At 35.0% G+C, this 72089-nt stretch overlaps 4 protein-coding genes and 1 pseudogene across 4 annotated transcripts; 1 reads left to right on the forward strand and 4 right to left on the reverse strand.

Annotated features, from left to right (window-relative positions):
- Positions 1–19313: 19313 nt before the first annotated feature.
- Positions 19314–21481, reverse strand: LOC131622172 (GDSL esterase/lipase At1g29670-like). The gene is made up of 5 exons (XM_058893202.1): positions 21195–21481; positions 20621–20748; positions 20246–20491; positions 19870–20107; positions 19314–19780 (listed from the first exon to the last, which is right to left on the reverse strand). The coding sequence occupies exons 1-5, from the start codon at positions 21445–21447 to the stop codon at positions 19557–19559; spliced, it is 1089 nt and encodes a 362-aa protein (XP_058749185.1). The 5' UTR covers positions 21448–21481; the 3' UTR covers positions 19314–19556.
- A 7759-nt stretch (positions 21482–29240) lies between these two features.
- On the reverse strand, positions 29241–31023 carry LOC131622178 (pescadillo homolog; annotated as a pseudogene).
- Positions 31024–32978: 1955 nt separating this feature from the next.
- LOC131622192 (GDSL esterase/lipase At1g29670-like) lies at positions 32979–35093 on the reverse strand. The gene is made up of 5 exons (XM_058893219.1): positions 34807–35093; positions 34189–34316; positions 33814–34059; positions 33441–33678; positions 32979–33336 (listed from the first exon to the last, which is right to left on the reverse strand). The coding sequence occupies exons 1-5, from the start codon at positions 35057–35059 to the stop codon at positions 33113–33115; spliced, it is 1089 nt and encodes a 362-aa protein (XP_058749202.1). The 5' UTR covers positions 35060–35093; the 3' UTR covers positions 32979–33112.
- Positions 35094–38383: 3290 nt separating this feature from the next.
- LOC131594138 (uncharacterized) lies at positions 38384–39069 on the forward strand. The gene is made up of 2 exons (XM_058866236.1): positions 38384–38675; positions 38762–39069. Exons 1-2 carry the CDS (start codon positions 38384–38386, stop codon positions 39067–39069), a joined length of 600 nt encoding a protein of 199 aa, XP_058722219.1.
- An 801-nt stretch (positions 39070–39870) lies between these two features.
- On the reverse strand, positions 39871–42152 carry LOC131622185 (GDSL esterase/lipase At1g29660-like). The gene is made up of 5 exons (XM_058893211.1): positions 41895–42152; positions 41120–41247; positions 40711–40956; positions 40370–40610; positions 39871–40265 (listed from the first exon to the last, which is right to left on the reverse strand). The coding sequence occupies exons 1-5, from the start codon at positions 42145–42147 to the stop codon at positions 40042–40044; spliced, it is 1092 nt and encodes a 363-aa protein (XP_058749194.1). The 5' UTR covers positions 42148–42152; the 3' UTR covers positions 39871–40041.
- Positions 42153–72089: the final 29937 nt, after the last annotated feature.

Consider the following 72089-nt stretch of genomic DNA (forward strand, 5'->3'; position numbering starts at 1 on the left):
CATGCCCCTTGTATACGTAGGAGGCGTTGCTTCTCAGAGTAATCTCGTCTATCGGGATAACTTTCAGTCATTAGTTGTTTCATGTGCAAATTCTTTCTGTTGCTAACATTTGAAATTATGTAGCAGAATATGTTTAATAATGAATTCATGAGATGCAATGCATACGTTTGTCTTGAGTTTTTTTTTGAAAAACATTAAAACTGGATATGTAAAAGCATGATGTTTATAAAAACGTGATGTTTGTAAAAACGAAGTGTCGACTCAGCATTTGTGGTAAACCTTAAGAAGTCAGGATACCTTTTTTGTGACAGTATGCTTTCGAACTAACCATGCTTCAGTTAGGACTTTTAAGGGTTGTAACGTGGCTTGGTTCACGGTTTAAGAAACGAAGGATAAAGGCTCAAAATTTGATTGTACCCACCCCTCTTCGTGATGATCTTCGATCCTAAGCTCAGTTAATTCAACTTATGCATTCAGGTTCCAAGAGACTTTTGGATTTGCGCCTTTGATAATGTTGATGGTTCGCAAACAAAGAGAACTTTTGAGATGGCAGTCACTTCTTCCTTTTGGTAGTCACAACATTGTGTTGTTTAGGAATTTATTAACTTCTCTTCTTTCATTTTTTTGATATCCCTAACTTTTGCCTGAACTGTCTGTTTTGAGTTTACAGTCAGCGGGGTGCCTTGATTTTTGCCTAAGTCATCTTTTTGATTTTTGACTTAGCAGGCTTTTCTTTATATATATGTTTCTTCATTTTTCATTCATTTTTTGAAAGATATTGACTGCCTTGTTAATGACTGATGAAACATCATTGGCTTTTGATTGACATCCCTAATGCTTCTTTGATGTATGCGGATGAACGCTTGTGACTGAAACATTTGTTGGAAGGTGTAAAAATAATGATTCTCTTAAAAATAGAATGCACAGCCAAATTAAATGAGAACTACCCTGCCCCAGGTTAAAAATGCGGTTTTTTGTACAAAAGAAAAACTTCTACTCCTTAGGCTCAAAGGGGTTGACGAGGGATTATCATCCTTATATCTCCACTGTTTTGGGAATTGAAACAATGCCTGTACATCGTCAGCATAGTCTGTTCAAAAGCATATTGTGTGAGGTTGCGGTATCATTTTCGTCATCCTCCCTTAAAAGGCTTACAGCTTAGCAGGAGTTGAGTATCACAAAACATATGCAGAGTAAAGACATAATTTAAGAAAAGTGATAGCGAAATAATTTATTCAAGACAAACATATGCAATGCACTGATGATGATTATTAAAACAAATAATGTCTATCATAATTTGAGTGTTTAAACAAACAGAATAGAAATTGCAAGAGAAAGTAAATCTAATGATCTAAAGATTCATCCTTCTAGCCATCCATAACGTTAGCAATCTTGTTGTGATTAGGCATGGGAGCAGTGATCACATTAGGAGTTGCAGGAGTGTCGAACTCAATTTCACCAGCTTCTATCATATCTTGAATCTTATTTTTCAATGCCCAGCAGTTGTCGGCATTGTGTCCAGTAGCATTAGAATGGTAGGCGCATGTAGCCTTGGGATCATAAGCTGGACTAGCAGTGTTGGTAAACTTCGGAGGATCCTTTAGGGTGATCAGCTTAGCCTTTAGTAGATGTTGTAAGGCTTGAGACAAAGGCATGTTGATCGGGGTGAATTGTCTCCTTGGTCTATCAGTTTTGCGTTGATACTCTTGTCTGGGAGATTGTTGAGATGTTGGTGTAGAGATGAGGACGGCACCAACAGACTGATTCTGATCGTTCTTATCACGGCCCCTCTGACTATGAACAACATTAGACTCATTTTTTCCATGATATGGATTCCTTGCAGCACTAGAGGATGCGCCCACTTGAATCTTTCCACTTTGAATGCCACTCTCGACACGTTCCCCAATCAGTATGAGTTCAGTGAATCCAGATGATGAACTTCCCAGCAAATGACTATAGAAAGGACCAGTCAGTGTACTCATAAATATATCGACCAATTCTCTGTCAGCTAGGGAGGGTTTGACTCTTCCAGCTAGATCCCTCCATTTCTGAGCATACTCCTTGAAACTTTCATTAGAGCCCATAGACATGCTTTGTAGTTGCATGCGAGTTGGTGCGAGATCGGAATTATATTGGTATTGCTTGTAGAAAGCAACAACCAAATCTTCCCAAGTACGGATGCTAGTACCCTCCAATTGATAGTACCATTCGAGTTGAGTTCCAGATAGGCTTTCTTGAAAGAAATGGATCCAGAGCTTCTTATCAGCAGTATGAGGTTGAATCTTCCTTACATAAGACCTCAAGTGCAGTTTAGGACAAGAGACTCCATCATACTTAGCAAAGGCGGGAGTTTTGAATTTTGGAGGAATAACGACCTCAGGAACGAGTCCAAGCTCTTCAAAATCCAGCCCAGGTACCTTCTGAATTTCCACGCTCCTCAGTCGCTCTTCTAACATCTTGTATTTGTCATCGGGATGTTCGTTCTCATGGTAATAGTCCTCTTCTTCTTCAGAGTGTTTGGCAGAATCATGGTTACTTTTCGCATCAGTTTTGATACTAGCATCATCATCTTGCTCATCCTCATCACTGTCTTCAGAGGCTTCGGCATCCCTGAGTTGCAAGATCGGTCTAAGATTTTTCACTAGAGTCTTCTTACCCTCTCTGGGAGTTTCATCTTCTTCAACCTTTTTGAGAGGGCCTTTGAACCTTCTTCCCAGATTAAGAACACCTTTAGGTTTCTTGGTCTTCTTTTCCTTCTTAGTCAGGAGGGATTTCAGCTCATCTTGCCCCTTGGACAAATTCAGAATCAAGGCTTGGAATTCAGCATTTTGAGCTTGGAGATCCTTAACTGATTGTTCGAGATTCATGATGCTGAAATAAACAGCGAGGACGGATGAGAGACTCATTGTAAGAAACCTGTTATGCGATGTTATGAATGCAAATGCAATGTTTTCAAGGATCTTTGGGAATTTAGTTAGCAACATTAGAAATGATTTGGTCGCATCTTCGTTTGAAGAATATGAACTTTGTCTTTGAACATCCTTCTTTTGAGAATCGAGCTCACCATATCAAGTGGGTCATAGCCTCTGATTCGGGATACTCTTAAATTTGAAGGCACATGGCTAGAGGAAAATAAATCCTCTTAATCATTGATAGGTGTCCCTGAAATTGTGCGCCCTAAATCCCTAAGATCCTTGAAAGGGTTAGTTAAGTCATGTTATGCTTATGATGTCATGATGTCATGATGTTATGTGAATGCAGTTCATTAGGCATAGTGTGAGATAGTAAGGACAAACAAGTCCTTTTTAACAAAACCTGCAAGGAAACGAAGGTCAGTAGCAAACACAAACAAGTAACACAAGTCACACAATTTTGGCTTAAGGACTGCATGGAGTCTGATCAGGTGTCCTTCCCAAGGGTATTTCTATGGATAAGGAGATTTCAGCAACGGGTTCTACAAGTTATCCAGAATTGTAAGCCCTTCTAAAGCACCCTCGGACATGATGCATTTGCACCATGCAATGATACTTTGAGAAAGAACCTATCTGAATTGTAGTATCGGGTAGCGGCTAGTCCTTAACATTTTTCAAGGGTAGTCCCCCCACTACGTTCCTAAAGGCCAGGATGGGTTAAGGGTAACTAAAGGTCCTTGAGCTCCGGCGCACCCACAGACACATACATAGACCTCCCTCATTTGAGAAAGGTGTGCATATGCTATGGAGTCCTAACTCAAGCGTGAACTTCATATTGACTCATCTCCCACATATGTGAAAGAGGTCGCCATGACTATGCCACTCCTAATCTTAAGTGTTCTTGAATCCGGGAACAGGATTCGTCCTTCATTTAATTCCCAAAACGCCCCTGAAAAATAAAACAAACAAAGCAAACAATAGAAAACATTTAAGTGAATCCTAAACTTTTAAGGTAACCCCTCTTTTATCGAATTATCCCCAGCAGAGTCGCCAGTTCTGTAATACGGTGAACTGACTTTTTAATAATCGAAATGTCGCGGTTAAGCATGAGTCGCCACCGACTTTTATTTTATCCAAACAAATTCAGAAAGGCAAAAAGAACAGGAAAAACCTTTTAAATAAAAAAACTGAGTTCGGGGGGTAATTTATGCAAAGGGAAGGTGTAAGGCACCCTTTGCATCCATGGTTTTCCATGGGCTCTTAATTGCTTTGCTTGCTCGTTTGTTTAGAAAATGTAGATGAAAGAGATAGGGACTTTAGCTTATGAATAAGCGTTGCCCTTTTGAAAAAATTATGAGAAAGAATATAATAAAAAGGTTTGAGCATTGCAAGGCAATTAGGGGCAATTACCTTAAACTCAGATGATAGGTCTCTTTTTAGCCTTTCAGAATGAAAGGGTCTATCCTTGCCATAAGAGGGAAGGAAGCCTTTCGTTTGGAGGTTGAAGGGTCATCGAAGCATCCTTTGCCATAAGACTGTCCCATGCCATAGAGGGGCAGGTAGTCTAAGGTAAGGATCAGAATAAGCCTTTCCGTAGGCAGCCAGAAGATACCTCAGCCTTTTTCCGTAGGCAACATCCGAGGGTCGAGGTCATTTGTGTATCGAAGGCAGCATCATTAGGGTCGTGACCTTTTTATTGAGGCAACATGGCTGAGGTATCCTCGAATTCGAGGGACAAGGCTTATTCTGCAAAACACAAAGGCAACAGGCAACAAGGCAACAAGGCAACAGAGAGGTTACCCTAAAAGCGTGCGTGTGTGCAACAATCACGTGATCATATTCAATTATATTATCTTATAATTAGGTGATTCTAATTCAGTTAACAAGGCTTGCACTCCCTAGGATTACTAACCACGCAGCAACATAACAAATATGGGGAAGGGAAATTGTAACCAGCGGAGGAGAGGGGAATTGAAACCAGCGGGATATAGTTAAACAATTAAAACAGAAAATATTAGAGTTAGGGTTTAGGGTTACCGATGACGTAGCTTTGGCAACTGATAAAGCTGAAAAGGAAAAAGACAAGACAGAAAACATATAGTGAGTGCATTATCAAATTCGAGGGCAAATGAGGTTAACCTTAATAAAATAAAAGATAAATAAATTAATAATGAATGATAAATAATACTTAGCTTTGATTTGGATTTGATCTGATATGGTTGGTTAGAATCGGAGGAAACCTCGGGGGTAACCCTGAAAAGACAGGGCAGAAAGAGAGGGAGTGAATGTATGCACAGTTCAGAAATATAAGGACAAACCCTAAAATTTAAAAAGGAAACAGAATAGACATCGAATAAATAAAATACTTAGCTTTTGTATTTTGATCGGGCGTGTTATCGGAGTGAACCATGTTGATAACCCTGAAAAGGCAAGGCGAATATTTTAGTGTAGGGCATGATCTTCGTAAACCCTGATTAGGGTATGAATTTAAATAGGAAAATATAAACGATTTAATTAATTATTGGTCTTGCGACCTAATTAATTAAATCGGGGTAATAAAATTAAATCGAGTGTAAAAGTGATTTTTATGAATTTTTGGGGATTAAAACAAAGTAAGTACGAATTTTTTGAATAAACATAAGTAATAAATATAATTTAAATAAATTAAATAAATATGTTAGAAAATAATATAAATATTAATTATATAAATAAATAAATAAATTATAAAATAAAATAAAATAGATATAATATAATGTAATAAATATATAATGTCAGGTATTAATAAATAAATATAAATTCACAAATATTTAAATAAGATGAGTAAATTAAATAAAATAAATAAATAAATAAATATTTATTATATAAAAGTTTTTATAAAATAAACATATTTTTTATAAGTAAAAAAAAAGAAAACAAATAAATAAAAAAAAAGAAGGGTTTATGTAATTAAATATAAAAAAAATTGAGGGACTTAGCGTATGATCGTGTGTGGCGCGCCTCTGATGGTCTTTGGTGCACCTGCATCGTCTGTAGCGTTGGATGGAAGGAGGATGAGATTTGATGGCTGGATAGACGAAGGAGCACCATAGCGTGTACGTCTTGACGCACAGGATCCCTTCATTCCAAAATCTGAAACGCGCGCGCTGGTTTTCGAATGGGCCAATAGGAGCCTGCCACGAGGTCATCCCTGACCTCCGTCCGTTGCCAAAGCCAAGGTTTTACCAACGGTTTTGCCTTCCGTCGCCATAGCCCCTGCAAGTTTACGAACACACACACAAGCAACAAAAATATTTCGCGAGGCCATGAACACGTTCGTCCAGACCTCACGAACTCAACCATGCCCATAGTTGGGTCTAATTTCCCCTGTACAGAAAAACCCTAAAACGCAACCTAATCCTCAACAATGGCGTTTTGGCATACATTCACGCAAACAACACAACAGTGACCCAGAAACGTTCCAAACAGCATGGGGATCAATAATATGCCATCAAATTCCGGGAATAATGCATGAATTAATATAATCGAAACAATTTATGAATAGGTTAAAAGCGACTTACAGTGGAGTGTTCTTGAGGTATTGAGGCAAGGGGATGATCCAGACAGCTTCAAAGAAACTCCAAGAATGTATTGTGATTGATTAGATGCTTTGAATTGGCTTGAATCTCAAAATCCGAATTTGATTTTTTTCCAAGATTTCAAAGCTCTGCTAGGGTTCTTATGGCCAGAATCCTCTTTTTTAAGGGTCTGCAATGCTTTTGTATATATACTAGAGTGTTTTAGGTCAACAAAATTGGAACAAATCTTCATTGAATCAAGAATTGAATGTGATTGGAAATTTGATTGAAATTTGCCATGGATCCTTTCTATATTAGGCCAATCTTGGGATTCAAGCATCATGAACGAAATATACTGATTGGTGGGAGATATTTGATTCAATTCTTGACTTCAAATTAAAGAAAAATCAAATCTTGCATTATTTTTGTATTTTGTATAATTAAATCATGATTTTATTTAATTAAAATCATAAAATAATAAATAAAATAGCAAGAATAAAATGCTCCTAGTTCTAGCACGTGGATGGGCTTAGAATAAGGTTAGAACCAAAAGATTATAGGCCCATTTGGAAATTTTTAGAGTTTTGGCCCTTTTCCTTTCACATTTTTTCTCAAAAATAGTCCAACTTTGACAAGGTGTATCTCCCTCAATTTTTGAGGTATGGAGGTGTTCTATGATATTTTGGAAACCTTGGAGAGTCCTCTAACCAATGTCTTTGGTTCCATGTCAAAATCTTTTTTCATTCTCATTTTATGACCTTTTGATGAAAGTGCCTTTTTGTTGACTTCTGAAAAGGACCTGTAATGTATGAAGCCATATCTCTTAAACCATTGACCTATGGGCTCTGATTCTTGGACCATTGGATAGAGGAATGAATTCTCTTCAAAATGAGCTTTGGTGGGAATTTTTCTGATGAAGTATGAATATTTGGTGAATTTTCGAAGTTTGGTTGACCTTTTTAGTTCATGCCCAAAATAGTAACTCTTGACATTTGACTTCTCTGATCTTTCCTTGCATCATCATGATCAACCCTTGATCAAATGATGATTTTAGGGTTATGAGGATGTTTGTTGACCAAATATCTTGAACTTTGACTATATTTTGACTTGAAATGACTGTTTTGCCCTTGAGAGTCGACTGTTGACCTAATCAGGATTTGAGGGACTAAATTTGCTCTGTTTGACTTGAAACTTTATATGGAGATACTTTGGGATGTTGGTGACCCTATGGAACCATCTTGAGCCATTGATTCAATGATTTTCCATCGAATTAATCAAACCCTAGTTCAGAGCTTGTGTATAGGAGAGTGTGTTTAGAAGCTTTGTGTATTGATTTGAATGTGAGCAAGAGAAATTGTATGGGCAAATTTTGGGGTATGACATTACCCGAAAGAGCATGGAAGCTGATTTGTGCTTGGTCTGATGTCGGGTCAGGATCATGGGTAAGGGAAATTCCCGGGTCACTGTTGTTGGACTCAAGGTGTTCGTCTTCCTCCATTATTAGCACAAAGAACTTTGATGCACACTTATGGCCCGGACTGAACTTCTCCTCACAGTTAAAACACAAACCTTTCTCACGCCGTAGTGACATCTCGGACGGAGTGAGGCGTTTGAAATGCGGTTGAGAAGTTTTGGTGGTGTTTGGGGGGGGGGGGGGTGTTTTGAAAAATTGGTGAGTGGTAGGGGGAGTAGGAAGAATACCTTTGGATCGTGAGAAGCGACGACTTTCGTTGATTTTCTCTTCCTGTAAACGAGCCAGAGCAGCTGCCTGCGTCAGAGATAACGGTTGCAATGCTTGAACTTCCCGGCGCACTTCCGGTATAAGTCTGGAAACGAAACAACTCAAGAGAAAAGAAGGAGCTAACCCCACAATACGATTAGCTAGGGTTTCGAATTCAGTCAAGTAATCATGCACCGAACCTTTCTGCGTGAGTTTGAACAACGCCCCCTTTGGGTCATCATACTCAGATGGTGCAAAACGAGCTTCCAGTGCGTGGAGAAATGAAGTCCACGATGAGATCAAGGCATTTTTTTACATCCACTGAAACCATCCCAAGGCTGGGCCTTCCATGTAGAAGGATGCAATTTTCAAACGTTCGGGTTCCGGTGTATCATGATTCTCAAAAAATTGGTTAATTTTGAACATCCACCCCACTGCATCTGAACCGTTGAAGTGAGGTACGTCGAGTTTCATACGGTGAGGTTTCTTGGAGTGATGGGTTGAAGAGCCCGAGGTAGCTGAATGCGACGGAGGTTCGAGGGAAGAAAGTTTGACGAGGATGTCATCGATTTTGGAAGCCGTGAGTGATTGGGAATTTGTGAGAGTGGTTTGATTTGCTGTTAATCGTGCGATGGCATCGTCAATAACTTTCGAACGAGTACCGTCAGCCATGAGAGTAGGTCAATGAGAGCACCAGAATTGTTAGGAAACGGTAACAAACCTAGATTTCGAGGACTAGGAGCCTCCTTAGAATAAGAGAGAGAGAGAGAGAGAGAGAGAGAGAGAGAGAGAGAGAGAGAGAGAGAGAGAGAGAGAGAAAGATTTGTGTGAAAACTTGCTTATATTATTCATTCCTTAAACATTCTATTTATAATCATTACATAACAAACTGATAGTGACAGAATGCATTCAAAGGAAGGATCTAGAGAATAATCTTTGCAAGATTTGGAGAAGCCAATGATAAGCTGCCAGCTCACTTTCTCATAACTGAATTTGTTGCATCTTGAGTGATATAATCTTCTAGATATCGTGGCCTAGTGATCTTTCTTTTGGGCTTTCCTTTGATATCATTGTGGGCTTCTTCATTTATCTCTTCTTTGGCCCATATGCTATCAGATAACTTATCCAATAGATATTAAACATCTTGCTCAACTTGTTATAAAAACAAATTAAAGTCACAATCGCATCCTTAAATAAACTCAATTTGGTTGCATAATAATATTGAAAGCTTACTCTATTAAGTGTAAGCAATAAGAAATTATATCACGTATTGAGTACAATAAATTCGAGTTGGGTGTGTAATCCTTCATGTCGTCTTTGTGGCTTGTTAAATATATTTGAGACTCTTTGTACTCAATTTATTTTCTTTTATAATTTATTTGTTGAAAAAATATATAATTAAATGATATAGACTCACTTCAAAAATTAGAATTTTGATCCTTTGTGTAGAATCCTCAAGATGTGATTAGTATGCCTATCCACATAAAAATAATTTTGATGATTTTCCTCTCAAAACATTAAACTCAAATCTACGAGACATCTACTTATCCTCTTAAAAATAATTTTAATGATTTTCCTCTCAAAACATTAAACTCAAATCTGTTGAAACTGCTGGTTTTTTGACACTTCAGTTGACGTAACCGGTTACGCTATTTGCCGTAACCGGTTACGAATCCGTGAAACAGAATCTGTTGGCGCTGTTGTAGTAGCGTAATCGGTTACACTGTAACTGAGCTGTTTTTTTTTCTTTTCTGTTTTGGGTGTTTTGTTAGTTCTCATTCATTTGTAACTTTGTACTATATAAGGAGCTCACTACTCCTATTGTGATTAATGCCAATTTGTCCACTCACCTTCAATTACTCTCTCTCTCTCTCTCTCTCTCTCTCTCTCTCTCTCTCTCTCTCTCTCTCTCATTTTCCCTCAATTTCCTTAATCTTCATCTTCTTCAATTCTTCATTTTCTCCATTGATAAATCTTAATTTGATTTGAATGTTCCAACATTTCGCATCAAGAGCATTGGTTCTGATCCGATTCTGCTGCAACAATGAGTACCAATGATCGAATCCCTTACAATTTATTGATTCTTGATTCGAAGAATTATGATAAGTGGTCTAAGAAAAAGAAAGTCTTGTTTGGATATCAAGAAGTTCTCGATATCGTCAGCAATGATGTTGTAAGTTCAAAAGTGCGCCTAAGAGAGGGGATATTTAGGACTTTGAAAATTTATCCGGTTTTAGAAACAAGTTTTTCTTATTTTTCTGGTTTGGTGCAAGAGTTTAGAAATGTGTTACTTTCTTTTCTGGTTAAGATTTGTGAAGCGGTAAATGTGGAAAAGTAAAGAACACAATGATGCATACTGGTTCCCCTCACAGTCCGAGATTACGCTAGTTCCCTTTCAACATGAAAGAGATTTTACTATTGTTTGTGACTTGTATAAGACCTACACAAACACCAAGAACAATCCTCTTGGATTTTCACTAAGTATACTCAGAGAACAATCCTCCCTTAATGACTCACTTGTTTCCAACAATCCTGGACAACAAGATTTCAACCACCAAGAACAATCCTCTTGGATTTACTAACTTGATTATGAGAATAATCCTCCCACTAAAAAAAACAGTTGCTTCCAGCAATCTTGGATAGCAAGTCAATAATAAAAATATTTGGAAATATATTTGAGTAGTAATGTTGATGAACATATATAAATCACTAGGATTAATCTTCTCTTCCAAACAAGCAATTTATGATGAAAATATAGTGCTCAAGTGTTTATGAGAATGATATGAATTTTCTAGAATGTTATGAACATACATGTAGAAAATTCTTTATGAAATATTAAGAATAAAAACACTTGTTTGAAAATTTGAGTGAAAAAATATGATGTTAAATTGCAAGGGAATAGGTGATTTTTAATTTGAAATATCATGTATTTATAAATGCATAACACCTCTATGAAACATGCATAATAGTTTAGAATAACAATGGTTCATGAAAAAACATAATTTTAAATTCTGCACAGCACTTCTTAAGTCAGTTAAACGGTCACTTGACTTAACAAGTTCGCAGCATTTTTCAAATTTCAAATATAAAAATACTGTTTCAGAATGTTGCAAATTGTGGCGGTTTTTGTGCTGTTACGGCCGTTAAAAAGGCCATAATTTATCAAAAACTGCATGTTTGAAAAAATTAAAATATTTAAAGAATTCTCTGAATATTTGAACCAACCTAATGCAACATCTATTGATTTATTCAAGTCAATATATTATATTTGAAAGTGATTTAACATGGTTCAAACTTGATAAAAAAATATATTTAAAAGTGATTTAACATGGTTCAAATATGATTAAAAATATATATTTGAAAGTGATTTTGAACATAAATGACCATTGCATGCAAGTGATTTTTTTGGAGAATAATTTGAGCATTAAAATTATCAATATAAATTACATGCTTGTACCTCTATCAATCAAGATCCATGCTTAGTCTTCAACTTTGAGAGAGGAATAAAAAGAGAAATAGCTCCCGCAAACAACCACAAGGCAACAAAGAAGAAGTCAATTAGTTAAAAATAAATAACATGAATGCTAAAGATAGTTGTCACATTTATTTTATGGAACATTTGTGAGGTTTGGCATAAATTGTATGGGCAGCACAAAAAAATCGTTGCCTAATCTTTTTATAAGCAACAATTTATGCTTGTTACATAATAAATGATGTAGTGGATGAACATAATATTTAACCAAGTGTTGTGAGACTTCATATATATATATATATATATATATATATATATATATATATATATATATATATATATATATATATATATATATATATATATATATATATATATATATATATATATATATATATATATATATATATATATATATATATATATATATATATATGAGGGTTATATTTACTCCAAGAGTAAGTGTTCAACACTTACTCCAAATCTTAACCATTGATTTTCATTAATCTAATGGTTTTAATTGATCATTTAATCTAATTATTTTTGAAAATCTTTTTCTATATAAAACTTTAATCAAAGCCGTTAGATTAATGATAATCAATAGTTATGATTTGGAGTAAGTGTTGAACACTTACTCTTGGAGTGAATATAACTCTCCTCATATATATATATATATATATATATATATATATATATATATATATATATATATATATATATATATATATATATGAGGAGGGATATTCTTACTCCAAGAGTAAGTTATCAAGACTTACTCCTCATCATGACCATTGCTTCTTTTTAATGTAATGGTTAAAATTAATAAGTTATTAAATGTGTAAAGAGAAAAATAATACTTATTAATTTTATCCATTAGATTGAGAAGAATCAATGATCATGATGAGGAGTAAGTCTTGATAACTTACTCTTGGAGTAAGAATATCTCTCCTATATATATATATATATATATATATATATATATATATATATATATATATATATATATATTCAATCAACCCATCCTATTTTTTACACTATAAATATTGCACAAATATATAAAAAATAATTGTAGATATTGTAACAGAGGACTTTGATACTGTAATTCTAGACCCTAGGCGTAGATCTCTAGCTGAACTTTCTCTGTAGTGTGGGGTTGGATTTTATGGTTTTATCTCCCTTGTAGTTTTATTTGTTCAAATTGACGCTTATAAAAAGAAAAACATTAGGCAACGATTTTTATGCTCTTATTTAGTTTTGTCGGACTGATATGTCTATTCCGTTTTAGTGATTTCTTTCTTTTTAACAAAATAAAAGAAAATAAATTAAGTACGAATAAATTCAAATCTATTTAACATTAATTATTATATTTATCAGTAACTAATTTTTACACTGCGGACATTGCAATGAATATAGAAAAATGTGCAATGGAGAACTTTTATGGTTTTATCTCCTTCTTGTTCGAGTTATTAGTTTTGAGGGGTTTGGTCTATGAGTTTTTTCTTTGTACCTTTTTGGCTGTTGAAGTTCTTTTTTTTTTCTATGCTAGGCACTCCTTCTTCTGGTTTATAGGCATAAAAGAAAAGAAAATAAATAGAATACGAATTGCTCAAATTATTTAACATTAATTATTACATTTAGCAAAATTAAAAATTATCATGAGAGAGAAAGTTAGAGAGAGAGAGTGTGCTAGGGTTTAACTTCTTTTGTTAATTTCTTAGCATCTTCATGGACAAAGCGAACACAGGGGTTTCAGGCAAGTGGTCTCAAGTTCGTAGCAATCATGGGAAGAAAGGTTTGTCTTCGAGATGGCACATTATGAAGAATGTGGATGGAGGGGTTAAAGGATCAATTTCTACGTATTTTTTTACTGAGTTCGGAGACGAATGGAGGGCTAAGGACTTTTTCTTCGAGTTCAAAGATTTAGGTGTCCTCGATGAGATTGTCATTCCACCAAAAAGAGACTGGAAGGGTCAAAGGTATGGTTTTGCGAGATTTGCAGGAGTTCCGGATGAAAGGATACTGGAAGTCAAGCTGAACAATTTGTGGCTGGATAACAGGAAGCTGAAGGCGAATGTTTCGAAGATTAAAAGGAAAGAAGTGACTCCCAGATTCGGAGAGGGGGGTAAAAACTCCAAGCCTTCGTCAGATTCCAGGTTTAATACTAGGAGCTTTAATGGAGGGATGGCGACTTCTGGCCCCTCTATGAAAACTACGGGAAACTTGTGTGGGAGATCTTTTGCTGAAGCTCTTAAAGGTGGTGGTAGGGGTGGTCAAATCACGTAGAAGGAGGCGTGTTGTTCGTTCGTTTACAACACTTATGAGAAGGAGAAGAAGTGGAAGGATGGGAAGGCTATGGTGGGGGTTGTGGCTGAACAAGGTGCGGCGTATGGGGTGGGGGGAAGCCTTGAAGTTGAAGGTATTTTTTCGATTAAAGCAATTCCTTTAGGGCCAAATTTGTGCCTGTTGGAGGAATTGGAAAAGGGTGCGCTGAGTATTTTGCTAGAAGGTGGAAAGTGCTTTAAAAGATGGTTCAAAGAAGTGCGGAGGTGGAAATCTTCTGATGTGGAATGCGTGAGGGTAGCGTGGTTATCTTTATACGGTGTTCCTTGTCATGTTAGGAATGCTTCTTTTCTTAAAGTTTTACTGTCTGATAATGGTGTGTTTGCAAATTGTGACGTGCTGGAAGAGCAGATTATTAGGTTTGATGTTTTAAATGTTATGGTGTTCACGAAGAGTTTGGATTTAATCAGGAACAAGATTTCGGCGTGTCTGGATGGAGTTTAGGTGGAGGTTATGGTGATTGAAGATCAAACGTTCAAGTATGACAAACTCGGTGGTTGCCACGGTGAGGTATCTGGATCTAGAAGTTCCGGCGATAGCTTGTTCGAATCGGAAGATGAGACTAGGGAGGAGGTTTCAGCTAGGGAAGAGGGTGTTTTTCGAGAGAAGCTGGAAGTAGGGTCTGTGGGTCGTAGCCTATCCGAGGTTGACAAAAGTACTGCTGAGATTTCAGAAAGTAAAAAGGTGATAGATGTCTTATTGGAGGTAAGGGAAGAGAAGCACGATGCTGATTTGAAGATGGCTAAGGAAGTCCATCAAAAGGAGAGTTCTGGTCCGTCGGATGAAATATCTAATAGCTTCTCTAGAAATGTAGGATGTTCGCTAGAGTCAGCTACTAGTGCTGAATCAGTCTCCAAAGTGGATGGAAAGTGGGGCCCAGGAGGAGTTTTTATATTAGATAAATCGGGATCAGAAACAAGGCTTTATTTTGACAAAGAAAATGATATTGGGCTTGTTATTGGTAAGGGGGTGGATAGGGGAGATGGGCTGAATTATGTGAAGGCCCAAGGAGTATCTATTGCCTCCAGGACGGAAGCTATGCAGCCCAGTGAGATTGAAAAGGGGGTAGACTTAGTTAGTAATACAGAAGTCTCTTTTGATGAACAGTGCGCTAGGGTGAAAAATTCGAAGGTAGTCAGGAAGAAATTAAGAGAGGTTTTTGATCTTGGTTCCAAGGCGGAGGATTTCTGTTACCCAGTTGAGGAGCGACTCCCTTCAGAGCAACTCTTCGATATCAAAATCCCAGGTAATGCCCCTTTTCGCTCTAATTCCAGGTTGGGTTCTGATGATAGTCAATTATCGAGCGGTTCGCTAACACATTCAGATATCCTGAACTGCAACAAAAGAATTCTAAACAGAGGAATGGGGAAGGTGTCAGAAGGCTTGTGGAGATCTATGTCGAACCTAGGTATGGTTAACAATTCAAGGGAGGCTTTTGATCCAATTCAGAAAATTGTGGAGTTAGAAAATAGAGATCGTCACGAAGGGAGGAGTACCAAGGCGAACAACTCTGTGGTTAAATGATAGTTTTATCCTTTAATATTAGAGGAGGGGGAAGCAACCTGAAAAGAAAAAGAATTGGGTTCTTGAATAGAACAGGGGAAGCAGATGTCTGCTTTATTCAGGAGACCAAGTTGTCAGGTTTAAACGAGGGCACGGTTAAGGAGATGTGGGGAGATGACAGGTTTGAGTTTTCTTATCTGGATGCAATTGGGGCTTCAGGAGGGATCTTAACGATGTGGAGGAAGGATTTTTTCAAGGTCTTGTTTAGTTTTAGAGGAGAGGGTTTTCTTGGGCAGTGTGTGGAGAAGGAAGGTAAGTTGATATATCTGGTAAACGTGTATGCTTCTTGCGTTAATTCGATTAGAAGGATCACGTGGAAGAAGCTGGTAGAATATAGTCGTAAGTTTCAACAAGGAGATTGGTGTGTCGGGGGCGATTTTAACGCTGTGTCAGCTCAAGAAGAAAGAGTGGGAGTTGCTGGGAGTAGACATAGGAAGGAGATCTCTCAGTTCCAGGAGTTTATAACTCAGATGAATTTGGTGGACACCCCAACAATAGGAGGTAAATATACTTGGTTCAACAGCAATGGAAAGTCTATGAGCAGAATCGACAGATTTTTACTTTCAGAGAGTTTCATAGAAGAATGGAATATCGAGGGGCAATACAAAAGCACTAGAGACATCTCTGATCACGCGCCAATTTGGATTAAAAACAATAGGAAGGACTGGGGGCCGAAACCTTTCAGATTCAATAATGGTTGGTTAAAACATCCGGACTTTGAAACTTTCGTTAAGGAAGAATGGGGTAAGATTGTTGTCAAAGGGAGAGGGGATTTCTGTTTGGTTGAAAAGTTGAAGATTCTTAAGGGCAGGCTGGCTTGGTGGAACAAGTTTGTTTTTGGATGGATTGACTTAAACATTAAAAGTGCGCAAGAAGAGATGAGTTTTTTAGATAACGTGTTTTCTAATTTTGCAGGTACGGTAAATGAAGAGGAGGTGAGAAGGAGGGCTAAAGTGGTGGAAGTTTTTTGGGAAAATCTGCACAAGAAGGAGAGTTATTTAAGGCTCAAATCTAGACAGACATGGCTTGCCGAGGGAGATAATAATACGAGGTTTTTCCACTGTTCTCTAAGAAGTAGGAGAAGCAAGAACAAGCTGTGTTCTATTCAATACAATGGTAGGAGGTTAGAGGAGGTGTCCGATATTAAGGAAGCTGTTTTTAATCATTTCAATGGTTTCTTTTTGGAGCCGGAGCTTAATAGACCCGAGTGTTCTTTTCCTAATCTGAAATCTCTCTCTATGGCTGAATCTCTGGAGCTTGAAAGTCAGTTTTCTTTGGAAGAATTGAAGGAAGTTCTTTGGGAGTGTGACGGAAGCAAGAGCCCTGGACCGGACGGTTTTTCGATGGATTTCTTCAAAACATTCTGGTTGATCCTAAAGGAAGATTTGCTTAAGTTTTGTTCTGAATTTTATTCTAGAGGCAAGCTGGTCAAGTCCATCTCTTCAGCTTTCATAGCCCTCATTCCTAAAAATCAAAATCCCCAAGATCTATCGGAGTACAGACCGATTTGCTTGGTTGGAAGTCTGTACAAATTATTATCGAAAATGCTGGCTGCCAGGATCAAAAAAGTGATGGGGAGTCTTATTTCTTGTAACCAATCTGCTTTTGTGCCCGGAAGGAATATGCTGGACGGTGTCTTATTGGTTAACGAGGTTATCGATTGGGCTAAACGGAATAAGTCAAGTTGTCTCCTTTTGAAAGTGGACTTCGAGAATGCTTATGACTCTTTATCGTGGAATTTTCTGAGAGATATGTTGGTGAGGATGGGATTCGGAAAGAGGTGGTTGAAGTGGATGGATGAGTGCATTTTTTCAAGTCATTTGTCTGTTCTCGTTAACGGGAGCGCCACACGTGATTTTATGGTCTATAGAGGATTGCGCCAAGGTGATCCGTTGTCCCCGTTCCTCTTCGTAATTGCAATGGAAGCACTTACAGCTTTGGTTAGAAATTATGTAGTGGCGGGTGGTTTCAAACTGTTCCAGTTTGGAAACGACGAGGGAATCGACATTCTTCAGTTTGCCGACGATACCGTCATTTTTGGGGAAGCATCTACTGCAAATCTGTGGAATCTGAAAGTTATTCTACGAGGTTTTGAGTTAATTTCAGGGCTGAAAATTAATTTTTCTAAAAGCAGTGTTATGGGAGTGAATGTGGGAGACTGGATCCTGGATGCGGCAACAAATTTCTTAGCTTGTAAGAGAGGTACTTCTTCTTTCTTGTTTCTTGGAATTATGGTGGGAATTAATCCTAGAAATAAGAAGGTGTGGTCTAAAGTCCTAGACAACTTTAAGAAAAGGTTGGATTCTTGGAAGGGTCGAAATATTTCTATAGGAGGTCGGGTGACGCTCATAAACGCGGTGCTAAATGCTATTCCTTCCTATACGTTTTCTTTTTATAAAGCTCCGATTAAAGTTTTGAATCAAATTAGAGGAATCCAACATAATTTCTTGTGGAGTGGAAAAGCAAACAAGAGGAGTATTAACTGGGTGAAGTGGGATACGATTTGCAAGCCAAAGGATAAAGGGGGATTAGGAGTTAGAGACGTCGGAGAATTCAACAGAGCGCTTTTATTAAAGTGGAAATGGAGGCTTTTGAAGGATGATGGGGCGGTTTGGAAGGATTTTGTGCAGTGGAGGTACAAGAATAGTAGGCTTAAAGTGTTCCTGCCAGCGGGTGAAGGTGTAAATGCGAAAGATTCGAAATGGTGGCGTGATGTTCTTTCCATTGATATTTTAAGGGACAACTCGGAAGAAGGTTTCAGCTCCTGTGTTAAATGTATAGCTAATAATGGTTCTAGCATTTCTTTTTGGTATAGCAATTGGTTGGGAAATCAATCGCTCCGTATATCTTTCCCGGATTTGTTTGATCTCTCAACCAATAAATATGCAGCAGTTGGGGATATAGTGGAGTGGGAAAATGGCATACAAAGATGGAATTTTGAAAACCTCTTCGATTCTGGCTCCTTTTTGCAGGTTGTTAATACAATAGGAGGTCTGCAGGCGGCTTCATGGCAGCAATTCTTGGATGAAGTTAACGCGTTTTCGCTGGTTTCATCAGCAGAGGACAGTTTTGTGTGGTTACCCAGGCATGACGGTGTTTTTTCTGTTGCCAGCGTGGCTGTTCTGCAAGAGGAGCATAAGGAGTTTTCTTGGGGTTCTGATGTTAATAGAAGGCTCAGCATTATGTGGAAATCGTCTATCCCGCTAAAAATTAAAATTTTTGCTTGGCGGTTGTTGATTTCTAGGCTGCCTTTGAAAGATATGTTGGTTCATAGAGGGATGGCAGCGAACATCATAGATCCTATATGCCCTTTTTGTAACATTCATGAGGAATCCTTGGACCATTTGTTCTTCTTGTGTCAAGCTTCTAAGAATATTTGGGACAAGGTTCTAGGGTGGATTGGTTTTAGTTCAGGTTATTTTCGGGAGGCATTTTTGTGCTTAGACGATATTCAAATCAAGGTGACAAATTCTCATATTCGGAACAAAGTTAATATCATCTGGTTGGCGACTACGTGGAGCTTATGGCTTATGAGGAATGATTATGTTTTCAACAACATTCCATTCAGCTTTGAGATGGTGTTTAACAGAATAGTGTTTCTGTCGTGGAGGTGGTCGGAATGTAGTTTTTTGATTCCTAGATCTAGTTTCTATGATTGGTATAAGTTACCCATTTAGTGTTCTAGTCCTCTGTTTTTTCTTTCCCGTTTGTAAGGGTTGCACCCCTAGTGCATTTTCCTTTCAATCAATTGCTTATTGAAAAAAAAAATATTATTACATTTAGCCAGTACCAATTCTTACATGGATCAAACTAAGCCACAAAGGCAACATGAAGGGTCCGAACATCAATCGTAATTTATTCTACTCAATATGTGATTGCTTATTGCTTACACTTAATAAACTGCTTATTGCTTACACTTAATAAAGTGAGCTTATTTTTTGGTATTGCAAACAAATTGAGTTTATTTTAGGATGCTGTTGTAACTTGTACTATTTTTAAAGTTGGAGTTGAGCGAGACGTTTAATATCTATTGGAGAAGCTATATCTTGATTATTATTATTGTCGTACGAAACTGATGCAGAGTAATTGTTTGCAGTTTCTGTGGGATGGATTCCATCGTAAAAAATGAACTCTCTTCTATTCGGGCAAGGTTTCGAGCCACGGATACAAAATCCATCAGATTTCATTAAACAACAAGATGTATTAAAATTGGTAAAACCTGAAATCCAAAAGACCATATGGCATTAACATTATAAACAATTTGGTTATTAATTTAGAATATAAATTTAATTTAGCTGAAATAATTACCAAGTGAATCGTCTAATCTGATAGCAGTAGTATTTATAAAAATAGTTTTGGAATCAGGATGTTCGATATTGAGTTGATTTACTAGAGATCTAAGCTTGTGACTAAATATTGCTTCAATATCATTTAGCTTTTCAACACATGATCCATTCACAGAACTATTAGCGAGGATCATTGGAGTGCAACCGATTTTACCAAGCCCAACTGCCACAAATTTTCTTGCCCCATCATTGTACAAAGTCTGTCAACCAAAAACAACAATTTAGATATCTTTATGAAAAATAAATTTTAACTTCAAAATACTCCTATCTAACATAAAACACTTCATACAGTATTTTATAAGTAGCCATAAAAATAATTAATATATATTTGTGTGTACCTTTCCATAAACCGAATATTGGTCAATAAGAACTTTGGCATACTCTTCGGGGTTGTACATGCGACTTGTATTATAGAGATTGGGTTGAAAATAATTTAATGCATAATCGTTGGTGCCTATATAAATGTAATACAAACACTTATTTAAATATTGTCTGGCATTTCTAAAACCTCCAAGCTTTGTAGCAATTCGAGCAACAATAATTTTGTGATTGTTAATCTGTTGTCCATAGTCGATATTAGTACCCTGCACATATTAAGTTAATCTAATTTAGTGAGAGTTAATATTATTAACACTTCAAAACTTAAATAAATTAAAGACATTAATTAATTGTATGGAGCTGAGGGAATAAATATGGATAAATAGATACAATACCGCTGTACGTTTTCCAGTTTCATTACGAATTCCAGCAGAAGCTGATGCATAATTCACACCTTTTAATATATCAAATCCAGTAGTATTTGCAAATGGTGGGATGAATTTCCCAAATCCAAGGAGTTGACCTACAGCATTTAAATATTAGCTTATGTGATTTGTAAAAAAGATTCATATAAGTCTTCCCATATTTAAAGGCTTCACTGTGAATATTGTTAGTGTATACATATTCATATCATTAACTTTAGAGATACAAATTAAATATTTTATCAATCATAATGACCATTTCAATGTAAACTACTATTGTATGAACTAAAAAAAAGGAAATAAAGAAAAATAATATATATCAGTACTGACCAAAATCAAACAAAAAAAAAAATTTTGAGATTGAACAAAAAAAAAGAAATATATCAGTAGGGATGAAATACAAATTTAAACTATTTTAAATATAATAATGAACATATTTTTTAAACATGACCTGGAATATTAATTGCACATGAGGTATTAAGCCAACAATTCATATCTCTTAAAAACAAAAGGTTCTTAATGATCCAAATAACTATTACGGTATTACCAATAATGTCAATTTGTGTTTTTCCATTGGTAACTCTTCCAGTTGGGCCTTCGGGAAAGTCGATGCCATATGGCTTGTAATCAGCTTTTGCATTTGTTGGGATATAGTTGTTATTTCCACTGTCAGAGAATGAGTCTCCAAATATAAAAAGACAAGGCACTTGAGATGAATTTCCATTGACACAGTGTTGCATGAAGCATGCAACCAAGACACAAAGATGGTAAACAAACCAGAACTTAGTTTCAAATGCCATTTTTTTGTATGCAAATAATTATGATATAGGAAACAAGTGCTTTTGATATGCATATATAACAAGAAGGAGGGTGTTTATATAGGTTATTTGCTGCCAAAATTTTCAAAACATTTAAAAACATTTAATTAAAAAGGCATCGTGAAGTATATGACAAGTTAAGTAATTAAAAATTTGTCAAAAAAATATCAATGAAGGACCACAATTACTTTTAATTTTGAAACTGATGACAGATTTTATAAGTTATATAATTTTGATGGAACTAAAATTTGAATGGGTTAATTCCCTTCGAACAATAAGAGGTCAATGTGGAAAATGAATTTGTTTGAAAGGGAAATTAGTTGCATTAATGATACTTTCTCCAATAATTATGAGATCCAAATGATGAATTTCCTAAATATTGATCATGCATTGGTATCACTAAAATATTTTTAAATTGTTTATAGAGAGTGATGAGACAACATTTTGAAAAGATAAGTTAGGTTATATATTAATATGATATCAGAGTCCGTCAATCAGATCATAGATGTCCACTTTTAATATTTTTATACTAAATTTAAAAGAGTGGTGGGCGTGGAGGGGTCTATTGAAAAAATATAAAATTTCATATTAATTAGAGATAGAGTTTTGAAAGAGTTTACATAGAAGAACTCCCTCGCATACAATCGTATTTATAACATTTGACAAATATTTCATACCACGTGTGTTAGACACTTATGACTTGCTAGCACTAAACCAAAGAGAACACATCTTTCATAAAGAATCCAAATAATCCCACATGTTTTTAAGATTGCATTCCCATCCAAATGGGTACAGCAACATAAATTCTTGCTTGTCACATGTGTTTTTAAGAATGTATTCCCATCCAAAAGGGTTTAGTGACATAAATTTTTGCTCGCCACTTTAATGACATACTTTGAAGATTAACCAATATAAAGGTAACATAAATGATTACTTGATTTCAAATACAAAAAAGTCAAAACAAACATTATAAGAGGACCACATAAATAATTACCTTAATTCTAATAATAAACAAAAAGAAAATACATCAAAACCAAAAAATACATTGAAATCCAAAAATTATATATTACATTAAAATCAAAATGATACAAAATAACATGCCATTTGCATATCATATTAAATAATTTTGTTAGCAAAAGACTTGTGGAATGTACTCGAAGCTTTCAAATCTAATTCCTCTCACTTTTCGTTGTTGAAGTTGGAAATGTTTCCTTTAAACGCCTTCTGTAATCCAAAATGCATCAAAACATGATTGACTTGAATTTTCCACTAATCTTCATTGCACTTGAAAAACATGACATTGTAGGCAAAACCTTTCCTACAACAAAATAGTTTTCCAACCAACACAATGTATACAATTTTTTTTCTGATGTGCAAGATCAGACAAAACTGCAACCACAAAGCAAACTAAAAATTTACACCCAACTAAACCAAGGCACTTTTGACACTTTAGTCCAAGCCTAAAACAACACCATCCAACTCATTTTAGTTTGTCGAGCTCATCGTAATAGTAATTTCCTCTAATCACATGTATCACCTACAAACAAAACATTGTTGCTGCTAACCCAAATTGCCCATGTAGCAGCAACCCATAAAAGACCACTAACACTTATAGATACATCTCCTTTAAGAAGCTGACAAAATGATTCAAAATGTGCTAACAAAGAATCTGCTAAAACCAAACAATTTAGCCCCAACCAATTGGCTTTCCACAAATTCTTAGATAGTAAGCACGAAATTTAAATTAAGCTAGAACCAGTGAACTTTCAATAAACACATCTTTGAACATAAAACTATCACTAGTACAAAAAGAACAATATAATTTAAAAATTTACACTCGATATTCTAAAAACGGGTGTAAATTAGAAACGTGATGGCAATTTTGTAAATAAAGTTTCATTTTAATGATTAACATGTGATAAATTATACTCTATTTATTAAAAATCGGGTGTAAATTAAAAATATTATTATAATCAGATCTCAATTACTCTCATTAAATTTAAAACGAGTGTAAATTTAAATTGCTTAAAAAAATTATTTAATTTTATAACTCAACTCGACACTTCAACTCGACACCGCAAATAAACATATCCACAATCTCCAAACATTCGTTTCATTGACGCATCTAAACCTGCAAAAGAGTTTCCAACATACAACTTCACTTGCCTCACTATTCAGATCGCAACAACGCAACACACAACCCATCATCCATCTGCAGCACATCGACACAACCTTATCCTTCAAGCAGATTCAACAGCAACCATGGTGCATCAACAACAGAAGCACAACCTACAGATCCTCCATCTTTAATATCAACTTTCAGCACAAATTTCCTCCAATCTTCAACGCAATCGCAAACACCGACGCGAGCTTCACCTCACAGACCACATCATCATCATCGGCGAAAACGAAAACTGACACACACAATTGTAACGATTCGAGAGGTGAGCTCAATGCAGCAACGTCATTGATCATCCTTATCTGATTCAATCTACAATAACGATTCAGGACGCTTTTCTGACGATATTTTCGCTCATCTTTAACCAAAACCAAAGCCACCCTAATTCTCACCCTCAAAACGAGGTTGAGATTCTATCTAATTACTAATCAAGTTTTATTTTTCTTGCGTGCTTGTATCACACCCAAGTAAGTTCTCACCGTTCCTCTTAGATATTTAACTCCAAATTTTATGATTCTTTTTTCTTGTAATTTCTCAACAATTTGTTTATGCTAAATGTAAAATTAATAGGTAAATTTGAACTTTCAAATGTGAGAGATGGATGCATGGAAAGTGTTTGTAAAAATGTCTGTTTGAACTTTGAAGGACTTCTTCATATACACCTTCTGCAAGGAAAGGATCTCGACCTGCTCATTGTCATTTTTCTTTATAATAATGGTTCTCTTTATGGTAAATGATACTCTAACTTATACTTCAAATTCTTCCTTGAAAAGTCCAAATCACATTTCAATATCTTCCAACTCTATAATAGTTTCATATGTGTAATTCATATAGTGATCTTCCAGGTTCTTCATTTCCTACAAACATTCTTTTTCTAAACCTCTAACCCTTAATATCTTTTGACTTTATCTTTTTTGTTGACTTTGTTATCATTGACTTGCAGGGAATGAATTCTTTAAGCAGCAAAAGTATCCTGAAGCTATTAAGCATTACACCAAGTCTTTAAGAAGAAACCCAAAAGATCCTAGGGTACTCATATTTTTTGAATACAATTGGCGATCCTGGTGGTTGTGTTAACGTGGTTCCTAATATGTTGAATTCTTCATTTCTTTCAGGCTTATAGTAACAGAGCTGCATGCTACACACCAAACTGGAGGCAATGCCTGAAGGTTTAAAGGATGCAGAGAAGTGCATTGAGCTTGATCCAACCATCACCAAGGGTTATACCAAGAAGGGTGCAGTTCAGTTTTTCATGAAAGAATATGAAAAGGCTTTGGAAATACATAATAATTTAACATTATACATAAATTAAGGACATTATGTTATTTTAGGCGGGGCGGGGACTCCACGGGGCGGGAGATATTTACGCCACCCCCGTCCTCGAAGTGCCTTCGGGGAGACTTTTTTCCCCATCCCCGTTCCCGTGGGGGGAAAATTTCCCGTCTTTGGGGCCCCAAACGGGGAATCCCCATGGGGATCTCCGCTAATGGGGACAAGTTGACATGCCTAAATCGTAGTAACACAGCCATGCCACCATTGCAACATGGTTGACAGTGCACAAGAACATGATCGGCGACAATATCTTCGCGAATTAGTTTTGTCGTTCGTGATTAAGTTGGGCATAGTTTCTTTCCCTCCCTTTGTTTTACCTTTGCATTAGTTCATATTTGTTTTCGTCTTTCACTGTACGTGGGAACCAGTTATGAATCCTGGAACTTAGACTTGGCCTTGTTGAATTATTTTTATGAATGTTTTTTTATCTTTTTAAAATTTTTACGTACATGAAATAAAATATACAAGAAAAAGAATGTATATAATTAATCATAATCGGTTATGAATACTGGAACTTAGACTTGGTGTTTAGAAGGTTATAAAAAGTTCTTCAAAAAAAAGAACTCAGAATTTAATTTCTAAGTCGAGATTTGCATTACTTTTATCCTCATCTTTTGAAATTTAAAAAATTGATATTTAATTCTTCTTATTTTAAAAATGCTTGTAATTTGGTAAAGAAATAGTTTATAGTATTCTAAACACTGATGAAAAAATTATTCAAATACTTAAAAATTTAAATGTAATTAAATAGTTTTTAAAATTTTAAAAAATAGTAGGTACTAAAATTGCGTCCATGAAAATTTGGGTTAATAGTAATTCACCCCTGTAATGTTAGTAAATTTTCCTTTTCCCCCTCCCTACCTTTTGGCAACGGTTTTTCCAAAAAAACTGTTGCCAAAACCTGCCTTTGGCAACGGTGGGGGGTAAACCAAAACACGCTCACATTACAGGGGGTCAACTACTATTAACCCTCAAAATTTTATAGGGACTAAAATATGTCATTTTGTTAATAGGGACTAAAAATAAAATTTGAAATATCTATAAGGATCAAAAACATACTTAACCCTGTAAACAATGTTGTTAATTTTGTTATTTTACAAACAGTGTCTATAACACTACGAGAAAATTGACTTTCTGTGACACTCAAATGTTGTCACTAAAAGTCAATAATCTGTTGCTAAATGTCTGCAAAACTTTAAGTGACACCCTCCTTTGGAATCAACTTTAAGGGGGTGTGGTGTGTCGCTAAATGTCATTGTAACTTTTAGCTACAGACAAAGCTATACGACTGTCACTATAGGTTATCCTAGTATTTTAATTAGTAAAACTTATACTTACGACTTTTTAGATGTCACTAAAACATATATAAATTTTAATTTTTTTTAAATATAAATTTTGTTTTTGCTGCCACTGAAACTTCAATAAACAAAATTTTTATTATATGAAAATATAATAAATTTATAATTTTACAATGACAAATATTACTAATATTAAAATTAAATGACTAATTATAAATATTTTAAAATACATTAAGAACCATGACAAAGTTAAATCACTAAAATTAAAAAATTATCCCATTTTATATTAAATTCAAATACTTCAACATAGAAAGTTTCATTCATTCTTAGATGTGCCATCTGCAGCAGCCGTGGTGAAGCACTACATACTCGTTGTTAGGAAGCTAAATCTAAACCCTAACAAAACTAGAGAAAGACTAATAAAAGCTGTAAAATAAAAGAGACAATAAAACTAGACTAAGAAAATAAACTTCATTTCATTTCATTGATGTCCTTCAAAGTGTCAAAGACACTACATATATAATACTTACTAATGGATAATAAACTAAAAGCCCAACAACTATTAAAAGCCCAATTCAACTACATTTAAAATAAAATAACAATAAACATAAATTCTACTTCTAATATATAATATTTAAATTAACTATTATTCATACTCTACCCTTCCATCACTACTATCCGGTCCAATTAAAATCTTGTCCTCAAGATTTAGCTTAGTAATGACATAAGACATGGTTTGCATGAGAGTTTTAGTGGTCAAATTTTTATTGCTGTAATGGGTAGGGTATATTTGGTTTAAAGGAGAAAGGTTTAATTTAATTTAAACAAAAGGAAAGGGTGTTTGTGATAACGTCAAGGAAAATCAAGATTGTTTTAGATTTGAATAGAGACAAATAGACATGTGGCTCGGTAAAGAAAAAGAAGGAATATTGAATGGGTAGAAAAGGATAAGTTGTGGTTATCCATTGGGGATAAGGGAGACAGCTTAGGGGGAGGTGGCACAACCTCGTTTACCGCATTTTGAATGGGAGATAGCTGGCAAGCAGTTTTTATTTTCTTTTTCTCTTTCCTCCTTTTCTTTTCTCTCACGTTTTTTTTCTTCTTTTCTTTCTTTTTTTTTCATCTTCCTACTTTCACTCATTTTCAACTTTTTTTTTCTTCAAACAAAACAAAATTAAAATTAAAACGACATAAAAATGGCGGTGGTTCTGGAGGTGGTCGCTGCACAAATGACGACATCTCCGATGACGGTTGCAATTCAGATGATTGAGCAGATGACTGACAAAATGGGTTTGTAAACGTTGACTGAACTTGAAACAGTGAAGATGTTAGTTTCTGGATGTTTTGTATTGATGTCAGAGAAGACACCGGAAAAATCGCCGGAGAAGATGTTAGATCTTTCATCTGGAATAATTTCTTTTCTGAAGTGATGGTCTTAGTTTCTTCCTCAGCAACTCGTTTTTCTAGTTCAGTGTCAACAACAATTTTTTGATAATATTCTCTGCAATTTTTTTGTGCATAAGAAATTTCTTGAGAAATTTTCTGAGATCTTTGCTTGAAAGAAAGAATAGAGGCTTGATATTTCTCATCAATAGCTTTCTTTTCTTTTTTATATTTTTCTTCTGCTAGATGCAACTTTTGGAAAAGATCTTGAAAATCATTTGAATAAGTTTGAGTTTGTTGTTGAGTGAATGGATGATTTTGTTCTGGAATTGGAGTGGGTGAATGGTGGATGTCATACTGGTAAGGATTATTGACTGAAATTGGAGTGTGTGAATGGTGGTTGTGATACTGGTAAGGAGTATAGACAGGATTTAATATTTCTTGTTGGTAGGTAGGTGTGTGATGGTCATATGATTGGTGTTGAAAGGAATGAAAGTTGATGTTGGTGGGGTTATGGTGTGTGTGCGATGTTGTTGTGATGGAAAGGGGTGCTTGTTCGTAAAAATTATTGTAGTAGATTGAGGAAACATGTGAATGAGATGGATATGGGTTAGAAGGTGTATGTGGTGAATATCCGTGATTTAAATATAAATTTGGGGATGATGATCCAACATGAGTGTAACAAGGTGTAAAAATTTCCCATGGAAAAGATGGAAATGAGGGTGTGGTAGGAGTGGTGTCTATGGTGGAGTGAAATTGATATGCCATGAGAGGTGTAGATGTTCAAGAATGAAAGCACCAATTGTTAGGAAGCTAAATCTAAACCCTAACAAAACTAGAGAAAGACTAATAAAAGCTGTAAAATAAAAGAGACAATAAAACTAGACTAAGAAAATAAACTTCATTTCATTTCATTGATGTCCTTCAAAGTGTCAAAGACACTACATATATAATACTTACTAATGGATAATAAACTAAAAGCCCAACAACTATTAAAAGCCCAATTCAACTACATTTAAAATAAAATAACAATAAACATAAATTCTACTTCTAATATATAATATTTAAATTAACTATTATTCATACTCTACCCTTCCATCACTCGTCCTGAGTACTGAACATCTATTCTTCTCCCTTTTCAATATAACTTACCAATGAAACAACACAAATAAAAAAAATGAAAAACAAGACCTTGTATTGGACCATATTTTGTTGTAATAGTTGAAGTGTTTGACCCAACCTTGATTGGCATCTTTAAGAGATTCATTACCATCTTTAAGAGATTCATTACCGATTAACAAATAGCACTTGCAAGAATCTAAAAGTGTAGCCCTTAAGTTAAAAAATGGTAGCCCTTAAGTTCTAACACAAACACATTAATTAATAACTAGTAAATATGTAAACCACTCAACTATCTCATCAACCGGTTATTTTTATAAATGTTAGTACTTTAAGTATAATCCTTTAAGAGATGATACCTGTTCTTAACATCACAAACCCATACATGAATTCATTTTACAATATCGTAAACCTTATATTGAAAAAACTAACACAAAAATTAACTCAACAAATGTTATAAAAGGTCATACCTCCCTGCTCAGGAAGATTTTGACATTTTGAAAGAGATTTATGCATTGTCGTGTCTCTTTATCATATTCCTCTTCATCTTCACCAGCAGCTTTCTCAACAAGGTGTATTAGTGCACTAGGTTCATTAGAAGGCAGTTGATGTTGATGTTGAGAAAGTATTAGTTCAGAATTTTCGTTATCGGTCTCTGCCCCAATTGGCTTGGACTCCCGTTGTTCAGATTCAAATGATTGAGAAGCTTCAGAATTCAGTATGGCAGGTCTGGTGTTGGCATTGGCATATCGTGACAGTTCATATAGATCTTCAAAACTTGAAGTAAGAAAATTGATTAGCGCATAAACTAAATCTCTACAAGACTGTTTAATTCAAGTTTCTATAGTTTGCTACAGTTTTGAGAAAATAGTACCTGCTACCAAAGCCTCCAAGCGAGGATCAAGTATTGGAGGATACTTCAACTTTATGGAATGGTAGAGGTGGAAATTGTTAAAACCAAGAAGAGGCTGCAACGATTTTTATATAGATTTAAGAAATTAGAAGTTGTTCATAACAATAAGTATATAGATGTCATCTGGAATCGTATAATTATATTTGGTTTACACGTGAATCACATGATGATCCTAACACAACAGAACTTATTAAAATTATGTGTTTCCATGAATAAGATTTATAGCCCTATTACTTCAAATGAAAAGTATATCAATGAGTAAGCAAAAAATGAACATACATTTTTAAAATATGAAATTAAACTCACCTCATATATTTGCAGAAAGTTTAGCATAGTAGGAATGTCAACATCAATAGACACAACTTGCTGCAGTAATGAGGAGTTAACCAAGAAATTGTCTGGCCCTCAACATCCACCTGCACAAATAACATAATAAGTACATAAAACATATAATTACGATCAATTAACATAACAAATGGCCATAATTGGTACCTGGTAGTATATGCCTTTAACAGACAGACACAAATGTTTTTCTCAATTTGTGAGTACAGGATACGAATGCTTGCCATTCATGTGCCAATCTATATAACAGGAGCAGAAAATAAATAAATAAGATAATATTATTACAACATATTAATCTAAAGCAATTATAGTTCAATGTTTATGTCTTCGGCATTTATGGACCCGCTCCACATCAATTTTTTGCTCTCGGTCGCAAGTAACGCTGAAAAAAGATGTACCATAGTAAGGCAGTCATCCAACTCTCCAAGGGCATCCACGAATCTCGGGTACCTCTGTCGAATGATCCTATCAATTTTGGGTTTTGGTGTTTTCTCGCGCAACCGATTTGCACGTTCAATGTTTTTCTTTACCTCAACTTTCTTAATTTTCCTTTCATGTGCTCTTATTGCTCTATGAATTTCCAGCAAAGGCTCGTGATGCAGAAAGTTAATATCTTTAGCATGGTAGTAAGTCTTATCATTTCCTTTGAACTTTTTCTTAGGTTCCCTAGGAGTTACACCTTTCAAAATGCATAATTTCCTAAAATTTAAAAAACCCAAGAAAAAAAACAAAGTTTTCACAATTAACCTATTCAAAGTGATTGTGAGAATACTATACAAGACCTGAAAAGGGGTAAACTGACTTGAAGTTGCTTAAGTGCCTGAGTCCTAGTGAGAAATTTGGCAGCATTTCCCTACTTTTTCTTCCCCTGTCATACAAAAATACAACACAAGAAGATGTTACCAGTAAGAACATTCTCCAAAAGCATAGTTATTAGAAAGGGAGAATAAGAGATGTTCAGTACTCACGGCGGGTCTGTAGTGCTTCACCATGGCTGCTGCAGATAGATGCAAAGTAAACTAATGGAGGTTTGGACAGTAAGTACAATAGATGAATAAATATCCAGATAGACGAGCTGACCATAAAATTTCATCAATATTTTCCAACCTGTGTCAAAGAAAAAGAGCAAAGTTATGTCTAGAATAAAAATTCCTAGCTTTGCAATATTCAATGTCTTTGTAAATTTGATCGAGATAAATATTTAACCCCAAGAAAGGTAACCCAACCAAGGCTGACTACTATTTGATTATAAGCTTGTAATATATTGTAAGGCAGGAAATGTTGCAACAGATTCTACTTCCGCAGCTGTTAATTCAACCTACATAATGTAAATGACGCTGATAAGATATAACAAGAACCTTCATAAACGACAACAACAACAGAAGCAGCATTAGCATAGTTAGAAGTGAAGACAGTGGGAGGAAAGGCAATGTGGATGGAAAAAGCTGTGAATGATATTCAGAGTAACATGTCTAGCAGGGGAAATCATCATTGGGCAAACAGGAAATCGAACAACTAAATACATTGTCTTTGATTGTAAAGCAAATCTATACTAAGTGAAAATTGAGAATGTATTCAATAGTTTCATTAAAGTAAATAATGGCCAAATTTGATAATGTATTTGAAGGGAATGTTATAATGGCCAAATTGAGAATATATTTTTATTATTAAATTAAATAAATTTTATAATATTTGAAGGAAATGTTAAATAAAATGTTATGATGTTTGAAGGTAAAGTATAAGGTGTTGTGTAAATTAAATATATTTTTTTATGAAATTTGTATGCAGCATTTAAGAAATGTAGGGTTTTTTTGGAATGATGCAATAATATAAAATTATTCTGATAAGTGTTTAGGGGACATTTATCAATCACTTAAAGATAAATAACATGAACGCTAAAGATAGATCTCACAAGTAATTTATGGAACATTTGTGAGGTGTGGCGAAATTTGTATTGACAACACACAAAAATGGTTGCTTAATCTTTTCATAAGCAATAATTTACACATGTTATATAATAATTTATTGCCAAAAACAATAAATGTTGTAGTGGACGAACACAATAACTACACAACGATGTAAAGTTGAAATTCCAAAATTTGAAGAAAAACCACGACTATTGTCAAATGATAACTTAAATATACAACTATAAAAATTGATACCACGTATAGACCACCTTCAATTATCCGAAAGTTCCAATACATCCACACTCTTTAAAATAAATATTTAATTAAGCGATGTGAGACTTTCTCTATATGTATATTTCCAATCAACCTCGTCCTACTTTTTGCACTATAAATATTGCAATAAGTACATAAAAAAATAGTTCTAGATATTGTAATGGAGGGCTTTGATACGGTAATTCTAGATCCTATGATCTCTAGCCGGAATTTTCTTTGTAGAGTGGAGTTGGATTTTATGGTTTTATCTCTCTAGGAGTTTTATTTGTTCAAATTGTTGACATTGTTTAATAAATTTTATTTGTACATTTTTTTCCTGTTTAACTTCTTTTTTTTGTCTAGGTCGTTCTTGTTAATAGGCTCTTATTTGGTTTTGTCGGACTGATATGTCTATTCTGCTTTAATGATTTCTTCCTTTCTAACAAAATAAAAGAAAATGAATGGAGTACGAATAAACTCAAATCTATTTAATATTCATTATAATATTTAGCAAGAACTAATTTTTACACTACAGACATTGCAATAAATATAGAAAATTGTGCAATGGAGAACTTTTAAAGGTCTTGTTTGAGTTTATTAGTTTTGAGGGGTTGAAGTTCTTTTGTTTTTTTTTTTTGTCTATGCTAGGCACTCCTTCTTCTGGTTTATAGGCATAAAAGAAACTAAATAGAATACCAATAGCTCAAATTATTTAACATTAATTATAACATTTAGCAAGAACCAATTTTTAGATGGATCAAACTAAGCCACAAAGGCAACATGAAGGATCCGAACATCAATCGTAATTTATTATACTCAATATTTGATTGCTTATTGCTTACACTTAATAAAGTGAGCTTATATTTTGGTAACACAAACATATTGAGTTTATTTTAGGATTCTGTTGTAACTTGTACTATTTTTAAAATTGGAGTTGAGCGAGATGTTTAATATCCAATGGAAAAGCTATCTTTGGATTATTATTACTATCGTACGAAGCTGTTGCAGTGATCTTGTTAGCAGCTTCTGTTGGATGAATACCATCATAATAAATGTACTCTGTTCTATTCGGGCATGGTGTTGAGCCACGAATACAAAGACCATCAGAATTCATTGGACAACAAGATGTATTCAAATTGGTAAAACCTAAAATCCAGAAGAACATATGGCATTAACAGATGATAATTAAGAACGTGAACCATAAACAATATTAATTTAGAATATAAGTTTAATTTAGCTGAAATATTTACCATGTGAACGGTCTACTCTGATAGCAGTAGTATTTATAAAAATAGTTTTGGAATCAGGATGTTCGGTATTGAGTCGATTTACTAGAGATCTAAGCTTGCGACTAAATATTGCTTCAATATCATTTAACTTTTCAACACATGATCCATTCACAGAACTATTAGCGAGGATCATTGGAGTGCAACCGATCTTTCCAAGCCCAACTGCCACAAATTTTTTTGCCCCATAATTATACAAAGCCTGTCAACCAAAAACAACAAATTTATATTCTATGAAAAATAAATTTTAACTTCAAAATACTCCTATCTAATATAAAACACTTCATATAGTATTTTATAACTAGCTATTAAAACTAATTTATATATTTGTGTGTACCTTTCCATAAACAGAATATTGGTCAATAAGAACTTTGGCATACTCTTCGGGGTTGTACATGCGACTTGTATTATAGAGATTGGGTTGAAAATAATTTAATGCATAATCATTGGTGCCTATATAAATGTAATACAAGCACTTATTTAAATATTGTCTGGCATTTCTAAAACCTCCAAGCTTCGTAGCAATTCGAGCAACAATAATTTTGTGATTGTTAATCTGTTGTCCATAGTCGATATTAGTACCCTGCACATATTAAGTTAATCTAATTTAGTGAGATTTAATATTATTAATACTTCAAAATTTAAATAAATTAAAGACATTAATTATTTGTATGGAGCTGAGGGAATAAAGATGGATAAATAGATGCAATACCGTTGTACGTTTTCCAGTTTCATTACGAATTCCAGAAGAAGCTGATGCATAATTAACACCTTTCATTATATCAAAGCCAGTAGTATTTGCAAACGGTGGGATGAAACTGTCAAATCCAAGTAGTTCACCTGCAACATTTAACTATTAGCATCTGTGATGAGTTTAAAAGATTCATATAAGTCTTCCAATATTTATAGGCCTCACTGTCCATTATTTACAGGTATATTATGTTTGAAATTTTAAAATATTAAATTGATTTAGTTACAGTATACATATTCATATCATTAATTTTAGAAATACAAATTAAATATTTTATCAATCATAATGTGCATTTCAATGTACAGTAAACTACTTTGTTTGAACTTAAAAAAAAAGGAAAAAAAAAAATATATACTAGTACGGACCAAAATCAAACAAGTAAAATTATTGAGATTGAAACCAAAAAAAAAAAAACGAAATATATCAGTTGGGATGAAATACAAATTTAAACTATTTTAAATATAATAATGAAAATATTTTTTAAACCTGACCTGGAATATTAATTGCACATGAAGTATTAAGCCAACAATTCATATCTCTTAAAAACAAAAGGTTCTTAATGATGCAAATAATTATTACCAATTATGTCAATTTGTGTTTTCCCATTGGTAAATCTTCCAGTTGGGCCTTTGGGAAAGTCAATGCCATATGGCTTGTAATCAGCTTTTGCAGTTGTTGGGATATAGTTGTTATTTCCACTGTCAGAGAACGAGTCTCCAAATATAAAAAGACAAGGCACTTGAGATGAATTTCCATTGACACAGTGTTGCATGAAGCATGCAATCAAGAGACAAAGATGGTAAACAAACCAGAATTTAGTTTCAAATGCCATTTCACTAGGTATGCAAATAGTTATGATATAAGAAAACAAGAAGGAGGGTGTATATATAGGTTATTTGCTGCCAAAATTGTCAAAACATTTAACTAAAAAAGGATCGATGAAGTATATGACAAGTTAAGTAATTTAAAATGTCCAACAAAATATCAATGAAGGACCACAATTAATTTTAATTTTGAAACTGATGATAAATTTTATTAGTTATATAATTTTGATGGAACTAAAATTTTATATAGAGTCCAAATAAACACACAGCTTGTATTTTGTATTTTAGATTGGTATTCCTTTCCAAAAGGGTATAGCGGCATAAATTCTTGCTCGCTAATTAAATGGCGTATTTTTAAGATTAACCAATAAAAAGGTAACATAAATAATTACTTGATTTGTAGTACAAAAAAGTCAAAACATGTACAAAAATTATAAGAGGGCCACAAGTTATTTAATCTTTACAAGTATAATCATGGAATCTTGAAAGAATAGTTGTGGTTGCTACCAGCAATAAATAAACAAATAACGTGGAACTAAGGTGTTCTCTAATTTAGAAGGACTTTTAGATCAAAATAAATTCAAAATAGATTTAAAGTTATAGGTGGTTTAATATGATTAGGATGACGGATTTTAATAAACATACTGCAATCCAATTTTGTATGGCATAATTTGGATTTTTAATTCTATATAAAATTAAAATTATAGGAAATTATATTATTATTATTATTATTATTATTATTATTTATTATTATTATTATTATTATTATTATTATTATTATTATTATTATTATTATGTCTCCTCTGTGAAACCATTAACTTCGTAACACCAACAATATTGGTACTAATTTCAAAATGTTAGAGGGAGAAGCTCCTCCTTCTCACATTACGGTTGATGGATGGAGTAAGGTTGCAAAGAAGTTTGGAGACAAGAGGGTAGCGGGGGTTTGAGATATAGCGGACGGAGGTAGGAAGAGAGCAATCAGCGTGGATGTTACTTCTATCTTCATCACTGAGTTTGGCGACATTTGGAAGGCGAAGGATCTGTTCTTTGAGTTGAAGGAGTTTGGAGAGTTTGTCGAGATGGTTATTCTCTCATAAGGGATAGAAGAGGGAGGAGATATGGTTTTTCCCGTTTTACCAATGTGGTGGATGAGAAGCTACTGGCTATCAAGCTCGATAGCATTGTTCTTGAAGGTAGGAAATTGTTTGCAAATCTGCCAAGATTCCAGAAACTTGTTAAAGACATCAGCAAGGAAACAAATTGAGGGAATAATCAGAGGGTAGCGAATGATAGTTACAAGGTGATGGGGTTCAAGGTAGGCGCGATAAAGGTGATGGACATCAATGAAGGACCACAATTAATTTTAATTTTGAAACTGGTGACACATTTTATGTTATATAATTTTGATGGAACTAAGATTTGAATGGGGTAGTTCCCTTCCAACAACAGGAGGTTGATGTTGACAATGAATTTGTTTGAAAGAGATATTAGTTAAGATGAAGATTTTATCAAGAGGTTTCTCTTGCATAGAGAAGATATGGTTGTTGCATTAATGATACTTTCTCTAATATTTGTGAGATCCAAATCATGAATTTCTTAAATATTGATCATGCACCGGTCCGGTATCACCAAAATATTTTAAATTGTTTAAATAGAGTATTGAGGCGAAGGTTTTGTGAAGGTTTTGCAGAGTTTGGCTATATATATATATATATATATATATATATATATATATATATATATATATATATATATATATATATATATATATATATGTATATTAATATGATATCAGAATCCGTCAATCAAATCATAGATGTCCACTGTTAATATTCTTGCACCAAACCTTAAATAGTGATAGGCGTGGAGGGGTCTATTGAGAAGATCTAAAATTTGATATTAATCGGAGATATAGTTTTGAAACAAATTATATTAAGAACTCCCTCACATACAATTAGTTCTATGAGGGCGAGTAAAGTCAAACATTCATACCATTTGTCTTAGACACCTATGACTTTCTAGTACTAAACTAAAAACAATAGATCTTTCATAAAAAATCCAAATAATCACACGCGTTTTTAAGATTGTATTTCCATCAAAAAAGGAACACCGACATAAATTCTTGCGCGTCACAAGTGTTTTTAAGAATGTATTCCTATCCAAAAGGGTATAGTGACATAAGTTTTTGCTCGCCACTTTAATGACTTGTTTTGAAGATTAGCCAATATCAAGGTAACATAAATAATTACTTGATTTCTAATAAAAAAGTCAAAACAAACATTACAAGAGGACCACATAAATAATTACCTAATTTCTAATAATAAACAAACAGAAAATACATCAAACCCAAAAAATACATTAAAATTCAAAAACTATATATTACGTCAAAATCAAAATGATACAAAATAAAATACAATTTGCATATCATATCAAATAATATTCTTAGCAAAAGATATGTGGAATGTACTGGAAGCTTTCAAATCTAATTCCTCCCACTTTTCGTTGTTGAAGTTGAAAATATTTCCTTTGAACGTCTTCTGTAATCCTAAATGTATCGAAACATGTCTGACTTAAATTTTCAACTAGTCAAAATTGATTCTTCCATCAAATTTTTCTAAGTTAATCTTCATTGCACCTTAAAAACATGAAATTGCAGCCAAAACCTTTCCTGCAGCAAAAATGTTTCCCAACCAACACGAGTATACAAGTTTTTTTCTGATGTGCAAGATTAGACAAAACTGTAACCACAAAAAATACTAAAAATTTACACGCAACCAAACCAAGGCTCTTGACACTAATTGTTAGGAAAAACAAATGCATAGAAAAGAAGATCACTAGAATATTTTTCTTCCTTAACAACAATTGGAAAATAGTGTGTTCTCGGGAATCTTGTTTCGAGTAATCAAACGACTTTTGTTCCCGGTAGAAGTATTTTGGATGGTGTTCTTGTTGTGAATGAGGTGATGGATTATGCAAAGAGGGAGAAAAGAAGTTGTGTGATTCTTAAGGTTGACTTAGAAAAGGCCTATGACCATGTGAGTTGGAATTTCGTGAGATTTGTTTTAGGGCGGATGGGGTTTGGAGCAAGATGGGTGAGATAAATGGAAAGTTGCATTTTCACCAATAGTATGTCCGTCCTTGTCAATGGTAGTCCACGAAAGAATTTAAGGTTGAGAAGGGTTTTCGTCAAGGGGATCCGTTGTCTCCTTTTTTATTTGTTTTGGTTATGGAGGTGCTTACGGCACTTATGAGAAAGGCAAAAGAAATATGAGATTTTCGGAGCTTTAAGGTAGGTGTCAACGAGGAGGTTGATTTACTCCAATTCGCGGATGACACATTTTATTATTTCGAAGGGTGATACAACAAATTTTTGGAGTATGAAAGCCATTCTTAGAGGATTTGAGTTAATGTCGGGTTTGGGTATAAATTTCCTTAAGAGTAACATCTTTGGAATCAATGTTGGTGATTGGTTTCTTGAAGCGGCTTCTAGTTTTATCTCGTGTAAGGTGGGAAGTCTTCCGTTCAAGTATTTAGGCGTTAAAGTGGGTGGTAGTCCTAGAAGTACTTCAATGTGGAAAGATTTAATTGTGTTCATTAGGAAAAGATTAGCCGTTTGGAGAGGTAAGAATCTTTCTTTAGCGGGGCGTGTGGTTTGATCAACGCAGTGCTTAATGCTATTCCTATTTACTCTCTATCCTTTTACAAAGCTTCGACGAAGATGTTAAATGAGATTCGGGCGATTCAAAGTAATTTTCTTTGGAGTGGTGGTGATGTGAGAAAGTCAATCCATTGGGTGTGTTGGGATACCGTTTGTAAAACTAAAGAGGAAGGTGGTTTAGGAATTAAAAATGTGGAAATTATGAATGTGGCTCTTATAAGTAAGTGGAAATGGAGGATTTTAAACGAGAATGATGCGGTTTGGAGTGGTATTCTTAAAGCTAGATACGGCAAGGTGAAGCTTAAGGTTCTAGTAGGTGATGTTGCGGTGGTGGACCGAAGGATTCTATATGGTTGAGAGACGTTTTGGTATCGGATAACTATGAGAGACTTCTTGTCAATCACTTTCGCGGGCGGTAAAGTGTAGTGTAGGAAACGGAGAAGACATTCCGATTTGGTACGCTTGTTGGCTAGATCAATAACCTATTATGGAGGCTTTTCCGGAGCTATTTCAGGTGGCGAAGGACTATTTAATTTCCATGGCTGATGTGGGGTTTTTTGGCGAGGACGGATGGAATTGGAACATACAGCTGCTGCTGCCAGCAGATTACAGCGGCCTGCTGCCAGCGGACAGTAATGGAATTTTTTTTCTGGTGCAGGATTTATCTGATCTGCTGCAGCAGCGCCTTCTGCAAGTGGATGAGCGGGATTCTTTCTCGTGGATGGAGAATTCGTCGGGAGTCTTTAGCGTAAAGTCTTGCTCTTATTTGGTTTTGTCGATATGTCTATTATGCTTTAATGATTTCTTCCTTTCTAACAAAATAAAAGAAAATAAATAGAGTACGAATAAACGCAAATCTATTTAATATTCATTATAATGTTTAGCAAGAACTAATTTTTACACTACAGACATTCCAATAAATATAGAAAGTTGTGCAATAGAGAACTTTTAAGGTCTTGTTTGAGTTTATTAGTTTTGAGGGGTTTGTTCTATGAGTATTTTCTTTGTACTTTTTTATCTGTTGAAGTTCTTTTGTTTTTTTTTGTCTATGCTAGGCACTCCTTCTTCTGGTTTATAGGCATAAAAGAAAATAAAGAGAATACGAATAGCTCAAATTATTTAACATTAATTATAACATTTAGCAAGAACCAATTCTTAGATGGGTCAAACTAAGCCACAAAGGCAACATGAAGGATCAGAACATCAATCATAATTTATTATACTCAATATTTGATTGCTTACTGCTTACACTTAATAAAGTAAGCTTATATTTTGGTAACGCAAACAAATTGAGTTTATTTTAGGATTCTGTTGTAACTTGTACTATTTTTAAAGCGGGAGTTGAGCGAGACGCTTAATATCCAATGGAGAAGCTATCTTTTGATTATTATTACTATCGTACGATTTTGTTGCAGTGATGTTGTTAACATGTTCTGTTGGATGAATACCATCATAAAAAATGTACTCTCTTCTATTTGGGCATGGTGTTGAGCCACGAACACAAAATCCATCAGATTTCATTGGACAACAAGATGTATTCAAATTGGTAAAACCTGAAATCCAAAAAAACATATGACATTAAGAAATGATAATTAAGAACGTGAACCATAAACAATATTATTTTAGAATAGAAGTTTAATTAAGCTGAATTATTTACCAAGAGAGCGGTCTATTTTGATAGCAGTAGTATTTATAAAAATAGCTTTGGAATCAGGATATTCGGTATTGAACTTCTCTACTTGAGATTCAAGCTTCTGACTAAATATTGCTTCAATATCATTTAGCTTTTCAACGCATGATGATCCATTCGTAGGATTACTAGCAAGGATCATTGGAGTGCAACCTATTTTTGCAAGCCCAACTGCCACAAATTTTCTTGATCCAAGATTATACAAAACCTACCAACCAAAAACAAAAATTTATATAGTTTCAAGAAAAATAAATTTTAACATCAAAATATTTTTAACAGGTACTATTTTAGATATATTTTATGTGTACCTTTTCATAAACAGAATATTGGTCAATAAGAACTTTGGCATACTCTTCGGGGTTGTACATGCGACTTGTATTATAGAGATTGGGTTGAAAATAATTTAATGCATAATCATTGGTGCCTATATAAATATAATACAGGCACTTTTTTAGATATTGTTTGGCATTTTCTTTACTTCCAAGCTTTAAAGCAATTTGAGCAACAATAATTTTATGATTTTCAATTTGTTGTCCAAAGTCAATATTAGTAACCTGCACAAATTAAGTTAAGCTAATTTTGTTAGATCTAATATTATTAATAATTCAAACTTTAAATAAATTAAATCCTTCTGTCAAAAAAAATAAAAAATAAATTAAATCCTTTAATTAATTGAATGGAGATTAGAAAATAAAGATGGTTAAATAGATATAATACCGCTGTACGTTTTCCAGTTTCATTACGAATTCCAGCAGAAGCTGATGCATAATTAACACCTTTCATTATATCATAGCCAGCAATGTTAAAAAATGGTGGGATGAGTTCCTCCAATCCAAGTAGTTGACCTACAATATTTAACTATTAGCTTCTGTAATGAGTTAAAAAAATTCATATAAGTCTTCCCGTATTTAAAGGCTTTAATGTAAATTAAATATTGTTATTTATAGTTATATTATGTTTGCATTTTTTAAGTATTAAAGTAATTTAATTACAGTATACATATTCATATCATTAAGTTTAGAGATACTAATTAAATATTTTATCAATTATAATGACCACTTTTGTGTGAACTAAAACAAAATAATAAGAAACCCAAGAGCACTTGGGTGAGATGGCAAGGATCTCTTCCAGCTTAACCAGAGGTCCTGGGTTCGATCCCGGCCCTGGGCATGCAGCAGTGTTAAATCTCTTGAGGGAGAGCTTTACCGCCTATATGGTCCTACCCGGCTCGAGGGATTAGTCTCTGCAGTTGCGCGCAGAGGATACCCCGGTTTATACCAAAAAAAAATAAAACAAAATAATAAGAAATGAAAGAAAAATAATATATATATTACTTCTAACCAAAATCAAACAAATAAATTATTGAGACTGAAACAAAAACAAAAATCAGTAACTCTTAAACATGACCTGGAATATTAAGTGTACTAGAAATAGTAAGCTAACAATTGATATCTCTTAAGAAAAAGGTTTTAATGATGCAAATAATTATTACCAGTTATGTCAGCTCGTGTTTTTCCATTAGTAACTCTTCCAGTGGGGCCTTGGGGAAAGTCGATGCCATATGGATTGTAATCAGCTTTTGCTCTTGTTGGGATATAGTTGTTATTTCCACTATCAGACAAAGAGTCTCCAAATATAAAAAGACAAGGCACTTGAGATGCTTCTCCATTGACACAATATTGCATGTGGCATGCAACCAAGAGACAAAGATGGTAAACAAACCAGACTTTAGTTTCAAATGCCATTTCATTAGGTATGCAAATAGTTATGATATATGAAAACAAGAAGGAGGGTGTATATATAGGTTATTTTCTGCCAAAATTGTCAAAACATTTAATTAAAAAAGGATCGATGACATATATGACAAGTTAAGTAACTTAAAATGTCCAACAAAATATCAACGAAGGAACACAATTAATTTTAATTTCGAAACTAATGATAGATTTTATTAGTCATATAATTTAGATGGAACTTATGTTGAGGATGAATTTTTTTGATGAAGTTAGTATATTGGTTTTCCTTTCCCAAAGGGTATAGCGGCGTAAACTCTAGCTCGCTAATTTAATGACGTATTTTTAAGATTAACCAATAAAAAGGTAACATAAATAATTACTACTTGATTTAAAGAGGACCACAAGTTATTTATTCTTTACAACTATAATCATGGGATCTTGAAAAAATAGCTGTGGTTGCTGCCAGCAATAAATAAACAAATAACGTGGAACTAAGGTGTTCTATAATTTGGAAGGATTTTGAGATCAAAATAAATTCAAAATATAGTTAAAGTTATATGTGGTTTAATATGATTAGGATGACTGGTTTTAATAAACATACACCAATCCAATTTTGTATGGCATCAAAGCTTGGAGGGGTTAAAAATACTACACCATATCTTAAAAAGTGCTTATAACTCTGAGGAGTGTGCCAGCAAAGTTCTTACTGACGAAGTTTATGGAGAGGAGGTACGTACACACAAGTATACAATTTAGTTTAAATAGATTCTCATAAATTTATATTGAAAGTATTTTATCTTTTACTTATGTATGTTATAGATGCTAAAATTTAATTTTCTTTTCTTGAAAATATATAAGTTGGTCTTTTTGGTTTACAGGCTCTGTATATATTTTTTTTCAATAAGTAAATGAATTAAGAAATCGCACTAGGAGTGTAACCCTAACACCAAATTACAGAGAATTAAAACATCCGAAAGGTAGCTTATACCAATCATAAAAGCTAGAAAAGGATGTCGGTTTATGACTAGCTAACCAACTCCAAGATAAGAACATGACATTAGTGCACATCACATCAAAACTATAAGGAACTTGCTCAAAAATAATGGCATTTCTCATAATCCATACACTCCAAGTTGTAGCGATCCAAATAGTGTTAATCTTCATTCTGTCATTAACGTTCTTCACCTTCTCTTGTAAAGATCCAAATTCATGAACTCCTCAAGTGTGAAAGGAAGGTCTTTCCCCAACCACACAAAAATCCAAGCACACATCTTCTTTGAAACATGACTCAAGAAGATGAAGGTTGTTAAAATAGAGGATCAAATTGCAGCCGAAGTCGAGAGAAGACTCAAGAAGATGACTGTTGAGACTCAAATTGTGGCTCAAGTTAAACCGACTCAGACTCTCAGCTGTGAGATTTGTAACGGCCCTCACCAAACTGTGTATTGTTTGGCAACTCCTCAAGAAATTGAAGAGATAAATTTCTTGAAGCAGAACAATCCTTATTCTAACACCTATAATCAGGGGTGGAAGAATCATCCAAACTTCTCCTAGAAAGATCAGCAACAATAAGTGCCTCAGAAGGCAGAATGGGAAGTAGCTATTGAGAGACTGGCCGGACAATGTTCTCACCTTTAAGAAGAGACTCGAAACAACCATAGGAACACCACTGCTTCAATAAAAAATATGGAAGTTCAAGTGGGTCAGATAGCACAGCGTCTCACTCTACAGGCACAAGGTACCCTTTCGAGCTCAACTGTGAAGAATCCTAAAAGCCAAGAGAATATCAATGCTATCACAACAAGAAGTCATAAAATACCAGAGTTTGAAGAAAAAATGGAAATAGATGACAACTATGTAACAGAGGTAGATCTTGAAATAAGAGAGAATGTGAAAGAACCTGAAGTAGTGGCACTACCGGATAAGCCATTTGAAGAGAAAAATAAAATGAGCCTAAATCAGTGATTAAATTACCATTCCCCTCTAGAGTAGCCAAGAAGGATTCGAAAGAGAAGGAGTTTAAGAAGTTTGATGCAATGTTCAAAAAGTTAGAGATTAACTTACCCTTCTTTGAAGCACTGGAGAATATGCCTTTGTACAAGAAATTCATGAAAGAAGTGATTTCTAAAAAGAGACTAGTAGGAGTGGAGCCTGAAGTGGTGACTGAAAAGTGTGGTAGAGTCTCACCAGAAAGGAGGATCCTAATCAAGAAGAAAGACCCTGGAGCAGTGGCAATTCCTTGCACCATCAATGGTAGGTCGTTCAAGAAGGTGTTAATTGATTCTGGTTCTAGTGTAAGTTTAATGCCATTGTCTATCTTCAAAAAGCTTGACATTGGAAAGATAAGCGAGAGTGAGACCAAATTGAAATTTGCTGATCACACCATTAAGCAGTCATATGGGATAGTTGAAGATGTATTGGTGGAGATTGGTGAGTTTATATTTCCAGTTGGTTTCCATATTATGGACATTCCCGAAGATGAAGAAACTCATATCCTTCTTGGGCGGCCACTTTTGATCACTAGTCGATGCAGTCTGGATCTCGAGAAAGGGACACTAACAGTAAAATCATTTGATGAAGAGGTAACATTGAAGGTCTTGGACGTCAAAAAGAAAGGTGCATGTGGAAATAATAAATCGTCGATTGGTATGATTAGAAGTGAGGGAGAAAGCAAAATTCCAAAGCCACTCCCAGAAAAAGTCTCGAGCATAGTCTCTCATGTGGGCTCAGCTCAGGCATCTATGATAAGTCCTGCGTTTATTCAAGAAGTCAAAAAGAAGAAAAAAGAGGACAATCAAAGTTATAAGATGAAAGTGGGTAGTAACTTGAAGAGAAAAGCAACCAGATTTGGAGGAGTGATAAGCAACCAGGTTTGGAGAATGAAATACCCTCCATAATAATGGGCAATGGACCATCGAGCCATGCGACGTTAAACGAAGCGCTTCGTGGGAGGCAACCCACGATTTTAATAACATTTTGTTTTTTCTGTTTTGTTTTCAGGCAATAAATGGGGCATTACAACTGAAAGCTATGAAACAAAAATTGGTAGGGCATATCCCTCTATAAGTTACCCTTCTCACCTGTGTTCAAAAACATTGAGGTCAATGTTTCATTCAGGTGTGGGGGGTTTTCTTTCGGTTTTTTTCATTGCTTTTATTTCATTTTATGCAATTTTGGTTTTTGGTTTTGGTTTTATTTTTGTTTTAGCTATTGTGTTACAGATTGATTGATAGTTGTTGGATGAATATGGGATTAATAGCTAGTGGATGAAAGATTCCTTTCCCGGACTTAATCTCTCAAGGTACTTTGGAAGTGGACATAGCCGAAAGTGTCGGACGCAACTTGAAGAACTGGACTGAGAAGGTAAGTGGTGAAATCTAACCGGAAAGGAAAGTCACATGACATAGAGGGTGTGTTGAAGCTGCAAACTTAGCCTACATGGTGAGGAACATAAAAAGCCCAACACATGTAAAGATCATCATGAGAGTGAAATCAGGTATGACTTTATCTCTCTATAATTTTGCGTTTGTCCTAGCGAAACAATACGAATATGAAATCACGCACTGAGGCACTTGTTTGTTCTCCCCAGAGCCTTTCCGTCCTTCATTTATTTTTTTTTATCCCTCATTAAACCCGTTGAGCCATTCCCCTTGTTTGTTTCAAACCACACATGTCATCCTTAACCATAATTCTATCATCTTTGCTTGGCACTTGTGTAATTATTGTTTCTTTTGAATTTGTGTGAAATTGTAAGTTTGGGGTGGTGCTTAAGAAAATAAAGGGCAAGTGTGATATGAAAAAAAAGAGAAAAGAAAAGGGTGTAAAGCACAAGAAAACAAAAAAAATGTAGTTTGAAACACTTGCCTAAAAAGATTTGAAAGACTCGAACGATGTTGATTACCCGGTAATTAGGTAAAAAGGAGTGTCTAAGAAGAAACCCCCTCACACAAACCCGAACACAAAGACAAGAAGAATAACATAAGTTCTAGTTCACAACCTAAAAAGTGCTCAAAAGTGTGTGAATTGTTTTTGTGTAGTGAAAGTAGGATGTATGCAAAGTCAAAGGTTGATATTGCATATCGTGATGTTGAGCGAAAAGCACTCTAACCCCGAGAGACAATGTGAGAAGTGTGAAAAGTTTGCAGGTGAAATACACTTTGTTGTGAAGTGTGATGGACAACAAGATTCGATAAGCCCAAAAGCTTAATCAAGAAAGGGAAGTAAGTTGCGAAAGACATCGACTATGTTATGGAAAAGAAAAGTTTAAGGTGGCCTCTGTTGCATCTTGATGTGAATTCTTCATTTTTAAACGGTTCATTACTGGAAGAGGTATACCTGTCACAACCTCCTGGATTTGTGAAAAAGAATCAGGAAGGGATGGTGTACAAATTACATAAAGCTCTGTATGGATTGAAACAAGCACCCACCAACGTTGCTTTTATATCCTTGTTCAGTGTCGCCCCAATCTTGATTTCCTTAGGTTCTTTGTCTGTGCCTAAGTTTATGATTTCAATGGCTTCTTGAGGAGGGAGCATGCTTTTGGATTCTATGTCCATTAACCTTGACAATTCTTCCGGAAGTTCATCGTCTTCCTCATCCCCTTCCCCAGACTGATTAGCGAGAGCCTCGAGTTTATGTTGAGTTTCAGCAGTATTATTATCGGTAGTGTTAAGAAGAGATCTACACATGTTTTATGTTTTGTTTTTAGTATGTAGTTATGATTGTGCTTTTGTTTTATGCAAGAATGTTATTTGTCATTTTTTAAGAAAGTAAATGCAAGAAAGAGACGATGTTTCAATACCAAATGCAAACGAAAATTTTATTAATAAACTCTACTTTGAAAGTAAATGGGGCCCTTACAAACTAACTCTATGCTTCGGGCGAGGCATGAGCGACATTGTTTTTTTGTTTATTGATTGATTGAAAGGGAAATAAACACACGACAAAAACAAATTACTTTGAAATAGAAACTATCTCTGGTATCTCCAGGCTTGTCCAATTTTGAAGTTGTTCTCCTGGTCTGATCATTCGGATGAAGTTGGACGTGCCCTCCATGCTAGATATCATGGATACATGTTCATATCCACATGTGACAAAAGTTTGCGCGATCGGAGGGAATCGTTGTTCTTCCTTTGCAGCCTTCCTTGTTGGTTGATATCCTAACCCCAGACGATCCTTCTTCTCTTTCACTTCTGGAATCTTGCCCCAGCCTTCCATTTTCATGTCTTGCAGGTCTCTCCAGGATGTTACCGCCCTTCGTATTTTCTCAATTGGTATCGTGACAGCAGTTGCGATCTCTAGTGCTTGGAACGAGGTCTCTAACGCCCCTTCTCCAACCTCGATGTATCGGTACGAGTCCAGATTGCTAACAAAGATATCCTCCTCCCCATTGACGGTCACTATAGAGTTTCCATCCACGAACTTTACTTTCTGATGAAGAGTAGAGGTAACTGCCCCAGCAGGATGAATCCAGGGACGTCCCAATAAGCAGGTATAAGCAGGTTCAATTTCCATTACTTGGAAATTGATGCAGAATGTGTGAGGACCAACTACTATAGGGAGGTCTACCTCTCCAAACACCGGACTTTATTATCCGTCGAAGGCTTTGACCACCGGACGACTTGGTCTAACTACCAGACCTTCCAAAGCTATTTTCTCGAGAGTAGCTTTAGGCATCACGTTCAATGATGACCTTGTGTCAATCAGAACTCTAGACATATGAGCTTTACCACATTGTATGGAGATATGCAAGGCTTGGTTATGTTCCTTCCCTTTTGGGGGTAGCCCGTGATCATTGAAACTTAGGCATGCCCTAGCAGTGAGATTAGCCACCATTCCATCGAATTGGTTTACAGTGATGTCTTTAGTTACGTGGGCGGCGTCCAAGATTTTCATAAAGGCGTCTCGGTGCTTCTCCGAGTGCACTAACAGCGAGAGGAGTGATATTTTGGACGGGGTTTGGTGCAACTGGTCCACCACTCTATAGTCACTTTTCTTGATTAATTCCAAAAACTCTTTAGCATCTTTGTTAGTGACCTCTTTATCCTTGGATATGCCTTCTTCAGTCGGGACCACAGTAGCTTGATTACTTGCTTGCGCCAAGTTCTCGTTTGGTTTTGCAGTGTTGAATATGCGGCCACTACGAGTCATGCCCCTAGGCCCAACAATGTTTGTCACATCAGTGTTAGCACCAGAATCATATTCCCAAGGGACTGCTTTCATCTTGTCCACAGGATATGGAGCTCTAACTGGGATAATCCTAGTGTGTACTTGGGTGGGTATCAGTATTGGTGCTCTGGCACAAGGGATAATTAATGGCTTCTTTGCTCCTTGACTGGGTATTATCAGTGGTTCAATCCTATCTAGCATGGCCACATACTCCTCTTCAGGGTACTCTTTCAATTGGATCATTCCTTGGTCCATGAGTCTTTGCAGGGTGTTCTTAAAAGCCTCGTTATGTTCCAGGATGAACCCCTTTGCGAGTAGATACCTCTTAAGGGCATCTATGGGGGAACTCCATTATCGAACTAACTCTTGCTCAGTGACCACCTCGATTGCATTGACTGTGCAATCATGATGAGGCATGGGATTCGTCTTCATGTTAGGTTTGTCAAAAGCAATTGCCCCTGACTCTATTAGGTCTTGAACCTTGTGTCTGAAAGCCCATCACTTTTCTAGCGTGTGTCCAGGAGAGTTAGCGTGAAATTCACACCTTTCATTAGCTCTGTAGTTGGGCGTAGCTTTTCTGGGGATCGGGGGTGGCATAGGTCTGAGTTCTACTAATGACTCATTTACCAAGTACTTCACTATTTCGCTTCTAGAAGTGGGCAAAGGATCAAATCTCCTTTGTGGTGCTTGGAACCTATTTTGTTGAGGTGAGTATGACATAGGAGGTCTAGACTCTTGGTGCACTACTGCATTGGTCTCCCCTTCCTTCTTTTTAGCGAAGGATGAGGTGGGCCTCTTTGAGTGATAAGAGTTAGATGATGTTCCTTGTATCTTCCCATTTTTGATTCCGTCTTCAATCCTTTCTCCGATGACCACTAGATCTGAGAATCCTGAGGATACACTTCCGATCATCTTATCATAGTATGGCCCTTGTAAATTTCTCATAAACGTGTCAACCAGCTCCTTTTCCAATAACGGAGGTTGGACTCGAGATGCCATTTCTCGCCATCTTTGGGTGTATTCCTTGAACGATTCTTCCTTTTTCGGAGCCAGGTTTTGCAATTGCATTCGATTGGGTGCCATGTCCAAATTGTACTTGTATTGCTTTAGCAAGTTCGTTCCAGCTTCAGATATGTGTCTTTTCCAATTGCATGTACCAGTCAACAGATGCCCCACTTAGACTTTCTTGGAAGAAATGCATCATTAGCTTCTGGTCATTGGCATAAGCAGCCATCTTCCTGACATACATGCGTAAATGACTTCTTGGGCATGTAAGTCCCTTGTATTTTTCAAAGTTGGGTATCTTGAACTTATGAGGAATAGTCAAATCCGGCACCAAGCTCATTTCATAGGTATCCACATCAAAGACGTCATATCTTTCTACTGCTTTCAGCATTTCTTCTAGCGCCTTGATTTGTCCACTATTTCTAGCACTTTCTTCAGAATCAGATTGGGCTTTCTTATGTTGGGGTTCCTTGGAGATGATTCCACCTTTGCCAAACTCTTTGGAATGTCTTGTATTAAATCATTACACAAGAAAACTAGCTTATCAAAATTATCGCGGCATTTTTCGTAGTCTTCAAGCATCTTAGGAACCATACTCACATGCTTATTTGCCATAGAAACGATCGTGTAGAGTCTTTTCCATTGATCGCCTTCATCCCTTGCCCCTTCATACATCTCCCTTTGCCTTATGAATACTTTCCTAAGTGATGCCATAGCTTGAAGTGCTCTATTGTACTCACCGGTGCGCTGTAAAAGTGCTTTTTCCGTAGTCAATCTTCTTGTACGCTCTTCTTGCCCAGCATGGCGAGCTTCTTAAAGATCATATTTGAGATTCCTTATTTCTACCTCTTGATCTTTAGTCCTATCAGTTAATTCAAAGACCACAACTTCTAGATTTTTCTCGGATTCCGCTTTGTCATGGGAAGCTTTTTCATAACGTCTTCTCCATCTTGCAATTTCTAGATTTTCTTGTTCCAACCTCTCATTATTAGCAATTAAATTGGAGTTAGCACTTAGAACACCTTCGGTAGCTCGCTTTCTCTTTTCCCTTTGTCTATCATTCTCTTCCTTAACAGCTTGAAGTTCTTGGTTCTTCTTTTTAAGGTCAAAGCGTAGTTGGCTCCTTTCGTTTGTAAGTTGTTGTAAATCAAGCTCTAATTTTTCCTTTTCCTTTCGAGACGCCTCTAGGGCAGCCCTGATCCCTTCTACCTCTTCGATGGATAGAGGAACAGGATTAGGAGAATCAGGCTTGTATGTGGGATCCACCATAAAAGGAAGCAAAATCTTTCCAACTCTTTCTTGAACCCAACTAGTATAAGGCTCTCTAGCAATGATATTCTTTGGCCCGAAACTCTTTGCTTCCACATGCCTCCAAGCTTGAATTATTTTCTTTAAGGTTCTTGGTTCCCCTTTTCCCTTGTCATGCAAAAGTAATTCTTCCAATTGTGGTTTGGGAGGCTCACAATCCATAGAATGGCCTAGTTGGCGCAATGCTAGAATAGGATTATAATTAATGCATCCTAATGTTCCCATCAAAGGAACATTGTTGAAATCTCCACATTTATAAATAATCTTATTGGAATTTAATTTCTTCACATACCAAAGGATAGAATCTGCTTTGAGAGCCCTTAATTTTTGGGACCAATCATTTCTAGTCAACTCTTTAATAAAACAACTAGCTTTGTAGAGATGGGAAGTCAACCAAGAATATAGTAAATGCACACAACAAAATAGCATCCTTTTCTTCTTCATACACCGAGCATGGATGGCATAATAAATATCAGCAAGGATAGTGGGAGTTGGATCCTTATCAAAAATCCTAAAAGAGGTGAAAGCATGAATGGCGGCAGGATCAATATAATCAATATTTTTTTGCAGTAAGACAACACCAAAAATCAAGAGAGCTAATAAATATCCACAAATGTCCCATTGTTTCTTTTGAGCATACATTAAAGCTTGATTTTCTAAGTAAGATCTTTTGATCCCATGCACATCTCCATCAGTTTTATAATTAGATTTCAACTCCGTAGCGGATAATCCCAAAGCTTTTGCCAAATCTGAGAAATCAACTTCCTTACCCGCACCAGTATAGAATTCCCTTTTTATCCTTGAAAATCCTAGGATAGCATCCATCTCTTCCAAAGTCGGAGCCAATTGAAAATCTTGAAAAGTAAAGCATCTAAGCGGAGGATCATAAAATTGGACCAAAGCAGTGATAGCTTCCTCTTGGACTTTTACCTTTAACAAATCCAAAATATCTCCATAACGGGCCACAAACCTATCCAAAGCACTTGATGGTAATTTTTCCTTTATTATTTTCAATTTCTTGATATCTGGGTGGAAACAGCAAAGTGGATAATGGGCTTCTTGGTACTCATCCTTCCTACACATTCACCAAATAGAATATATTTTTATATTTCTCTTTTTTTTTTACTTTACTATTTTTCTGTGGATAAGTCATGATAAAATGCATATGATGAATGATGCCTGCACACAAATAAAACACAAAAAAACAAAAAAAATAATAACAAATAATATTTCATATTTAATCACATAAACACAAAAGCCTTAGGTTCATAGGTTCGACGTAGCGGCTTCAGGGAGCCTACCCTTTCCATTGGTATGTCCTAGACACGGGTCTCATGGGGTCGTTCGTAGCCTCCGAGACTTTTTGTCTCTTTGGATTTTAGAACAACTCATTTTATCCAATGAGGTTCGAATTTTTGGGGTAGGTTCTCGGAGAGATCAGCTGACTATCCAGTCATGCCCTCAACAAAGTCAAGCCTCGTTTTGGACATTTTCAAATATTCAACCCACTCCAAGTGGAGTTATCGTAGGCGATTCAAGTCCCCCCTGATCTCAAGGATAACTCTCACACTTAGGTTTAACAACAATATATAATATATACTCAGCAGTGCATATAATATAACAGTTATGCAATTAAATACAAATAATCAAAGCAAATAGAATATTTTTGCAGAAACAAATAAACAAATAAAAAATGAAAAACAAACAATTAAAAGAAATCAAACACAAACCCTAAAAATGGCAAAAATTTGCCAAACACTAAAATTACTGAAACCTAAACCCTACCAAAACCTATAGGAGCATAGTATTCACCATTATAGTTTTCCCCAGCAGAGTCGCCAGCTGTAGCAACCTGCCTTAAAAAATTAAAGATTTAGAGTCACCACCTATTCTACCAAGGCAAATAGGAAACCTCGCGCAGTTAAGAGATCAGGGTAAGATACTATGTTAAGGTCAATGGAAGGTATTAGGCACCCTCAACCCTTTCCTATGGTTTGCATTATAAGGTTACTATAAAGAAAGGTGACAGAAAGTTATAGGGTAAAATGGCAAAGATTATCATAATTAAAGGTTTGTGATTAAATAAATAAAATTGGGACAAAATGAGATTTATGGGGGAGGGGACTCGCCTTGTTGCCAAGTGCCTACGTACCTCCTTATGGAGGATCAGAGTCTACGTAGTTCGGGGAAGGGTTGGACGCCTTAGGATTTGAATTTGATCTGATATGGTTGAAAGTTTGCTTCAAAGGTTTTTTTTGAAATAGCCTATGATAGTTTAGGAATTTGAAAAGGGTTTTTTGGAAGTGTTTTAGGCTTAGGCGTACAACCCTGATTTTAATTTGTACTATTAACCGCAATGATCGATTGATTCGATTACCATAGTTAACAGATTAGTAGTTGTATCATTACCAATTTTAATTGATTGATTCAATTGTCACTAATAATGAATAAATGTATTTTTTAGAATTTTTATGAATTAATTTGCATCATTACCCCTCGTAATCGATCGATTTGATTAAAAAGAATAATGAATTGAAACGAGAAAAATAAACAAGTTAATCATCGCAACTAATAAAATAGTTGAAACCATTTAACCAAATAAAAAACTAATTACATTTTATTTAAATAACATTTTAATTAAAATTATTATTGACTATAGCGATTAATCGATTTAATCGGAACGAACAACAAATTGTGATTTTTAATATTAATATCATATACTAATTTAAAAATAATAATTATTATATTAATAAATATATTAAAAAGATTAATTAAAACAAATAATTTAATTAAAAAAATATTTTTAGTTTATTAAGATTAGGATTCAATATGGCTGGATTGAGGGTTTATGATATAGGTATTAACTCTGGGTTGTTGGATCTGGCTTAGTGGAGGTTCTAAGGCTTAGATCTGAGGGTGCATGGTGTTCTACAGGGAAAGCGCCTCACAGGATCAAGGAAACAAATATTCCAGAAAAAAATAATGTTGGAGGGAGCGCTCGAACCTACGACCCTCCACTCCCATACGCGTCTCTCTACCAATCCAGCCAAACGTATTACGCATTTGTAAATCGCAACCATTGAATAAAATAAAATAACAGATCATCAACAAAAAACGCGCGCGCGAATTCAAAACAACCAATATGATGATGCCATGCCATCATCTTCCTCACTTAGCCTGCAATTTCAGAAACGAATAGCTACGAAATAGCTATGGTTTTTTCCGTAGCACATAAACCTGCAAAATAGCGAATAGCATATGTACGCATATAAATCTTTCGCACCCTCTCCAAACGCTTCGTCTAGGCCGTGCGATCTCAACCCTACCCTCGTTTTAACCTAATTTTAGCCCTAACAGGAAAGCCCTAAATTGATCTCAAGAACCCTAATTCGGCCGTTAATGGCAAAACACATTTTAACCATGCAAACTTCAAATGATTGATCCAGAAACGTTCATAGAAATCATACAAATCATAACACACAAACAATTTAACATATGAATGCATAAATCATGCTACTCGATCCAAAGTTCAGAACAACCTACCTCGGCTAATTGGAGAATGTTCTGGGGGTGATGATGCTGTGCTAGTATCCAATCACCTTCAGAATGCCACGAGCAAGCTATTGCAACCTTTGAATTTTGTTAAAACCTCTGAATTCTTGCAAACTGAATTTGATTTTCTTGGTGTATTTTTCGAGTTCTTGCAAGTATGCCTCTGGACAGAAATTCCAACCCCCATTCATATGCATACCTTCAACTAATTATAGGCTTGTATTAGGTTAGGAAATTGAGGCCTAAAGCTCTTTGAATCCATTCTTGCAAAGTTTGGAAAATTTGATTTTATTCTTGAATGATAAGTTACTATTCTTGGCCAATATTGTATCAATCTTCTCCCATCCATTTATGCACGAAAATTATATTATATTTGGTCATAAATACTGATTGAAATCAATCCAAATGCATCTTTTACCAAAATATTTGATTTTCCATTTAATTAAATCATTTTAAATGAAATAAAAATCCTATAAAATCAAATAATATGTTTAATTTCGTGGCACGTGGTTTTGGGCAACCTAAATAACTTGTGGACCAAGTTTAAATCATAAAAGTATAGGCCCATTTGTAAGAAATCCAATTTGAACTTCTTTTATTTCACATTTGGTCCTCTAAAATCACCCAACTTTGACCCAGCATATCTCACTCAATTTTTAATCTATGAAGGAGTTCTAGGACTTTTTGGAAACCTCAAGATGTCCTCTATCAGCCCCTTTGGTACATATTTTTCATTTGGAGCTTTTATCTTGATCATATCCTCTTTGACAAAAAACTGCTTTTGAAGGATGCATGAAAAGGACCTGTAATCTTTTGCATCATACCTCTCAAATTAAGCATTTCTAGCCTTGGCTTGTGAGAGACAAAGTTGTAGAGAATCCAATTTCCTTCCTAATAGGCTTTGAGTGGGGAATTTTGGATGTTCCATGTGAAAGTTATGGTCAGTCAAAGTTGAGTTGACTTTCTCCTAGAGAAACCCTAATTTGAACCTTTTTGTACTTGTTCATCTCTGAGTTTCTATTGATAAATCATGATCAACCTTTTATCAAATGATGGATATATACCTCTATACTTGATGTTTGACCAAAGACCAGAGGTTTGGACCATGATTTAATTGTGGTTGACTTTTAGGTTTAATCAGTTAACTATGAATCTTGGAGTTGTTTGAGCAGGTAACTTTTGGAGTTGGGTCTTGACTTTTGCCATAGAGTTATCTTAGATCATCATGAACCGTGGAGACTTGGTTGAGAATCTTATTTTATTGATTTCCTCAAGAGAACCTCAAACCCTAGCTTTAGGAGGCTCTTGACTAAGGGAGTGTTGTTTAGATAGCACCCTAATCTTTGAGTCATTGTAGATGAAATGAAGGAGGCAAATTTTGGGGTATGACACAGCTGAAGTATGAACTTGAACTTCTGAAGAGATTTAAGTTGCAGAATTGTAAAACTGTTGTAACACCATCACAAACCAATCATAAATTGGATTTTGACTCTGATGGTGATTGTGTGGATGCTTGATCGGTCACCATTTCTACCTAGTTTTGTTATGAATTCGGCATAAGATCATCAAGTTTGGTAACACTTTGAGTTGTGTATTAAGAGTTTTCATTGATTTCCCTTTGTTTTGTTAATTAGCTTGCATTATGTTATTTATTTTATAATCATGTCTTTTTAAATGCTTATGATCTCTCTACTTGGTAGTTGTAGGTTAATTATGGATCAGATGGAAATCTCACAAGTGTTGGTGTAAAAGAAGCTGAAAATCGTGACAAGCGTGTAGTATTTTGATCATAACTAGAGCCTCGTAACTCGGAATTACATGGTTCCGGTGGCAAAATTTTGCTAACGAAAAGGGCTACAACTATGATGTTAAAGTCAAAGCCAAATTCTGAAGTCAGAGGCTGACATGGGCAGCCCGTGTCAGATTACACGGCTGTGTCAGACCTCCTGAAGAACTCTCCCCAAAGTGGCTGAAGCTGACATTGTCTTCCCGTGTCAAGTGACACGGCCATGTCAGCTGTGCGGGACAAAAATTCTGATTTTTCCTGTTTTGTTATTTTTAAAGTACCAGGGACATTTTGGGTGTTTTGTATGGGACTTGAAAACCTAGAACAAATTAAAAGTTATTTTGAGAGAAAATAGGCACTTTTTACGTATGCGATAGAATTCCAGAAAGAGGAGAAGATAGCTTCATCAAGGGTTTTGGAGACGGAGTGATTCAACGGTGGACACCATTGAAGATCAATGTTCTCAATTTTCTTTGTAATGTCTAAACTCTTTGATTTTTCATTCTTGAATATTAGTATGAGAGGCTAAACCCCCCCAATGCTAGGGGGTGTCCCTTATTTGATTTGTAATGACTTTGGATTTCGTATTTCGTTAATCAAATATTTGTATTATTCAATTCGATTGTATAATGTTTTTAATGCTGTCTTTATCGGATCAATAAGGATTGTTTTGTGGTTAACAATTTGTAGGACTACGATTGTTAAGGTTTCTATACAATTGAACCTTATAGTTATCACCTAGGACTAGGGATACCGTAAGGTCATTTAGAAATTCTTGATTAATTCCAGCTTTGGTTTTCTCCTATGTCTCTAAGGACTTAGGTAATAGTATTATAAACCAAAAGGTTTTCACTAAGGACTTAGGAAAACATCCTTAAGAATAAATAATTGAATTCTATGAACTTGTTAAAGAGATCTTAATCCAGAGGAGTTATAAAGCAAAACACACACCTTACCTTGGCATTATTCTCATTTTATAAAAAGGCTCAACTTTAATTTCAGCAATATTTGTTTTATTTCAACTTATTTCATTGATCATTAAAACAACACCCCTATGCTCTTTTGTTTAATTGACTCATAATAATAACTTGTATTTCCTACGCTGTCCTCGAGATCGATACTTGGGGTAAACCCATTATAACTACATCGGTGAAAATAGTACACTTGCTATTTTTCCGATCAATGCTACAACCTTCAAATAGTTGGTTGGTTCTCTAAGGTATTTGTGTAATATCAGACCTGATATTTGTTATGAAGTTAGGATGGTAAGCAGATTCATGAGTAAACCAAAATGGTACCTTACCAAGATGTTGTTAGGATTTTGAGGTATATTAAGAGAACTCTTAAATTTGTGAGCTATTTTGACTCTGACTGGTGTGGAGATAAAACTGACGTAAGAAGTACTTCTGGATACTTGTTTAAGTTTCTGGGAGGACCTATTTCTTGGAGTTCCAAGATGCAGCCCGTTGTTGCTCTATCAACGCGTGAAGCCGAGTACATTGCAGGTTTTGTAGCTACATGTCAATCTGTTTGACTTCTGAAACTGTTGCATGATCTGAAGATTGAGATAGAGAAACCTCTGAAGCTGATGATTGATAACAAGTATGCAATCAATCTTGCCAAGAATCCAGTTTTGCATGGAAGAAGTAAGCATATTGAGACGAAGTATCATTTTCTCAGAAGTCAAGTACAACAAGGAGTGTTAGAAGTTCTGCACTACAACACCCAGAAGCAGCTAGCAGATGTTCTGACGAAGGCAATCAAGACAGACCAATTTCTTCGCTTGAAGAGTGAAATTGGTGTAGTTAACTTCTGATAGATTCTAAATTAAGGGATGATATTAGAAGGGTAATTTAGTATTTTAGTATTTTCTAATATTGTAGGGATAACTTAGTCATTAAGTGTGTCCCCTTTTAGGGCCTATGTGACAAATTTTGTTTTTGTATAAATAGGCTAATGTAGGTTTCCTTTATTCTAATTCCTCTTCTTACACATTAATAGCAGCCGTCATTTTATTACTCCTCCTTGTTTTCATCATCTTGTACACCAACAGTTGAAACTATGAAAATAAAAGAAGATGGCTGAAGAGACAGAGGAAGATTTGAGAGAGATTGAAGGATTGAGAGATGTTGGGAGCAAAGGTTGAGAAGGAGGTTTTGGTTTGTGGTTTATGGTTTATGGATATCGAAAAAAGTAGAGTGGTGAGTTAACACATAAAAAGGGAGATTCGTTGAGAGATTTTAAGGAGGCTGACTGTGTGAGTTTGTTTCGGGTTTTGTTGGGCTTAGTGCAAAAATGAGCCCTGTTCCTGTTTTCTTTCACAGAAGACATGGTGATTGTTATATGACAATTTCTTTATAGACCCTCATCCTTCTTGGAAACTCGCGGAGAAATTCCAAAAATGCCCCTATAATTCGGAAGTGCATCTCGGAAGTCATTTTTCAATGAAAAAATGGGGTTTCGAAGATGCACTTCTGAAAACACCTTATTTTTTTGAAAAAAAGTAATTTCAGAGATGCACTACTGGAAAGACCTTTTTTTGGGAAGGGGTGTCTTCGGAGATGCATATCTGAAATATTTGAACGGTCTTGAAATTTTTCGGATATGAATATCCGAAAAAACTCAATAATTATTAAAAATTTAAAATAAAGGTGAATCAATATAGTTAATAGTACAATTAATTGTATTAATTAAAATATATTATAAAATATATATGATTATAATCAAGATATAATAATAATATTAGCCTAATAAATATATAAATCAACACCTTATTTTTATATATAAAATTAATAATAATAATAATAATAATAATAATAATAACTATATTAAGATATTTATTTACAATTTTTTTATGAAACATAAAAAATTATTTCATAAACTAATATTCAAAAACAATTTATAGTCAAAAAAATTAATTTTATAAATAAAATTTTCAAAACAATTTTAGAATTTAAAATTATATTACTAACTTATATAAATGAAAAATATTTTTATTGTATTTAATAAGTAAATTTTGTATTATATAAAATTAAATATATAATTTATTTATTAAATAAAATAAAGACAAAATCTTCTTGTAATTTTTTTAAATGAAATATAAAAAGATTTTCTTATCTTAATTAATAATTAAAATAATTTTTATATTTATGATTTTTATTTATTATTTTGAAAAACTATGTAATTCTAAATTTATATTAAAATATGAATAAAGTAGTAAATAATGTTATTCTTACTTGATCTCTTTTTTTTTTAAATTTGTTGAATAATAATTAATGTGTTTATTTTTTATATAATCATAATTGCTGTGTATTAGTTATAATTTTAGTGATTATTAATATGAAATTTATCAAAAAATAATTAAATTTTTTATGAGTTTTATTTGTTAATTTATAATTGAAATTAGAATAGAAATATCAACCGTATAATTATCATTATTATTATTCATAACTTATAAAATATATTAATTTTATGATATCTTAATTAATCAATATCCCGAATTTTTTTATTTTTTGGGAATTTTTCGAATATGGATATGCGAAAAACCTCGGACCATTTTTTTGAGGGTTTTTTCGGAGATTCATATCCGAATTAATCAAAATCCCAATTTTTCCGGAGATGCATCTCTGAAGGGTATTTCCGGGTTTCCAGTAGGAGTCTATAAATAAATTGTCTTGTTAGTTAATTTTTTTATCGCTAATTGTTTATAACTTCGTTGTTTTCTCATATGTCATTATTAACATTTTCGTTTTGATTGTGAGGTACTATCTTGAGGCTTTGGGCTATTATGGATATATTAGCAAGTTATATTTTATTTTTGTACATTTATCATTTTAACTCCCCCCTTTGAGTTTTTTTTTTGTAATAATCGTTTTAAGTATTTCATCTCCATTTGTTAAATTTGTAATCCCCCGTCCCGAAGCCATGTAATAGCTTAGGTTTTACTTTCTCGCATTTTATGTTTTTTTTGCAAATATTTAACTGCTTGTTTAATAAGTTTCTTTTATCAACTGCGTCTTCATCCTTCATTAACGAAACAAACCCTTTTCAACCAATGCCATCTTCACCTTCATCGTTAAACCAAATTCATCATTCTTGGTGTAGATACCGTCAAAGAGGAAGACAACACCAAATTCATCATTCTTGGCTTAATAATTGTCGAGGAGGAGAAGAAGAATCTCAAAATATTTATTTAGCTATCTTACTTATTCATCCTATTTCTAGTACATAAACTTCCCCATGCATTACAATTTCCATTTTGGTTGATGTTTATGTTTTTGTGTTGTTTTTGTTGAATGTTTTATGTTTATTTTGTTGATGTTAGATGTTTTTTGTTGTTGTTATTCTTGAATGTTTATGTATTGTTGTTGTTGTTGTTGTTGAATGTGCATAATCACATTTATTTGTTTAAGAATTAATTAATTTTTGTTTTTGTTGTTTTATTTGTTGAATGTGTATTAGACATATTTGTATTCATGGTTATACATGGAAATAGTATTATAGGGTTAGATGTTAGAGTTTATTGTTTTTTTTGGTTGGTGGTGTATTCTTTTTGGTTTACATGTCCATCGAAACAAATAAGTATGTATGTCGATAAACAAAATATTCATATAGTTTGATAAACTATTCTATACTTATCAAAATCTCTTAATAATTAAGTTCTAGGTTGGCCGATTATATAAAAAGAGTTCCACACCTTAGCATTTATTTGTAAACAAGTTTGATGGTTTAATGTTCAAAAACCTATATAGACTTCTTTACTTGCTTAGAATCCATAATGACGATGGTGATGATGTCGTTGTTAGTTGTTGATAGACGCTCTCTTCATCATCTAGTAGCGAAGAAACTTATACAAAAGAAACTCGTACAAATAATTCTCAAACTATAGACGAAAACTTGAAAAAAAAAAAACAAAGACGTGCAACAATGATGACTAAGGTAAAAAAGTTTGCAACTCAGGTAACAAATTTCTGATCGAGTTTAATGTCATATGTTCAAAAGTTGATTTTCCTTGTTCTTCGCTTTTTACGAGTTATATTGCAATGCTTGGACATAGAAAGTCATCATATTGATATATGATTGGAAAAAAACATCAAAGGATGTGAATGAGAGCATATGGAAAAACAATATGGTTTTAATTTTCATGGATTCAATATTATTTTCTATAATTATTAATACATACTTAATGATGTAATTGTAGTTGACGTTTGAGTTTTCTGATAATGATAAGTTGAAAAAAAGTGGATCACTTATGTTGGTACATTTTGAAGGGGCTTTAACTCATGGCTTACACGTGACTACATTTGGAATCCTAAGTCTGATCTTGAACAACTGTGGGTGAGATAGTATTAATTTTATTTTTTGATAATTTTTTTATTATGCTTTATAGATACAACAATGAAAGTTCATATCATTCCTATGTTTATAACAGGTTACAGGTAAAGTGGGAAAGTTGAATAGGACAAACAAAATACCTTCATATACTGTCTCAGGGGATTTAGAAGAAACTTGAAAAAAATGATTAATGAAAAAAGACAATAAATAGGAGATGAGGACTCCATGATTCGGGATCGCAACACATCTCCACCATCATGAAATGTGTAGTGAAAGATAGCTTGATAAATGCTAAATGGAGAGTACACTTCATATGCCTTAAGAGCAATCGCTGAGAAAATTGTAAATAAGATTTAGGGTTAAATACGTTTTTAGTCCCTATAAATATGCGACCCTGCATTTTTAGTCCCTATAAAATTTTTCTTCAATAAATGGTCGTTCTAAAATTTTTATGGATGCAATTTTTGTCCCTACTATTTTCTAAAATTTTAAAAACTGTTTAATTACCCTTTAATTTTTAAATTTTGAAATAATTTTTTATATATATGTTTAGAATATTGTAAAATATTTATTTACCCAGTTTTAGAATTTTTTAAAACGAGAAAAATCAAATATAAATTTTTCAAAAAATAATGATAAAAGTAATGATAATCTCAACTTAGAAATTAAATTTTTAGTTTCTTTTTATTCCAGGAACTTTTTAAAACATTATGAACATGTCTGCAAAATAATCATTCTAAAATACACATTGGTTTGACAGTAAGGACTGAAACTAGGTGCATAATAATTTTATAAGGACCATTCATTAAAGGAAAATTTTATAGGGACTAAAAATACAGGGTCGCATATTTATAGGGACTAAAAACGTATTTAACCCTAAGATTTATTGTGCATATGTTATGTCTTATTTAAATCTATTTGGCCCATGAAGGTTCGTTTGTTCTAATACTACGACATAATATATTAGTATAAGTAATATACTTAATGATGTACTTTGAGAAAGGAGAATCCTCAACAGCTAAAACTCTCAAGATGTCTTCCGATGAGGAGGATCTTATCAGATATGGGAGGGCATTTACAAATGTTTTGAAAGATTCAGGTATGGCTTCTGAGATAAAGAAACTCTTTCTTGAGGAGGGTATATTCACCATCGGAGTCACAATGTTGGGTCCTAACCTTTGCATTCTTAAAGATCTGGTTTTAGGCGAGGTGGGGATTTTCATTGAGGAACGTAGAAGTTATTGGGAGTAATGGTTCAGTAGCATCAAAGCGTGGGAACCCAACGATGTCGATTTAGAAAGATTAGTTTGGCTTTTGATTTCAGGTATTCCATGTCACACGTGGTGTTTCAAGTCGTTCAAGCTTATCTATAATTCTTATGGCTCGTACATTAAAAGCGATGAACAAACCCTATCTCATGTCCAGATGGATGCTGCGAGGATCCAATCAAATCAATAGGTTTTGATTAATGAGGCTATATGTGTCTTCGTGAACGGTGTTTCTTTCATATTGTTTGTGAAAGAAGATCCCTCCAATTTGAAGGTTCCAGATGTCATACCCTAATTTTTAACCCCCCTGAGATGTTGCATCTTTAGACTTTTCATCAAATTCAAAACAGACACCCAGAGCAATCACTTATTCACCTGGTACTTAATCGAGGATGTTCAAAGACAAGAGAGCTCAGGAAAAGGATCAATCAATAAAAGGATTAGTCTCCAATACAATCATAGGACTTAAAAGCTTCGTTCTATTCACCTATGATTGATTAGACACCAGTCATCAGGACTCAGGTTTGCTCAGATCACCAATTTAGGGTTTTGAACCCCTTAAGGGCTGCAATCAGGGACCACATTTGGGAAACCCGAAAAAGCTTCAAAGCATCAAAAAAAGAGTTTAATCATCTTCAAATATTTCATATGTCAATATCCACTGGGCACTGTACCTCAGTCCAAGATCTACAGTCCTCAATTTCATTTGGTCAACAATTAGGGTTTTTAGACCTAATCCACCTGGGTGGTTGACTTTTAATCAGGACATAGATCCACAACTTAAAATTTGGTTCAAGAACTTCTATTACCTCAATATAATTCATTCATAACATCCATTTGAGGAGAAGGACTTGATTCATTACCAAAGTCCAAGATTTCACTTCATCTAGAAAAAGTCAACTATACAAGATTACCTTTGACTTTTAGGATTTTTGGTCAAGCTATGACTTTTAAGGATCAATGTCATCAATATACTGTTATTAAAGTCATTTGGCCAAAGAAATTCAAGGAAACTCATCAAGGATCAAAAAGTCAGGAATTAGGGTTTTTGAGGGCATTATGGGAATTCAAAATTTCACCTACACAACTCAAAAAACTTCCAACATGAAAGTTGTAGATCTTGAAAAATAAAACAACATCTTACAATACAACTTTTTTCAAGAAATCAATCATTTAAGAGATTTGGGGTTTGGAAGCTTTAGGTCATAAAAACTTAGAAATTTTTCTAAGTGTTTTTGACCTAGTTTTCTTCCAACTTTCCCAAATGATTCTGAGGAAACCCCAAACTAATGAATTGAAGTATATGTTTAGGGCTTTCCAAATTGTGCTCAACCTTCTCCAAATTCATTTTGAGCTAGGAGTTATGCTTGTTCAAAGTTGGCCTCATGAAAGAAAATTATAGGTCATGTTCACATTTGAATTTTTGCAAACTTTGTACTAATGCCTATACCAATTGATGCATCCTTGTACATGATATATCATAAGGTATTTAGAGGAATCAAATGAATTATTGCATCATTTTTGGCCAAGTTGCAAGAATTCAATGCCATGTGATTAAGTAATCATTACAAAATGGAATATTACTGAATCATCAAGGAATCTTCTCCTAAGCCAATTAGAGGCTTCTCTGCATCAGAAATGATCCCTAAGGATCAGATTAAATCGAGGGCTAGGGCTTGGGATCAAGAGGAATCAAATTGTCATCATTGCATTTTGGATATTTCTTTGAATTTCTTCATGGCCAAGGAACCAAGTTAACCTCACTAAGCAAGCTCCCTCTGCCCAATTGCACTGAGCTCCTGGCCTATAAATAGAAGTGTCATCCTTCATATTAAACACACCAAAGCAACTTAATTCCTTGCTTTCTCTTTCTCTCCCTCGTGCTTATGGTTTTTCAAAGTTCTTTGGCAAGAAGAGTCAAATTCTTCAAACCAGAGCTCTTCTTTCGAAAGTAAGCATTCTAACATCTCAAGGAGGTTCATTGAGGTGATCCAAGCACCTGGATCACTTCTGTAAGTGGAGGAACACCATAGCCACTTTCATTTTGAAGCTCGAGCAGTTGGAGTTCTGTAGCATAATTCAGGAGGTGTCAAGCAAGTCCAAGCATCCAAACATGTTCCTTAGGATGCAGTGAAGCTATTCAGATGGTCGCAGCCTATCTGTAAGTGCAGAATCACTACTTTCCATTCTCACTTATGTCGCACGCTCGCGAAAATAAACAACAGAGTCGCCACTAATATATTTATCCCAAAGAGGGAAAGGAATATCAGAAAACCTGGAATAAAGAAAGGATAAGAAAAAGGTCTTTCGACCAGAGATCAAGGTACGGGAGTCGGTTACGCAAGGGGAAGGTGCTAGCACCCCTCACGCCCATCGTACTCGATGGTATCCACCTATGTTTGTTCTATTCTAAGGGTGTATAAATCTATAGCTCAATACTAAGGGAATGCATGCAAATGAAAGAAAAGAAACGCGGGGAAAATAAGGTTTATAAATAGTTGTGCTCGCTTAGGCCCCGCGACCCAATGCCTACGTATCCCTTTCGGGAATCAGAGCGCCGTAGTTCGGCTCTTTAGTTTTTGTTTGTTTTTGTGTTTTTAGTTGAACAGTTACATTCGCACTCCGCTGCTCGACCTCTGGAGTCTTAAGCTGGGAATGGAGCGGAAGTAACGTGCTCTTAAGGAGGAAGAATGCCCTGAAGGCAAGAGAAAGAATGCCTCGGAGGCAAGAGAGAGAAGAGATGATTGGTTTGTATTTTTTAGGGTAATTCCGTGATGAACAAAACCCAATACAAGGTTCCGCACCACTTCATTACTTTGTTTAGGTCTGAGCCTTTATTAAATGTTTTAGACGTTTTTGGTTGGTGATTTTTAAGGGATTTTAATCTGCGAGTTGAATCACATAGAATGTATGATGTCAAAGAAACAGATTAGGGAATGAATCCCACTCATTTCTCTACATGGATAGAGAAACAGATTAGGGAATGAATCCCACTCATTTCTCTAATAATCGAGAAACAGATTAGGGAATGAATCCCACTCATTTCTCTTTGTAGTGATCGAGAAACAGATTAGGGAATGGATCCCACTCATTTCTCTCTCACTAAGTGTTCGAGAAACAGATTAGGGAATAAATCCCACTCGTTTCTCTCCCACTTTTAATGTGATTCGCCTCTTCCTTTGTTAAGTGTTTTAAAGTTGAAAAGGAAAAGAAACAAAACTAGCCTAAGATGAAAACTAGCCTAATATGAAGGGAACCTCTAATTCCTAAAGTTGTCATGGTTTCTACCTAATGGTTAGGAGCAAAAAGCGGCATGAGAATATAAGCATAAGCGGAGATCGAAATTACAAGTAAAAATACAAGTAAATAATGATACAAAAATTAGTGTGAAATGACTAACATAAACACTTGAAACTATGGTACAAGGCATGAAAGCGAACAATGCAAAAAAATAGTACAAAAATCGAATTTAAAGGACTATTTATTTTTATGGTTTTTTATGTGACAAAAAGACAAGAATTTAATCAAGCAAGCGAATTAAAAATACAAGCCTAAACTAATATCTTTTGTGTGACCATTTTTATATGTCAAAAATTATGCATTAAAAGTCTAAAATGATAGTAAAAAAATTAGTAATTCAATTAGTAAAGAAAAGAAATTAATTAAAACCTAAGTTTATTAATTAATTAAAGAAACAGGGTGTAAAACTGAATACAGGGGCCTGTAAATAGTAACCAAGGCGCTGGGCCCATACTGTCGGCCCAGCAGATAGATTTTGTGTGGTCTCAGGGGGTGTATGAATAGCGAGTTCGGTGGACATGGCCTAATGAATATCTACTCAATTTTGACTAATTCAGATCTTTTTCAATTAATGTCAATTCAATAACTAACCTTATAATAATCCTAATTAATAAACATTAGCCTGAACTTCCCCCCATTAATCATGACTAAATCACCGTTAATTAGCCTTGGTAAACTAGCTTTTCATTTAGTTAATCTCCATTAATTATTCAGACTATAGGCTTGTTAACAAATTAACAAATTAATTAAAAAAAATAAAAATAAAAAGGAATAAAATCAGAAAGGGATTAGGGTTCTGAAGGTGTAACCTTTGGAGTCAAACACGCAGCTCCCTCTTCGTCCTCATGGATTCACGCCGACGACGGTGGCTTGACGGCGAATCCCCTATCGGAGTTCCCTACCACTTCCACGCGTCGCAATGAACTCGTACGTGTACTCTCTTCTGCTTCTCGCCTTTGCGCACTCGCGTTTGCCTCGAATCAGTCTCTCTCTCTCGCGATGAAACGGCGACGGTGGTCCTTTCGATCAACTCCGATCGAAACTTATCTACCTCGATTCACACTCCTTCTCTTCTGAATATTCTTTCTGAGTTGTTGTATTGTTGCAGATTGATGATGATGAGCTGAAGTGCGAAGGTTTGCGAGGTAGTGCGGTAACGATCTTGCAGAGTAATTGAGGACTGACTATGTGAAGATGAAGATTGGTTGGAGATTGATTATTCATAGATGAGGAAGAACGATGGATGTTGGTGATTGAAGAAGACCGTTTTCCAAAGAGAACTTCAAGATTTTCAGTCACGTTCTTCTGCCGTTCTCAATTTCTGGTGAAAATTGAACTCACTTTGTGAATCTCTTTGCAGGTTTGAGAACGAATGATGAAGCACCGAGTTTGGAGATTTTCTGTTGCGGGAAGTGCATTGCTTTGTGAGAATTTAGGCGAATGTGAAGGTTTATTTGTGGAAGATGATTGAAGGTTCAGAGATGAAGATGAAGAGTGCAAAGGAGAAGCTGAAGAATGGAGGAATCGAGAGATGAAGAAAGTGGTGGAGAATGCAAGCAGAGTGGTGGAGAAGTGATGGAGGATTGAGAAAATGGTGGTTGATTCTGTTATATAGGTTGAAGAGGGAGAGAGTTCAGTTAGAGCTTGAATGATTGGAGCCCTTGGATTGAGAGAGTTTGTTATGTGATGAATGGAGGAGATTGAGTCTGATTAAGAGGTTAGTTACAATCTGTTACAAACTGCTTTTTTTTTTTGTTATGTAGTTAGAGGTTAGAGGATGTTAGTATGGTTATAGATGTTAGAATTCTGTTATGAACTGAATGAGAGTTGGTTGTGATTCTGTTAGTAGTTTAGGAATTCTGTTATAGGGAAAATTCTGTTTGGAGGTTATGCAATTGAATTTTTGGAAGTTTTGAATGGATATGCAGGGTGCTGTTTTGACTGAAAATGGTGTAGGGACTGTTTTTTTGAACTGTATGGATGTGAACATTCGGACCTCTATTTCCTTTTTTTGTTGAAATGTGCAGAATGCAGTATGAACTAATGTGGAATGGATTCGGTTTTCAATGTGCAGGTTTAGACTTAGCGGGATAGAAGAGCCTTAGGCCTTACACTTGAAGCATGGTTGAAAGTTGGAAGACACGTGGCTTGGAACTTGAAGAAAAGATATGTAATATGGAATCAAAGAGGCCAACACAAAATCAATGGGAGCTTAGGATTAGGAATAGTCACTTAATTAATTCTGGAAGTTTGGTCCTTTTATGGTGAATTTTGTAAAGAATGGACATTTGAAATGATGTAATGGATTTTGAGTTTTGAACACTTGAATGATGAATGAATGGCATTTGGATGAATTTTGGTGAAACATATTTGGTTGTAGTTTGTAATGAACACTTTGTAATAAACCAAATGGATTTTTCTTGTGTGTATAAAGTATAATTGTAGTGGCCCTTTTTCTTCTAGATGTAACAGGATCGGATTGGTATTGTAATCCTTTTATGATTTGTAAGGAGTGAGAGTATTCTTTCTTGAATCACAAATGCGTATTAATCTTGAATGAAGACCTTAGAATCAAAATTGTATACTTTTCATAATTCCATAATAATTAGATCTAAATTGAGCACTCCTCGATCAACTGTAGGAACCCCTTGAATTGGTGAAAGATAGAATTGGGAAAATAAATTAAGAGAATTCTGCACACATCTTGTTTAAATGACGACCACAAGCATATGAATATTTACAAAGAGTCACACATGAATCCTTACATCCATGATCCTTGATCTCATTTTCAAGTTATTGATGAATGCATGATTTTACGGATGACCTAATGAGATGTATGCAGATGACATGAGAAGCATAAGCTAGTTATAAATAAGAATTTGGTGGGAAAATTTTAGGGTGCAACAGCTGCCCCTATTTAATCGTCTTAAACTTGAATGTAAGATTGGCGCTAGCCTTTCTATCATTCGAGGTAGAAGAAGATTAAATACCAAGTGAACCTGAAAATTTGCCTAAGGGATAGATAAGATCCACTGGGGAAGAAATGGTGTCAACTCCAATGAGGAATACTGACTCTGGATTGAACAAATTAACTCTGGGTTAGAAAAGAAATAAACATCAACCCTGGGTTGAAAAAGAAAAGTGGGCCAACTCTGGGTCGAAGAATAAAGGGAAGTCAACTCTGGGTTGAGAAAGAAAGAAGATCAACTCTGGGTTGAGTGGGAAAAGGATCAACTCTGGGTTGAATAAAAGATAACCGTCAACTCTGGGTTGAGAGTGGGAAGAGGATAAAGGATGACCGTCAACTCTGGGTTGAGTGGGAAAAGAGAATAATCAATTCTGGATTGAATAAAAGGTAACCGTCAACTCTGGGTTGAATTAAAGATAACCGTCAACTCTGGGTTGATTGGAAATGATAATCAATTCTGGATTGAACAAAGGATAACCATCAACTCTGGGTTGAATGGGAAGAGACAAAAGATAACCGTCAACTCTGGGTTGATTGGAAATGATAATCAATTCTGGATTGAACAAAGGACAACCGTCAACTCTGGGTTGAGTGGGAAAAAGGAACTAATCAATTCTGGATTGAATAAAAGGTAACCATCAACTCTGGGTTGAGGAAAAAAGAATCAATTCTGGATTGAACAAAGGACAACCGTCAACTCTGGGTTGAGTGGGAAAAAGGAACTAATCAATTCTGGATTGAATAAAAGGTAACCATCAACTCTGGGTTGAGGAAAAAAGAATCAATTGTGGATTGAACAAAGGACAACCGTCAACTCTGGGTTGAGTGGGAAAAAGGAACTAATCAATTCTGGATTGAATAAAAGGTAACCATCAACTCTGGGTTGAGGAGAAAAGAATCAATTCTGGATTGAACAAAGGACAACCGTCAACTCTGGGTTGAGTGGGAAAAAGAAAACAATAAGACATAACCGTCAATTCTGGGTTGAGTGGGAAAAAGAAATCAATAAGACATAACCGTCAACTCTGAGTTGAGTGGGAAGAGATAATTAACTCGGGGTTAAAATATGAAAGGAGAGTCAACTCTGGGTTGAACACAAAAACATCAACTCTGGGTTGAAGAAAGATGAACATGATTGACTTTGGGAGATGACACCACAATGGTAACTCTGAGTGATCCGGTAGAATATCAATTTGTACTTGTAGGGACCTCATCTGATGACTAACTTGGCTTATGCTTCGAATGCAAATGTTTGATTTATTTTATGCACTTCTGAAGATGCAATGAAATGAATTCTATATGCAGTGTACTGATTGATTTTTCAGGGTTTCTGCTTCGATGTGGAATAAATCAGGTGGAGTTCTGGACTTTGCTTGATTCAAGATAGGGTGGATGCCCCCGCTTTATTGATGATCGGATCATGCGGGTGGAATGATAATGAGAATGCAATGATATGCATGATGTATGTATGATTATGAATGGAATGATTGTTTCCATGATACTAGGAGTGAATGGAGTGTTCCTTGTAGGAAGGTCATTGCTTGAAGGATAGAACTTGTGGAGGTGAGGTGTTTAGCTTGACTCCTCGACACTTGTCTCGATATCTGACACTTGGTTGAAGATGAAGAGATGAATTATTACTAGCTTGCCCCAGTTTGTATGATCTTTTGAGATAGAACTTTGATGAAGCTTGAATCATGGAGATTTGAAATGGTCTGTCCCAGTGTTGATCATGGAATGATTGCCCCAGATTGAAAGGAACTCTTCCACCAAATGGATGCTTGAGATATTTGCTCTGCGGATGACCAACCTTTGCCTTTGTAAGATCACTCGATGGAATTTCAATGTTAACTTTCCTTGGTATCAAGTACTTGCTTTCATATTAGAGACAATTCTGTTTTGAAAGAGATAATGAGAATGCAATGCACATGTTAATCTCAAAAGAAAAGAGTTTATTCGTCAAAATGTTGTATTGATACTAACACAAATGACACAGCAACATTAGGAGTCAGTTTTGACATGATTTTACAGTTTGTATGCTTTCGGAACGAACCCTACTTCAATTAGGACTTTCTAGGGTTGTAACGTGGCCGGGTTCACGGTTTAAGAAACAAAGGATAAAGGCTCAAGTTCTACTTAACCCACCCCTTCTTCGTGATGTTCTCCAGTCCTATGTTCAGCTAGTTCGACACGAGTATTCGCCTTTCAGGAAGGATTGTGATGGATGAGGATCCTTTATGGTTTTGATGGAGGTGGCAGTCACCCTTTGGTGCTTTCGTTGATGATTATAACAACTCGTCCCTTGGAGGATTTTTCTTTTGCTTTTGTCTTTTGTTTTCCCTAACTTTTGCCTGGACAAAAAAGTTTCTTTTGAATTTGGTTTCCGTTGTCCAGCGGGATATGCCCTAATTTTTGCCTAAGTCATTTGCTTAAAAGCTTTTCTTTCTTTTTGACTTAGCGAGCTATTGTTCCTCCTTTTTTCTTGATTCATAACTTTCTTTTCATTCTTTCATCATCATTTTTTTGTCTCGTTCGGGAACAAGTTGTATGACATTTGTGATTGACTTGTTGAAGAAGTTGTGACTGCCTTTTTCTCAATGAATGAGAGACATCCCTTGTGGATTGTGCTCTTCTTCTTTGTTGTGAGAGATGGAATATGAATATGATTGATCCTCTGATGGAATACCTGAAAGTTGAGCACTCGGTCGCACTAACTGAAGACTACCCTGCCCCGGGTTAAGATCGAGGGTTTAGTATTATTTTTTTTTTTTGAAAAGAAACTACTACTCCATAGGCTCAAAGGGGTTGACGAAGGTTTCACTCCCTTATAACTCCGGTGTTTAGGAATTGAAATAATGCCTGTACATCGTCAGCAGGATCTTGTTCCAAAAGCATACAGTTAGTGATTCATGTGTTTTTGATTTTCATCATTCTCCTTTTTTAGTTGCTTAAGACAAATGAGTGAAGTATCAATGAACATAATAACAAAGATGAAATGATTTGAGAAAAACATGTATATTACATTTTCATTTATCCAAACAGAATGAGTTTCTTACAATGGATAGTACTTGATAACAACAAAAGTAATACAATTGAAAATACTAAAGAAATCTATACAATGGCAAGCTTGGCCTTATTCTAATGCAAATGAAATGTTCTCTGACAAACATAAAGTCTTCATGGTCCACTGGTGGAAGCTCCATTGTGAGGTGGCATGGGATTATTGACCACATTAGGTGCCATAGGTGTGAATGTAATCTCCTTT

The sequence above is a fragment of the Vicia villosa genome, linkage group LG1 (assembly GCF_029867415.1).
Source record: "Vicia villosa cultivar HV-30 ecotype Madison, WI linkage group LG1, Vvil1.0, whole genome shotgun sequence".
Taxonomy (NCBI): Eukaryota; Viridiplantae; Streptophyta; class Magnoliopsida; order Fabales; family Fabaceae; genus Vicia; species Vicia villosa.

Excerpts from the sequence above, each read along its gene's own strand:
- LOC131622172 (XM_058893202.1), bottom strand. The coding sequence starts at position 21,447 with ATGGCATTTGAAACTAAGTTCTGGTTTGTTTACCATCTTTGTGTCTTG. Across the intron at positions 20,492-20,620 it reads AAACTGGAAAACGTACAGCG|GGTACTAATATCGACTATGG; the intron begins GTATTGTATCTA and ends TAATATGTGCAG. Across the intron at positions 19,781-19,869 it reads CAGATTAGACGATTCACTTG|GTTTTACCAATTTTAATACA; the intron begins GTAATTATTTCA and ends TTTGGATTTCAG.
- LOC131622192 (XM_058893219.1), bottom strand. The coding sequence starts at position 35,059 with ATGGCATTTGAAACTAAATTCTGGTTTGTTTACCATCTTTGTCTCTTG. Across the intron at positions 34,317-34,806 it reads AACACAAATTGACATAATTG|GTGAACTACTTGGATTTGAC; the intron begins GTAATAATTATT and ends TAAATGTTGCAG. Across the intron at positions 33,337-33,440 it reads CAGAGTAGACCGTTCACATG|GTTTTACCAATTTGAATACA; the intron begins GTAAATATTTCA and ends TCTGGATTTTAG.
- LOC131594138 (XM_058866236.1), top strand. The coding sequence starts at position 38,384 with ATGACACATTTTATTATTTCGAAGGGTGATACAACAAATTTTTGGAGT. Across the intron at positions 38,676-38,761 it reads AAGATTAGCCGTTTGGAGAG|CTTCGACGAAGATGTTAAAT; the intron begins GTAAGAATCTTT and ends CCTTTTACAAAG.
- LOC131622185 (XM_058893211.1), bottom strand. The coding sequence starts at position 42,147 with ATGGCATTTGAAACTAAAGTCTGGTTTGTTTACCATCTTTGTCTCTTG. Across the intron at positions 41,248-41,894 it reads AACACGAGCTGACATAACTG|GTCAACTACTTGGATTGGAG; the intron begins GTAATAATTATT and ends TAAATATTGTAG. Across the intron at positions 40,266-40,369 it reads CAAAATAGACCGCTCTCTTG|GTTTTACCAATTTGAATACA; the intron begins GTAAATAATTCA and ends TTTGGATTTCAG.